At 34.8% G+C, this 72,089-nt stretch overlaps 1 protein-coding gene, 2 long non-coding RNA genes and 1 pseudogene across 5 annotated transcripts; all 4 read right to left on the bottom strand.

Moving 5' to 3' along the window:
• The window catches only part of LOC117909309, a 20,366-nt pseudogene extending 523 nt beyond the window's left edge, over positions 1-19,843 (bottom strand).
• Positions 19,844-32,965: 13,122 nt separating this feature from the next.
• LOC117909311 lies at positions 32,966-35,234 on the bottom strand. Its single transcript, XR_004650331.1, has 2 exons — positions 34,934-35,234; positions 32,966-33,130 (listed from the first exon to the last, which is right to left on the bottom strand). It is a non-coding gene; the product is annotated as an uncharacterized LOC117909311 (long non-coding RNA).
• Positions 35,235-41,575: 6,341 nt separating this feature from the next.
• Positions 41,576-46,856, bottom strand: LOC117909310. Of its 3 annotated transcripts, XR_004650329.1 has the most exons (9): positions 46,771-46,856; positions 46,484-46,684; positions 45,271-45,535; positions 44,873-44,952; positions 44,719-44,786; positions 44,398-44,630; positions 43,586-43,793; positions 42,303-42,566; positions 41,576-41,665 (listed from the first exon to the last, which is right to left on the bottom strand). It is a non-coding gene; the product is annotated as an uncharacterized LOC117909310 (long non-coding RNA). The 3 variants fall into 3 exon arrangements; XR_004650330.1 differs by lacking the exon at positions 42,303-42,566; XR_004650328.1 differs by lacking the exons at positions 41,576-41,665; positions 42,303-42,566; positions 43,586-43,793 and having other exon boundaries at positions 44,266-44,630.
• A 107-nt stretch (positions 46,857-46,963) lies between these two features.
• On the bottom strand, positions 46,964-50,455 carry LOC117908332 (putative disease resistance protein RGA4). Its single transcript, XM_034821929.1, has one exon. The coding sequence runs from the start codon at positions 50,420-50,422 to the stop codon at positions 46,964-46,966; it is 3,459 nt and encodes a 1,152-aa protein (XP_034677820.1). The 5' UTR covers positions 50,423-50,455.
• Positions 50,456-72,089: the final 21,634 nt, after the last annotated feature.

Here is a 72,089-nt window from a genome sequence, read left to right as displayed (position 1 = left end):
AAAAATGTATCTTATAGTTTAGAAAACTTCAGAATGGAGCTTCACTTTCAGGCACTAGGAAAATAGGGACTTATTATGGCCACTGTTTCACTATAGATCAGATTGTCAACAATCATCTTGGAATATAGGACAAATTTTGAACGAAAAACCGACTACGATCCTATTATTTAGAGAATAGTAATTTCTCAATTTTAACCTCTTTATAAACCTTCAATATTGGAAACACTTTAAAAGAATATCAACTTCCAAAGCCTCTCTTTATCACAATTATATGTTTGGCATCAATGAATCAGAGTGGAGGTCTTCGTAAGTTCACCATCTGGAGTCCTCCCACTCATATTAGCATGTCCAATTCCTGATGGCACTCAAAGCTATGAAGGAAGAACATGTTATTTCCTATACGGACACAGCAGCTCTGCAACCTATGAAAAATGATGCAGGGGACCCAGACCAGTTACCCACCCTCACAAAGGAGAAAAGATACTGGATGCTCCCAGAGACTATTCAGGTTGTCAATGACCAGATTTTCTAAGCTTGGCTTTGTGCAAACTGGATCTATTATTGCAACTGATGGTAGATAGAAAAGAAGAGAGAGGATCTCTTTTATGAGCAGCTTCAGAGGATGGAATTGGTCCATAACTGCCTCAGTAGCTTCATGACAACAATATTATTTTCATGGAAAGTCCAAGAACTGAAAAGTGAAATAAAACTAGGGGTGTGTAAAAAACCAATTAAATGGACAAAAATGATAGAACTGAGCCACACTGGCCTGAACCAATCAATTTTTGAAGATTTTTCAACAATTTTGGTTTTCTAAAAAAAACTGAACTATGCCATTTAGAAAACAAATAATAAACCAAACCAAACCAAAGTTATATACATACACCTATAATATACAATAACCATTAGTTACGTTATTAATTTGGCACACTTCTTTCACACTCGATAGAATCCCAAACCAAACATAGTTTTTCATATTTTTGAACTACTTAGTATGATAAGCATAGACTATAACAATAGTCATTCATGCGGCTGTGTTACAATAATATGATTTGAAATGAGTTACAATGATGTAATTTGAGCAACCTCTAAAGCAACTTGTTGTAATAAACTATTTTAAGCTTTTTGACCAACAATGTCCTATTATGAGCTTTTTGGTTTTGGCCCAAATTGATTATAAAAAATAAAAAAATCAGTGTTTGTTGTTGACCGAAATATAGTAAATTAACTTATATCAATTATTGTTATCAAACAGAACTGAACCAATCAGTTCTCTCTTTAAGTTCAATTAGTCTGGTTCCTAATACATAAAACCAATTAGGCCAATTTGGGTTCCTAATACATAAAACCAATTAGACTGGTTTGGTTTTATTTTAAAGTTCGAAACTAAACAAACCAAACCCTGAACACCCCTAATTAAAACACAAATTGGTTCGGTGCTTTCAGTGTAACTATACAAATGGTTAGGAAAATTCTACTAAGTGAACCATGAAGAGATCTATAGCTAATGAACAATTTACAAGAAGAAACATAAAAAGGCATACCTCCTTGACAAGATCTCCAGCAACTCCTCTTACAACCTCACATAAATTGTTTTCTGTGAACGACTCATTAATCCAAAAACTCATGTCCTTGTAACAAGGAGGATACTGCAAAAAGACGATAGTCAGTTTCTAGCAGCCAATAGAGAAGGTTACAAGGGGCTCTAACAGGTATAAATATTTAGTTATTATGTTGTGTGTAATTAATCTTTTCGATTTCAGAATGTAAAAGACAAATTTGCATAAAGGACTTTTTCTGGTTATACTTAAAAATGCAGGCCCCCAAAATGTCTTGGATCCTTTTGCATGAAAATTATGCAATAGTTTCAATTAACACAACATCAGAAGAAGATACTACTATTATCAAACTGAGAAAAATATAAGCAATACCTTTGAAAATGGCTTGAACTTGACCCCAAGCTGGCCCTTTGAGAACTGCATACAAAGCGTTTAAATTAAACATTCAGGGAACCTAAATCAGACATTAAGAATGTCAACAAGGTCAATTTTTCAGCATGCTTTATTTTCCTAAGGATATCAATTTTGGAAATGATTACTTAACCACAAAGACATAGAAAAGGAGAATAAAATAAAATACAGTATCATTTACTGAATTAGGGAATTACTTGAGAGGTGAACCGCTCATCAGTTGACCAGAAAAGCCGAATATCAGGTATCCCAAACAGAACCATTGCTAGCCGTTCCAATCCAAGCCCAAGCAACATTACCTGTTTTCCCACTTTTCTTTAATATTTCTTGCTCTGTCACCCCACAACCTAAAACTTCCAACCATTTCTCCTGATAAATTATCAATGGATGTTGCCTAGTGAGATCATAGCAGTTCCGCCAAAAAACTATGGCAATAATTGTCAAATAATAAGTTAATACAAAACTATTCAAATTAAAACCATTCATTTGGAGATGTCAATGTAATGGCATAATGGTTTCATAATTCAATGGCAATAAAAGGATAATGGTTTGCTACTTCAAGTAGATAATCATACAATAAAATTTCACTGAGGCATTACAGAAATGCTAGTCCAGGGATTTGAAACTTTCTTCTCTGTACATCCAACTCATGTTCTGAAGTTAAAAATTTCTATCATAAGGTATTGTGAATTTAGAGTGGAAAACAAGAGTCAAATATGATTATGTAACTAAAAATAAAAGAGAAATCAGGAAAAATTAATAAATTCCTAAAGTTGAATCTAAAACCAATCTTGACTAATGATGGCCTCTAACAACCCCTAGTCAAGTGACTTGTTACAACCCCTTTCCAAGTGGCCCAGTTTTGGCTCATGGCCCTGGGAAGTGCTTTTTAGCAGCCCTTGGAGGTTCTACTTAGTACTTACTCTTCAGTCTTTTCCATAGATTTTCTGAACAGTTAGTCCTAAAATAGGAAGTTAATACTGGTAAATTTATGAAAATTCCAAGAAAGGATATACACAGGACCCTAATTGTAGGTTCTTCTGCTGAAGAAACATAATCAAGGCACCTATTCTGAGAATGCATCTTTTACAACCTACAAGATAAAACATTTACTTCTTGAAAAAGTAGCCTGACTTTTCAAGGGATCACTTCAATAAAAATCTCAAGAAAATTGTATTATAAACTGGCCTCATGATCACTGAACCAGCTGCATACTGAACACTACGACCAATTAAAAAGGTATTATCCCTTCTAAAAACTCTCTTTAACTCGCCCAATCCTGTTCACACAAACACACAAGTTGCATTCAATGTAGCTATGTCACTATGAATTCATTCATTTTCCTAGAGTTCCTCATTCGGTCAACCAGCACATTTGGATAGCATGTTCAGTGTAACCATGCAAGCAGAACAGGAGCACCAATGCTCATGGTTAACACAATAATGTAGTAATTGGATCCCTGAGGTTAGCTTGTAAAAAGAACTTTTACTGCCAGATTTGGGGACATGGCTCTTCTCTGATGCTATAATCGTGTTTGTTAGCAAATGCATTTTTAATTATAAATAGTGCCTTCATGAAATTTAGACTGTACTGGGTTGTTGAATATTGTAATTTTCTTTTTCAAAAGCGTATGACCAAATGACTCCAAAATGTTGACGAAATTAAAATAATATCATCAGTGAAAAATGAGTTTATGAAAAACAATTTTATTATTAATTTATCAAATAATTATATGATTTTTAAAGTTTTTGAGAAAGTCGATTTCTCACCAAATTTTTTTTTTAGTGAAAATCATCACTTGAAGATACATTTTCCACTTATTTATTTAGTTTGAGAAAATAGTCTATTTAAAGACAATTTCCCACTTTTTATATATATATATATTTTAATTCGGACCTTTTTGAAATTCTCACTTTCTGTTTTGGTTTTGGTTTTTTATTTTTATTTATTTTATTTTATTTTATTTCTTATGAAAATTCTCACTTTTTTTATAAAAAAAAAATAGAATTATATCTTCAAAAATGATTTTCTATTTTTTACAATTTTATTATTTTTAACAAAATGCCTATTCAAAAAATTATTTCTTATTTTTTTAAGACAGTTTTCCCTCATTTATTTGAAATTGTCCCTTTAAAGAGACTGTTTTAACTAAATAATTTTTTTAAGAAAGTAAATTGTCTTTTGAAAAGATGATTTTCTAAAAAATATTTTCTTTTTTATCTATCAAACTATGATATATTTAAATTATTTTTCTTATTAGGATAATTTTAGAATTTTTTTTTTTTAAAACTATCGTACTGTGAAAGGTTAACAAATGCATAGAGATTGGACTCTTAAGGCCCAAATTATGATTTGGCATACTTTGGATGATAATAGGCCCAGTCGGGATTTTATATACTTCAATGTGGATTTCAGTCTAAGTTTTGTTTATGAGTCTAGTCAAAGGATCACAAGTGTTCTTATTTCAAATCATTAATGCTTTACATTTTCAAGAGTCTTTCAATTTTTTTTATCAGTTCACATGTTGATTTTCCACTTCATTAGTATTGCCATTAGCTCCAAAAGAGTCTAAGGTCTAGAGTTATAGTGTATAAAGTTGGTTCATTTATCTCATACAAAACCTTCCAACTTTCAATGTAATCAATCAGGTGCAGCCTCCAGTTTGAATGATCACAGGTTGTCTCCACGAGAACCAATCAGATGACACCTTATTATGAACCAATCGTACTGTGATAGTTCAACTTGTTTGCATGATGCAAACTGAACTTAAGTGTTGAAGCCTAAGATTTGGAAGTGATCCCTAGAGTCCCAACATGTTTTCTTTACCTTTCTGTTCAGCATCAATTTTGGCATCAGAGCAAGCTGAGATCATGATTACAAGACTAGCAGGAGTTTCAAAATAGATTTATCTAATAGTCAACATGATGAGATACTATGTGGTGATGGAACAGCTTGATAGCCTGCATATTCGACTAAGCAACATTGAGACACAAATATCTCAGCCCACTAATGATTTAGCACGTGTTGTGCAAGGAGAATTATCTCAAATTAATAACAAAAACTTGGAGGAACATCGGTCATGCACCACAATATCCTATATCTGAATGGGCTACAGGACTACCTCAAACAAGGTGCAAACCTTGTGAAACTGCTGAAGATATCACAAGGAAAGTAAAAGGAGAAGTTCTAATTTGAAGGGCAATGCTACTCAATTTCTTGATTGGCTAGCTACAATTGAGGACTGTTTTGATTGGTATGTATGAATGATGAACAGAGAGGGTGGTTTACTAAAATGAAACTAATAGGCTTAGCAAAAGATTAGTGGACAGATGTTGAAAGAGATACTAGGAAGATGGGAAGATGAGGCTACCACCTGTCAGCACATGGCAGGAGATGAAGGATAAGCTATGTGAAAAATACATGCAGGATCAATTATTGTAATAAGTTATGTAATCACCTCATTACTATGAATCAGAACAACATGTCTGTTGCAGAGACCAAAGTACATGCAAAGATATCATGAGCTAAAGACTTGGAGTCAAATAGTAGAAGATCCAAGGGCAAACTCTTGCTTGATTCAAAGCTGGATTGAGACCTAAAATGAGAAGAGAGTTGATGCATCAGCCATTATACAGCCTAGAACTTTTTTTTTTTTTTTTTTGATAAGTAAAAGGAAATGCATTAATAAGAGGCAAAAAACCACAAAGCATACAGGGGTAACAAGGCGGCTAGGGCCTCAAAAAACAAAGACAAAAAGAATCACCTCCCCTTAAGTGGGTGCTACCCACTCCAGGAAGCCTATAAGAGAGAAAGCCTCCTCACCTAAATACAATTTGGCCCAACTCCACAAATTACAGACAAAAAAATTCTTTAACTTCTGAATATTCAACACACCCCCCTAAAAGCTAATCTATTCCTCTCTTTCCATACCGTCCAAAAAATACACAACGGAATGGAATCCCAAACCTTTTTCCTTTTCTTCCCCACAAAGGAGCCCCTCCAACTAATTAAGACCTCCTTTACAGTTTCTGGAAAGACCCATTTAACATCTACTAACCCAAGGACAATATCCCACAAAGCTCTAACCACTATACAATGTATAAGGATATGATTTACATTTTCTTCTTCACACCCACACAAAAAACAACAATTCAGAAGTTGCACCCCTCTTCTTTGTAGTCTATCCAGAGTAAGCACCTTCCCCCACATCGCCTCCCAAGCAAAGAAGGCGACTTTAGTTGGCACCCTAGCCACCCAAATACTTCTTGAAGGAAAGCCGGTTTCATTAGGATTGGTCAACAAGCTATAAGCTTCCTTGACCCTGAACTGACCATTTCTTCCTTGCCTCCAAAAAACTGAGTTTTCCTCCAAAGAAGGCTTATGACCCCTCAGCACATGGAGCAAATCCCCAATCATATCTAGCTCCCAATCATTGAAGTCCCTCAAAAAATTTAGGTTCCAACCTCCTGACCAAAATGTTGGTCCCACATTTCCTCAACCGTTGAACTCCTTTGAACAGCCATGATGAAGAGATGAGGAAAGCAATGGGATAGCACTGTATCAGTACACCAAACATCTATCCAAAATCTGATCTTGGTGCCCTTCCCAGCTCGGAATATCATGTTATCCCAGCACCAATCTGATTCTTTCCAAATCTCCTTCCAAACCCCTACTCCAACCGCCCCATTAGCCTTCTTTGGCCTCCATCCAAGACCCTCTTGCCCATACTTCACCGTAATCACTTGCTTCCAAAGATTATCTTTGTCACAAGCATACCTCCATATCCACTTTCCAAGCAAGGCTTGTTCAACATGGCTAGCTTCCTAAGGCCTAGCCCACCCTTTTCCTTGTCTGTACAAACCACCTCCCAATTAATAGATGAATTTTCCCCTCCAGATTTCCCCTCCCCACAAGAAGTCCCTTTGCACTTTTCTCTAGCCTTCTAGCAACAATCTTGGGCATTCTAAAATAGGCATTTGATAGATTGGCATGCTAGCCAAAGTACTTTTTATTAAAGTGATTCTTCCCCTTTGGAGATATATTGTCGTTTCCAAAGCACAGGTCTCCTCCTTACTCTCTCTTCCACCCCATCCCACATATAAGGAGCTCTATTAGGAGCCCCTAGAGGAAATCCCAAATACTGAGAGGGTAAGGACCCCACCTTACAGCCTAACTCAACAGTCAACTCTTCAATCTCCTCTACCTCTCCAACTGGAATAATTTCACTTTTGGCTAAGTTAATCCTTAGATCTGAAGCCGCTTCAAACCAGAGTAAAATCCAACTTAAGTGAGTTAGATGCTCCTTACTAGTCTCACAAAACACAATTGTGTCATCAGCAAAAAATAAATGGGAGATATTCAAAGAGGATCTGCTGCCACCCCTAATGCTACACCCTGATAAAAATCCCCCCTCCATGGCTCTCCTAATAAGAACATCCAACACTTCCATTCCCATAACAAAGAGATAAGGAGATAGGAGATCTCCTTGTCTAAGGCCCTTAATGCTAGGGAAGAAGCCAGAGGCACCCTATTAACCAAAACTGAGAATTTGGCTGAAGACAAGCAACTCCACATCCACCCCAACCACTTAGACCAAAGCCCATCTTTTGCAAAACTTTCAACAAAAACTTCCAATTGATGTTGTCATAAGCTTTTTCTATGTCCAATTTGCAAATAAGGCCCTTTTCGTTTCGTTTCTGCCACAAGTCTATCACTTCATTTGCAATTAAAGAAGCGTCAAGAATTTGTCTTCCCATCACAAAGGCATTTTGAGAAGTGGAGACCACCTTTCCAACCACTTTCTTAAGCCTGTTAGCTAGCACTTTAGCCAATAACTTATAAAGCCCCCTCAGAAGACTAATAGGTCTAAAATCTCCAAGGTCCTCAGCCCCACTTTTCTTGGGAATCAAAACTAGAAAAGTATTGTTGAGGCTCTTGAGGAAAAAACTATGCTCGTGGAATTCCTTGAACATTTCTAGGATCTCCTCTTTAACAAAGTCCCAACAACTTTGCCAAAAAGCCATAGTAAAGCCATCCAGACCAGGGGCTTTATCCTCATTCATCTCCATCAAAGTCGTATGAACTTCATCCTCTGTAAAAAGACTCTCCAGATTTTTTGCTTCTTGCTGACTGATTTGATCAAGCTGAAGCCTTCCAATGTCCGCCTTCCACCCCGTATCTTCTGATAGTAACTGATGAAAAGCATTAGCAATTCCTTCCCTAATCTCCTGCTCCTCTGAAAGCCATTCCCCATTGATCTTAATTATGTCCAAAGAATTGTTTCTATGATGGGCGTTTGTCATACGATGGAAGAAACCCGTGTTTCTATCCCCCTCCCTCAACCAGATCTCCCTTGAAAGCTATTATACAGCCTAGAACATGCTTTTCAATTTGCATTAGATATGGAGGAGTACTTGGGATGTGAGTTTCATCCATAGAACCAGTGCAGAGAAGGTTCACTGATGTAGGTTGCAGTGCAAGAATAGGCCAATTCAAGCCATTTATCCAACCTACAGGGTCTAAGTTGTAGTCTTCTAATGCCGTTAGTCCTAAGGGTAAGGTTAATAGGTGTTTTAAGTGTCGACAACCTAGCCAAATAACCTAAATTGTCCAAAGAAAAATTTGTACATCAGAATGGAGCATGAAGAAGAACAAGAACAACAAAAAGATGAAGAAACCGAAATTCATTTGATTATAGAGCCTATGATCCTGATGACTATAGATGTTGCTAAAAAAGAACTACCATAGATGTTGCTTGAAAAGACCTACCATAGATGTTGCTCAAAAACCTTCCTCTCTACACAACATTCAGCATGCTTATAGATTTTATGGCAAGGCCTCAATTGCCTAATCTTCCAGCCTATCATATGAATCCAAGTGAGCATGAAGCACTAAAAGGACAAGTGGAGTAGTTGCTGTCCAAGGGAACTATTCATGAAAGTTTAAGCCCTCATGCTGTCCCTGCCTTGCTAACACCAAAAAAATAAGATAGTAGTTAGCAGTCACACTACTAACAAGATAGCCATCAAGTATCAATTTCCTATCCCTTGATTCAATCATATGTTAGATATGACATGATGGCTGGCTCTTGCATATTTTCAAAGATGGATTTAAAGAGTAGATATCATCAAATAAGCAGTATATTGGAAAATGAATGGAAGACGGACTTTAAAACAAAAGATGGCCTCTATGAGTGGCTAGTCATGCCTTCTGGCCTTTCAAATGCCCCTAGTACATTCATGTGCTTCATAAATCAAGCACTTCAGCCATTTATTGAAAAGTTCCTAGTTGTTTACTTTGATGACATCTTAATTACATCAAGACCAAAGGAGATCACATCTCCCATCTATGGCAAGTTATGACAGTTGTTCGCCAAGAAAAGCTCTACATAAATTTCAAGAAATGCTCTTTCATGATCTCAGCAGTAGTATTCTTAGGCTTGTTGTTTTGGCAAAAGGATTGGAAGTATGAATGAAGTAAAAGCCATCCTAATTCCCAACACATCACAACAAGTACAAAGTTACCATGGGCTAGAAATGTTCCATGGACATTTCATCATAAGTTTCAGCAATGTTACAGCCCCTATAATTTATTGTGTGAAGAAAAATCAGTTGAATTAGACCAAGGCAACATCACAGGCTTTCAAAGAAATTGAGAAAATGTTAATTGAAGCACTGGTTTTGTAGCTTCCAAATTTTCCGGGAGGTGTTAGAAGCGGCATGCAATGCATCAAATATAAGAGTTAGAGGTGTCCCTACTGCATTTCTCAGCAAAAAGCTTAATGAAGCAAAACAGAAATATTGTACCTATGACAAAGAATTCTTTGCAGTGGCTCTTAGCAAATTGGCATACACTCTTTCTTCTATTGTTGTACAAGTTGTTGGATTTGACTCATTCAAGAGACCTTATCCTTCTTCCAAAGATTTTAGCACTATATGCGTTGCTTTAGTGCTTGGAAATTCGGGAGAATATGGTGATTTTTTACATGATTGATATTGCTTCAAAGGGACTCGGCTTTGCTTACCCAAAACATCATTTCGTCATGCTGGAGAAACAACTGGTCATTTTGGAAGAGATAAAACCATTACAATGGTGGAAAATCATTTTTATTGACCAAGTCTGAAAAAAGATGTGGCTAAGAATGTCTCCAGACATCAAACCTACAAATTATCAAAGAGGCAAAGGAAGAATACAGGTCTATACATGCCACTTCTGTGCCACATGAGCCATGGCTAGACCTATGCATGGATTTTGTCCCTGGTTTGCCGAAAACTATCAGAGACATGATTGCATACTTGTAGTGATAAATCATTACTCCAAGATGGTACAATTTATCCCATGCTTAAGGACTAAAGATGTTGCCTGATTGTTAAACTCTTCTTCAAGGAATACCTATCAAAAAAAAAAAAAAACTCTTCTTCAGGGAAATTGTTCGCCTTCATGATTTTCCTAAACTGGATGGGAGGTCCATGAGTTACTTCTAGTGAACTTTATGGAAAATACTGAATGCCAAACTAAAGTTTTCTTTTGCTTTTCACCCTCAAACAGATGGCCAAATAGAAGTTGTTAATTGAAGCTTGGATCATTTACTTCACTGCCTAGCTGGAGATCAGATCAATGGCCAAATTTGCAAATAATAGCTCCCTGAACAGGTCTATTGGTCACAGTCCTTTTGAGATTGTGACTGAATCACTTCCTAAAAAGCCTATGGATTTGGTTCCTTTAACAATGGATGCATGACCTAGCATTGAAGCCGATGCTTTTAGTGAGCATATAGATGACATACATTATCATGTTCAATGAAAATTCTTTTCATCAATGAAATTATAAGTCATATGATTACATGTTTTTCCTGCTTGCCCATCAAATAAATAAATAAGTCATACAATGATGTGAAAAGAAAATTTGCTGAACTTATTGAAGGTAATATGGTTATTGTGTGAATAAGGCCCGAACAATATCCTAGAGGTGCCTATAAGAAACTCCACTCAAAGAAAGTTGGTCCCTATAAATTCTCAGGAAAACAAGTCCCAACGCTTATGTACTTGACTTGCCAGAAAATATGGGCATTAATAAGATTCTAATATTGAAGACCACACCCTTTATCCTAATCTTAAAGCTGCTACATCAATTAATGGTCCAAATGGTCATCTTCTACCAGCCCCTTGATTGAAAGAGAAGATTGAAAAGTTGTTAATCACTAAATTGTTTCAACCAGAAGAGGAGGTTATCAAAAGTATCTTGTGAAATGGAGAGAAAGGCCACTTTGAGATTGTATGTGGATCACAAGCAATGAATTTCAGCAGTTGAATTGTGATCTTTATGAGAAATTTCATGCCTTTAACTTGTCAAGGTTGAGTTTTCCAAAGGGCGTGGGGGGTATTGGAGTGTTCTTATTTCCAAAGTCATTAATGCTTTATATTTGTAAGTGCCTTTTAATTTTTATTTATCAGTTCAAGTTTCTGATTTCTCAGCTTTATTATTACTGTGATTGGTTCCAAAGAGTGTTAGGGGTCTTAAGAGTCTTAGGGGTCTTAGGGTTGTATTTACAAAGATGATCACTCTATCTTCTAAAAGGATTGTGAAACCAAGGTTTGGTTAATCTTGATTTTGATGATAACAAAACAAGATTGAGAACTAATGATTATATTTCAAGTGTGATTAGACAAGACGATTTCCAAAGTGGCAATCACAAAGACAAATCAAGCCAAGGAGAAATCATGAAGAAGAAGACCACCTCAAAGAGAAGTGTTTTTTAAGACCCAAGTTTCATAAGATCTCTTTGTAAGGTTGTTGGTGCACTAGGATTTTCATACATTACATTCTTTACTTATGCACCAAAATCATCCAAGATTATTTTGTTTTAAATATTTTAAAAATTGGATGATTTCATGTTTTCAACTAAAACCTTGTGTTAAATGTTTTTCAAACTTGTTTTAAAAGGTTTTAAGTTGAAAAAACTTGGTTGTTGAGCCAAAAACGGCTCAACCGGTTGAACCGGATGAGGAACTGGTCGACCGCCAACTCAATTGGTCTAGGTCTGGGTCGACCCCCAGCTCAACCGGTCGAGGTCCGGGTCGACCCCCAGCTCAACCGGTCGAGGGTGCAAAAAACTTTCTCTTTCTTCCAGAACGGTTGTTCAACCGGTCAAGGTTGAACCTCAACCAGTTGAGGTCCGGTCGAAGTCCAACGGTTACCTGCCAAGTATTAAATGCTAACGACTAGTCAACCGGTCGACCCCTAGCTCGACTGGTCAAACCCCTAACGGCTAGTTTGACTTTTTTCTTCTATAAAAAGGTTCTAATCTTCATTGTTTCAAGAGTTTAACCTTCCCAAACCTTTCTTGAATATATTTGAGCCTTGGAAGAGTGTTTTTGAGTGCATCATTATTCTAAAACTTGCATATCCTTAGTGCACCTTTCAATCCTAGTTTTCTTGTATCATTTGAGCTTAAAGTTTTTGTACTAGGATTTTGTGAAATCATTTATTTGTAAATCTTTGAGAGGAAGTTTCTCAAGTGTGGGGTATCACTTAAGGGGTTGTTCAAGATTGGGATATCTCTTGAGAAGTGTAAAAGGTGCTTGGAGCCAAAAGTTCAAGAGGGTGAATTGGAACCATAATCCAATTATATTGCTTGAAGGCTTGGTTTGGAAGCCTTGAATTAGTGGAACCTCAAGCTTGGAATTAAAGCTAGAGGAGAGTGGATGTAGGCCGGATTGCGCCAAACCACTATAAAATCTTGTGTTTGCATTCTCTCTTCCCTACTCTTTTAATTTATATGCAATTGTCTTTACATTGTTTATTATATACTTGCATATAATTGTCTCTTACATTCACATAGTATAAATTTGCAAAAAGAGACCATCATCCTATTCACCCCCCTCCCCCTCCTCTAAGGTGATTACCATAGGTTGGATTCTCCTAATTTTTCTAACAAGGATCAATGAATGAAAACATAAAACCTTCCAGCTTTCATCGTTTTCTTTTTTGTGTGATGAAAACTAAACCTATATGCGAAGCCTAAGGTTTTTGGAAGTAATTCCTAGACTCCCATCATTTTTTTCTGGTACTTTTCTGTTCTGCATCAGTTAGGGCATGAAGCACAATGCATCAAATATGTAAGAGCAACTAAAGTGTACATATCATTCACTACAAGGAACAGGGAAAGGAAAACATTCAATCCATAACAGTGTTGCCAGCATTCCATTTGCTGGAAAATAGTCATTGGCATGTTGCCATTTGACATGGACATGCGTTCTGGAAAAAGATACTCCTCAAAGCAAGAATTTTTTAATTACTGTGTGGAACATCAGTGTTTGTGTATGCCTACTAGCATGTGTGTATGTATGCTTATGAATTTCTCCTTCAATAGTGACACTAAAAAATGTTGCCATAAAATAAAATACAAAAATGTCTTGAAGTCATAAATATACATTGAAGAAAGCAATGCCTTCATAATAGGTCCTGTAAGTCCAAAATAAAAGGACATAATGCATCCTCTTTTTCACATTTGGCGACAACAAAGAGCCCACACCCCCTCCCCGCATCAGAGGAGTAAGAAAAACAAAGAAACTAAAAGAAAAAAAAAAGTGACAACTAATTTTGTTTCTACTTTTATATTATTTTATCATCAACATTACTGTTATTACTGTTATTATTAGTCTATGAATCTTAGTGTCTTCAATAACAAATGAAAGCCACACATGCCAGCAATGGAATAAACTAAAGTTCACATTTTTTAAATGACTTTTACCCTTTCTTTCAAAAGGTAACAACAGAAAAATGAAATGGAGCCTGTTTCTACTAAAATTAGTTCAAAAACAAAGTTTTAAAGAAATTCAAAATATATAGTGCTAAAATGTAACCACCAGCCAGATCAAAAGCACACCTAAAAATATATCTCAAGTTCAAATGATGGGTTGGTGAAAGGGAAATATGTATCAATCCAGCGCATTTCCACATTACCTGCAAATTTCAACAGATTTAGCCCATGCAGATTCTATACAGTATATGGTAAACCCCGAGATGAAAACTACCTTTCTGATAGATTTCAGAAATTTCAATAACAATAGCACTCTTAAATGTTTCTTTAGGTAATTTGTCAATGATTCTTAACAAGTACCTTGAGAATCACAAATAATTCTCTACATTATTTTGGACTATCTTGATTTGACTTCTAAATGACCAACCTGCTTTTGCATAACATGAATTGCTTTCCCCACTTAAATTTATCATTTTATTATTTCATTATTTCCCCCCCCCCCCCCCCCCCCCTTCCCCCCTTTTACTTGCAGTATTTCCCAGATTTTGAATTATTAGACCTGGAAAATAATTCCTTAACCCATATTTCTCACTGCAGCATCCATTGATAGTATTAAGTTTGCATCTGATTAAGACAATCTCCTGATCTAAGTTTACCAAACAAGTGTTGCACCAAACCCTCAAGACATTTCTTTAAATCCTCAGCCGCATAAGACTTGCCATCCATTCCAGATGTCTCCCAATCACCTGGAAAGAAGACACGAACACCTTCCATCTGCATGATAAGTTATTGAACTGAAGAAAACATTAAGAAACATGTTAATAGAAAACAATCATTGATCAAATCAAAGACAAGAAACCTAATGAAAAACAGGGTAGTGAGTTGAATCAATGGAATCTCTATGATAAACATCTCCAGTCACAAGGAAATGAGTGTGTCCCCTCCTCAACAGCTCTGCTTGATGAGCACTAGTGTGGTACCTCAAGACAGTTTGAGAGTCAATGTAGCATGTATCATTGTAACTCCTACTGATGTGATCAAGAGGAACTAAGACATCATCAAAATTCTGCAAGAAGTAGAATTTCTGGCATAAGAATTCACAGAAATATGGATAAGAATTTTGGAAGCAGACATTGACCAAAACTCCCACGCTTATAAATAGGATCTATCTTGAGGATTTAGTAGGTTGTTTTGTTGAAACTTAAATATCCAATCTTAATAAGAGGGAAACGGTGATGGCCAAGAGAATCGATTAAAGATAGAAGCACAACCATGAAGAACATTAACAACAAGCTTTAAATCCAATAACTATTAGTTATTAGTTTGAATATGCTTGTGTAAAGAGAAAGAGGAAACCAGTGACCATTTAATCTTGTTTTGCAGAAAGGCTACAATGCTTTGGAGTTTGATTTTCTCCCTTTTTGGTGTGCAGTGGGTTTTGCATTCTTCGATTAAAAGGAATTTGCTTGGTTAGTATGGTGCCTTTGTGGGTAAGAGAAGGGAGAAGTCTTGGAGGGTCGCCCCTTTATGCTTAATGTAGACTTTACGGAAGGAAAGAAACGAAAGAGCATTTAATGATATCGAACAGTCCGACCAAGCTTTAAAACATTCCTTTTTGTATACTCTTGCAAATTGAGCTAGGGTGTTTATAGAGGATCATACTTTGTCTATGTTTGATTTTATGGAGTGGCCATATGTCTAGTTAGGGGAAAGGTTTTTTGTCTTCTTTGCCTAGTTTCTTGGGCAATCTGTTTGTATACTTCATGTGTACTGTTTTCGCCACTTCTAGGCACTTCTAATACAAGCTCTTATTTACCTAGCAAAAAAAAAAATTAGTTTGAGTGTTAGCAGGTAATAACCATTGAAGCCATAAATTTTAAGCCATTGAAATTCAACATAAGCAAGCAAATGGCTGTGTTGAGTGACCTGGTATTATATGCATTAACAGCAAGAGTTAATGTAGGGCATTCTATTCCGGATAAGCCTGAAGACTCGTGACACAAACTTTCAATTTTGAATGTTTATTTTGAAAAATAGATAAAATAATTAAAATTAGTTAATAATTTTGGAAATATAGATACAGAAATTGCATAACCAAACTCCAAATTCCAGACCAAAATGCAGCTCATTATCTAGTCATGCCATCACAAAACACCTAAAAGCTTCATGGCTTCTGGAAAGACTCTTTGATGCACACATCACAACCTAGATTCAGATTAGACCTCAACACACTACTGCAAAATCTCTAGTCAGATTTGTGATCTCAAGTCAAGCCAAAGTTGATGCTAATTTGTTTTCTTCCTGCTTTGCCAAAGAATTTAGCTCCAAAGAGGTATGGAGCAAAAGGTACCTACCATGCCATATTCTAGATATCTCGGCAAAGAGAAAATAAAGAACCCTAAAAAAAAAAAAAAACCATATAATAATGAACCTCTCCAAGAAGTTTTGGAAATCCATAAACTTCATTGGTTCATTAGGTAATATGATGCAACATATCTCATTAGACCTAGGCCTTTAAATTGTAAAAAGTTTATGAATCATATGTTGCGCAGCTCTCCTTTTCAATAATATGCAATTAGCGAACTACTCATATATTTTTGGCCTTTGGCTAATGTAATTATATTTTCTCATCAAGAAATATGTGTGGTTCTTTCTCCCCTATTAAGTAAGTTCCCCTGTTCAACAATTCCCAACCAATAAGCTTCACAATGCATAAGTCATAGTGTCATACAAATAAATTAATTATCTTTCTTTCTCCTCCTAATATCTAGCTTCACATTTCATTCAGTAGTAATTCCAATTTATCAAAACTAGCAAATTTATTTTATCAAACACTTTACACTTTAACTATCCCACAAACAAAAATCCATCAAAATAGGCATGTTTCAATGAGCCTACTCTTGACACCATAGCCCAGGCTAAGAACTGTTACATGTAGTTGTGCTTAGAAGAAGTTATCTTGAATAGTAGTAGATCCTTCCAGTAGTTCATTGACAGTTTGGGAGGTAGGGGCACTTTCTGCTGCTTTTCTTCATTGTTGTTTCTTTCAATTTTGATGCCCAGAGTAACTTGTCGGCTACAAGTGCACTTGGATTATATCCTCCTTTGTGTCCTTTTATAAATAGTATCTACTCATGACTGGTCAAAAGCAATAGCTGATAACATACATTTGCACCATATAAAGTCCAAGTTGTGAGTTTATAAGCTACCACTACTGCATAAAAGTTTGAGTGAAATATGCACTTGCTCTGTAATAATTTTCGGTTCCATTAAGCATTTGTAATGGACTTCTAATATTTTATCAATCATCTATTTTATGACATTGTCATATTTTATGATAAGACGTGCAGATCATGCTTTATAATTATGCTTGTAAGTACAAGACAAACATGGGGTTTATAACAATGACAATTTCTCATGCCTAAGAAGAGTTTCATATTTTGGGTTCTTTATAAATCTAATGGCGAGTTAGAAATAATTTGATAAATGCTATTTAGATTACTGAATATTATTTGATGTGAAAAGTGTTCAATTAGTAGAAATTGCACTAGTCATGAGCCTGAAGATTATATTGAAGAACACAAAAGGGGGCACAACCCAAAGTACGCTCAGAGAATACAAGCTGCAACTGAACACCTATAAGAGAGAAGAGCAGCAAATACTAAAATAGATAGCAAACAGCCCCATGCATTAGATCCCACCTAAGCTCTCCATGAAATCCAAGAATTTCTACTCCTATTCAAACTATTTCCAAAAGCTTTTATTTTGAAAAAAATTTCCAATTACAAACTTATATTATTCTAATTAATTATTATCATTATGACAATTGTGTTTAACTAAAATTCATAAATATTATTTTTCTCCTGCAATACTATTAGAGAATTTTTACAATCTCCATCAATGCTAAGTACCAAAATAATGATAATAGTAGGTGTTGTAAATATATTCTTTGCTTGCCTACAACAAAGAAAAAATTAAATAAATCAATTTAAAAGGACTAAAATAACTTGTAAGTGATTGAGAATGCTATGACTTATATTTTCCTAAGAGACAACATGTCCCTTTGAATCATAGGTTGTCTAATGTCCCTTTCAAAACATAAATTAACTTTCAATTTTTTTTTAAACAAAACAACTTTCCTGAATTTTTTCTCACTTGTATCATGATAGAGAAATATATACCCATACGATACATATCTGCAAGACTATCTTTGTATTTTTTACACAAAAGCTAGGTCAAACAAACCTTTTCCTTAATAGACCACTGTAAGTACCATGCCTTTATTTTACCAAAGGAATTTCAAATTTGGAGTAAGTCCAGAATACTGCATTTAAGAGTTGAATAAACATTGGAGAGAATTGATAAACCTGGTAAACTGAATGCCTGTTCTGGACTTTTTTTTATATGTAAGTTTGGATGGAAGTTTGGATACTAGGCTCCCTACTTAGAACATCGTCGATGGAATAATTGGCAACATATGCAAATACCACTTTCATGGATTCTTAAATGTTAAAACGCTTAGGACAGGGAAAAAACCAACAGCAAAATAAATATAAACAGCAGCAAAATGTCAAGCACCAGTCATAGCAAGATAATACAAGTTCCAAATAGTGCAATGTATGGCTCAAAAAAGTGAAAAAAAAAAAAAAAAAACATGCATACAATTTCTATTTTATTTCTTGATGGTCAAACCTCTTTTGTGGAGACTATTGGGCAAAGGTCGTCAAACTTATCAAATTTGTTTGAGTAATTGGCATCAAAATAATCATATATTGCATTCTTCAGAATTCCAATTGGGTGTTGATCCCTCCTGTGAAGCTGCATTCCAAGTTTCGACAAAATTGCATCCGGGACATTGTTTGTAGGATCATCCCTCACCACATCTACAAACCCAACAACCAAATATATCAAGCCAACCAAAAGAACTTGAAAAAGGTTCAGTACATGAATTCTAATTTTACCAAATATTCAGAATAGAATAACCCAAATAATTTAAAAAATACAAAGACTCCAAGTTGCTTTTCACGCCTGACGAAGTATCATCTGAGATATAGCTTAGTGAGTACAGTTTATTTTTTAAGGATCTGCAAGCCAAGTTTATCAAGGCAATCAGCAAAATCCAAAAACTCGAGTAGATCAATTCCAATCACATAGATTGTCAGGTCTTCGAATTGAAAAAATAAATAAATAAATTGAAATTGACCCTAAGTTTTAGAAACAAAATCCACCATCCAACTAAGCTTGTAAAACGCAAAATAAGTTCTTCAATTCCAATTTCACAAAAAAAAAAAAAAAAATGTAGAATCCATATAACCAAAAGAAACACAAAAATTAAAAAATAAATAAATAAAAGAAAAAAGAAAAGGGAAACCATTCCTGAATTCTACTATCGCCAAACAGAACGAGGAGTATAACAGGGGCAAAAAAAAAGGAAAGAGAGAAACAAGTGAAAGTTGAAACATGCATTCTTAATTTCACAGAAATGACGTCTCTAACCATGTAAGTCTCAAAAGAGAGAAGGAAGTCTGATAACGACAATTGCAAATTGAATGACACAAGTTGGGCATAAGAATACCCAGAGAAACGCAAATTGGATGCTTGAATTCGAACCTAGCAGGAAAAAAAACGCACAATAGAAAAGAAATCAGATTGTGAAATTGCAAACAAACGACGCGACTTGAGTGCAAATGCCTGCAAAAACGCAAATTGGGCACACAAAATTCAAGCTAAAGATCCTTTTTAAACGCAATTTTGGGATGTGGGTATGTTACCATCTCTGCCAATCTTGACTCCACCAAGCTTCATTAAAAGGAATGAATCATCTCTTAGTTGTAAATCTATTTGACTCTACTTAATAAATGTTCCCTGAGATAAATGGATGGTTTCATGAAGAATTTTTGGTAAACTGATTCCTCCTTGGCCCTAAAGTTACAAAGGGAGCATTGATACTCTGGTCTATCACCCTCTTATAGCGAAACTCCATGAACACTCAAACTAGATCCTCTTTAACCACGTCCTAACACTCCTAAAACACGGCTATGCAGTGTTAGGTCTGTGTGGAGGTTGATGGTTGACGTGATGGATTTTCTGCTTGCTGTGATGGAGGTGGGCTTTCATGGAGGGGTAGCGTGGTGGCTGGTATGAAGACGTGTGTGGAAGGTGATCCTGCCCATGGGCTTTTGTTTGAGATGAAGGTTGTGGGCCCCCGAGAATGATCAGGGTCGCCCCTTGGGTTGTTGGCTTGATGGTTTTTAATGGGCTGGTCCACATGGATAAATAAACAGTGGTCCAATCCATGTAAAGATTACTTTCTTTAGAAATAAAAATATCCATAGAAAAATATTAAATAATGTGCATTTAATACCACTCTCTTAACATTCAATAAAATTATTATTTACACAAACTAATGCAATCATATAAGCAAGTTCTAAAATTGATTTTCCTATTCTGTAATTATTTCTTATTTTTTAATTCTATGTTTATTTTTTGAAAAATTTGCTAAAAATAAAATAAAAAGAAAAAAATAGAAGAAAAGAAAAGAAAAAAAATATTAAAGTTAAAAAATCATTTTTACTTGCTTTTTCAAACTTATTTCACTCTTTTTTTTTTTCTTTTCCATATAAAAAAATTAAATAATTTTAAAATATATAAAATTTAACTAATTTTAATTATACATATGAAATCATTTTTTTTCTTTATTTCTCCTTTTTTAGTACTTTCCTAGAATAAAAAATAGCTTAAAATTTTATTATTGTGTATGTTTCTTGGTAGGAGTGCAACTTTGGTAGATTGGTCGAATCCAATCCGATATGTTTAGACAATTATTTTTAATATTCAAGTTAAACTTTTTCAACTCAAATTCAATTCGAGTTAGATTGAAACCAAAGTTTAAATTAGGGATAGAAACACTTATTTGAATAACTACTTAACAAACTTTTAATGTTTTTATAATATTTCCAACATATGTTATTTTATATAATAATTTTATTCTTTCTAAATTTTTATAAAAAAAAAAATCAAATTATATTTTTATTAAAAAAGATATATAACTTTGTTTTTGTTTTTGTTTTGTTTTTGTTGTTTTTTTTTTTTTTTGTTATTTTAAAATTTTGTCCTACTTACTATTCAAAATTTGATATAAGTATATAAATTTTTTTTTATTAAAAAACATTCTACATGTATTTTGAATTATACAATCAGGGACTAACACAAGTTTAACTAGAGCTCGAAGAAATGAAGTTGGTTGAACTTGAATTAAATACCTCTGTTTAGAGGTTGGGCTAAACTTAAATTAATTATTTATTAATCCCTATTAAATTATTCAGATTAGCTATGAACCCACCAATTTGTCCAAGTTGTATGTTAACCATCCAATTTGTTCAAGTTATGACCCTAGTTAGAAAGCTTAGAGGTTGGGTTGAACTTAAATTAATTATTTATTTATCCCTATTAGATTATTTAGATCTGCTATGAACCCAACAATTTGTCCAAATTATGACCTTAGTTAGAAAGCTTAGAGGGAATAAAATAAATGAAAATTTGAAAATTTTTAAAATAGATTTAAAATTAATAAATTATTATTTTTATGTGTTTATTTAAATATATTGTAATTATTTTTACTCTTCAATGTAAATATTAAATAATTTTAAAATACATAGAATTTTAATTAATTTTAACTTTTTTTTTTTTTCATTTTCTTGTTCATGCAACCAACCGCAGTTACCTTTTAATGGCATCTTTGCAGACCGATTGCAACCAAAAAAGGGAAAAAATAGGTCCTAGGATGTGTTTGGAAGCCGCCTAATTTCAGCTTCAATTCTTCTTACTTTGCATACTCACAGAGGGGGTCTAACAAACAAAGCTCAGTCTCTTTTTCTTAAGCCTCTATTGCTTCGGCTAGTCCGGTGAACTGCGATCAGGTAAAACCATTTTCGTGCACGGTTGCACTAGAAGTAAAGTTTGTTGGGTTTCCGAGAAATTCAAAGAAAATATAAAAAAAATAACAAGGGAAGTTCTGTTTGGTTACAAGAAAACAAAGGATATACTAGACCCTCGCTCAATTGAGAAAAATTCTGTTTGGTTGTAGAGAAACCGAGGGAAAGAAATCTAAATTGTATACAACAATGCTCAATTAAAAAGTTCTATTTGGTTGCCAAAAAAAGAAAATGCAAGAAAAGAAAAGGAAAAAAAAAAGACTGTTTGATCGAGGAGGCACTATCCTTTTCTTTGCTTGTCCTATGCTTTTTGAGCAGCCAAATATAGGAATGTTTATATTGTTTTAGTCTCTAGAAAGTGGGGACTGAATTGAACTAAGGCAGGTGGTTGGATTAGGCTAGTTAAGTGAATATTCCCATTTTTGGGGTCCCTAAAAATGTAAAATTGAAATTCTGAATTGTATTTATATTTTATTTGAGGGGTTTTTTTCCTCATTTTCTCGGTAATCAAATGGAGTTCTTAGTCATTGACACCCTTCATGTTTGAAGCCCTAGAAAATCAATGTCATATCAGGTCACTCTATGGAAGGATGATTTATCATTTTGATTGAAACCAAAGAAATTCAAGGATGGTTTATCTAATGAACCATGGAATTTCAATATGTAACTGTACAACATCTACCATATCAAAATTTCTTTTTACACCTAATTTAAAGTTGTAACTCGATAAAAAAGAGGGCTATTTGGTTAAAGGGGTCAAAATAACCCCCATATTTGCAAATATAACCCACCGGTTAAAAAACAAAACAAAATTGTTGATTGAGACAAAAATGCCCTTCTTCTTTTTTCTCTCCAACACTTACAACTTCTCCTCTTCTGCTTCATTTACAGAATGACTCCTCATATTTTCCAAAAAAAAAATTCTCATCATTTTCTTCTACTTCATTATCTTCCTTTGGTGCACAAAAAGGAAAGCTCATATCCTTTTTCACTTCATTTATAGAACGAGTCTTCATCTTTCATTGTCTTCTTCTATTTCATTATCTTCCTTTGATGCACAAAACAAAAATCTCATCTTTCCTTCAAAAACCCTAGAAAATTTCTCATCTATCATTTCATCCTTTGTTTATTCTGAATCCTTAGAAAAATTGTTATTCTGTTTTTTTTCAAGTTATCTCATATTGTATCTTCAAGCACGAAGGAAACAATGAGTTCATTGAAGAGTGATTTGATAAAAAGATTAAAAAAAGTGACGAAAAAACAAAAATGCCAATTGCAAACAAAAGAAAAAAGTGAAGTAGAAGAAAGTGAAGCAAAGGAAAGCGAAGCTATTGAGCAAAAATCCCAATTACCAATAGAAGAGGCAAGTGATTCTGCTAAACCAGTGAGTGTAGTCTTCACATTTGATAAATTATTGAAATTTTTAGAGATGTTATACAATAATATTTGAGTATGGTTAAGTTTATTAATTAAATGTTTTTAAAAATTTAGGATTTATTGAATTGTATTCAAAGAATAAAATTGTTATATTTATATATATATATATATATATATATATATATATTTTTAGTTCTCCATTGTTATCAATTATGTATTTTGAGTGAATAAATTTAAGTTTGTTAGCTGATGTTTGAAAATATTTGGGAACTATTACAGTGTGTTGAAAAATAATAAATTGCATATTAATATTGTTTTAGTTTTTTGTATTATTATCAATCATGTGATTAGAGTGAATTAGATATATTTAATGTAATAGCATCTAATTATGGATAAGTTTGCAGAGAATTTATGAAATTTTAAGGATTTTTGGAAATTTTAGGGGTATTATACAATGGTGTTTGAGTAGGTCTATGTTCTTTACTTGATACTTTTAAAATAAAAACTATAGATTTATGTATTTTAAGAAAGAATTTTGCATAAAAATAAATAAAAGGATAGGAAGTTAATGAATTGTAATAGAGAAGCAACCAAGTATTTGAAAAAGAAAAAAAAAATAAAAAAATAATATATATATATATATATATATGAGAGGTAATAAGAAGTGTAAGGTAGACTTAAGAGAAAATATTGCAAAAAAATAAAATATAAATAAAGAACAAGAAGTTACATAAATTCTAGTGTAGAAGTAAAAAAGAATATTGAAAAAAAAACTTAAAGTGTGGTGAAAGGCAATGATATTCCTAGGGGGCTAATATAAAAAAAGAATATTGACATTGCAAGTTAACTTTCTAAACAAAAAAGGTTTCAACTCACAATGCTTTTTGATTGGGAAAATGAGAAATATGTCTTCGTAGCTATGTATATTGAGTTGGTAATACATATGTTTCAAAGAACATAAAATGTTAATTTATAGCTTAAACAATGGGTATGGCAATATTATTATAGAGAACTAAGAAAGGAGAGACAATTTAGAAATTTATGTTGCATTTGGTTTGGGATATGTTATTTATCATGTTATTATTATATATATTGATTTTTTTACTATATTTTTATTTTAAAATAGTTTAGTAAAATATTCAAATATGCTTATAATTAAGAAATATAAAAATATATTCACTTATGATGATTCATAGTATAATAAATTGTTGAGTCAATGAAAGCTCTAATATTGAAATATATTAATGGAAGAACACAAAATAAAACAAATACTTAAGATTTTAACATGGTACACCTAACCATGCTTACTTCCATATTTGAAAGATAATATTTCACTATACAATAAAAAATATTGTAAGGGACAAAAATAGATACATCTATTTCCCCACACTTTGTATGACTACTTGTATGACTACCCTGAACTGTTAGCCCTCTTACTCTACTGAGTGTTTTTCACTCTTCCTCACATTTCTATTCATAAAGTATAGTTCTCACAAATCAATTTTCCTCTCATAATACACCCGTGATATGTTTTAGAACTATTTTTTTACCTTGGACTGACCATCCTAACATCTGCATATCGTGCCTATTTATTAGATCTTATGTTCACCCTATAGATTTTAATATTTTTCAAGTAAGGACTCCTATGTACCTCTTGAGGAGGTAGGTCAACTTCAAGGAGCCAATCATTGGGTACCTAGATCCAATGTTTTCCCTCATTAGATCTGTTAGACATGTAATTCATTTCTTAATTTAGTTGTTCTTACTTATGTGACTCATCTTGTAAACCTTTATTTTCACTATCCATTGATCTAGTTGTTGCTTTATTAATATTATTTAGTGATGTTCTATTCTTTTTAGGCTTTATATTTATCTATAGAGATGGTGATTCTACTTTAAATTTCAATATCAAATAGACTCATTATCTCTTAAAAGCCCCTTTAAGGGTTGGTTGCTATATATTTCATTTGTATTATTGTAATATCAATGTAGTTGAATTTTATTATCACTTTGAAGTTTAGTTGTTACTTATTAATGCTTTTTGCAATTTTTTGAGTCTTATTCATGAATAAAGATAAGATAAGCAATATAAATGACAAATAAATGAAAAAAAGTAATTATACTATTAACAATTATAAATACAATATTTAGAATATTGTAAATAATAGCCTAAATAATAATAGGAATAAATAAAAGAAAAATAGTAAAATTGGAATTGTAGAAAAAGATAAAAATAAAAAAATAAAATGGCAATATAAGCATTTTTGGACAATGAAGTGGTCAAATATCCTTCAAAGAGTTTAATTAAAATTCAAAGGTTAGTGAAGGCAAAATGTGAAGGCTTGAATATTACATTACTCTAAATCTTCAATATGGGAACACCAAAATTAAATGACACTGGGAAATGAGTGTGAAAGTGACATCAAGTCATAAATAATTTAGAGTACATTTGGGGGTGATTCTAAAAAGCTCTTTTAACATTTTTAACACTTAAAATTTTTTATCTTTCAAGTTATAGAAGAGTAAGAAATGCTTCCAAAATTACTACCATTCTTCTTACTTTTGTAGCTTCAAACTCAACCAAGTCAAACTCATAACCCCTCAACCTGTTTATTAGTTGCCTTCAATCTGAAGAAGGCAGCAGAGGATTTGCTTCCCCTAGAATATGGATGTGGTTCTTGTTCTTTACTGCTTTCCCAATTCTTTCATGGCTTTCAGTGTAGGCAAAGCCAGGAAGAAGTATGTATTTTTTCTTTTGATTTTGATTTCATTATAATTAATTATTAACCCAAAAAAATATTTTCTTGATTTTTTATTCCAGTTAATTTTCTGATTTTTGGTTAATTTTTTGTTGTGGTTTTTTTTTTCTTTTTTTTTTCTTAGGTACAAGGTGTTTTACCCCAATCTCTATATATGCTTTGGAATCTAAAAACAAGGATGCCAAGCTCTTCAATTGTGTCTAGATTTGATTCCTTTCTTAAGATTTGTTTGAATAGCAAAAATTAGCAAAAGGAAAAAACTAGAAAATATCCCAGAAAGGACTTTTAAAAAGTTTAATGTTCTAAAAATAAAAAATAAAAAATTTATTTTTTGACATAAGTATGAATATAATTAAAAAAAAAAAATAGTATAGATATCATCATGTCTATTGAATTTGATTAGATGCAATATCTTTTTTGGGTTAAGATCACACATAGATTTTTCTATGTATGGATGACTGATGATTAGAAAAAATAAATGTTTTGCATTTTTTTTTTTCCAGAAAGGGCATCAGGAATAAATGTAAGGTTTGATTGATTATTTGTTTCCATTTCAATGTTAGGTAGGAATGAAAATGATAATGGAAAAAGAAATAAATTTGCAACAATTATGTACACATAATTTAAAATAATTTTTATTTTTATTTTTAAAAAATTCTCAAATCAAACATCGTTTAGAATATTATTTTATTTTTATTTAGAAAAAAAAACATCTTTTGAGAGGTCTTTTACTAAATAATAAAAGTTTGTTTGATAGTGTGATAAATAAATTAAACAAAAAAATAATAATGTACTGGATCCATTAATAAGTCTAATAGTTTTTTAAATTAATTTAAAAATCTAATAATAAACTAATAAATACAAAAAATCTATGGATAAAAACTAGTTTAGAATGATTTTATTGTATTTTTTTTCACAAAATAATATTTTTTTTCAATTTTTTCACTAGCTAGATTGAATTTCAAATTAAGTAAAAATTTGTATTGAATTTATTAATGAGTTTAATAAATTTTTAATATATATATATAATCACTACGAGATAATAGACTATTAAATGAATCAATATAAAATAAAAGATTCGTTAAATGTAAAGTCGTTACTATTTCCTTTATACATAAAACTATATTTTATGAATTTTCTCACTAGATAAATAAATTTAAATTAAGTTAAACATAATAAACACTTTCAATTCTTTAATGAATATTTTAATTTTTAAGAACAATTTAGAATTCCAAAAAATTGATTAATTAGTTATAGACTAGATAAAAAAAATTTAGAATACACTATTACTAATTAAGTATTAAATATGTATATGTAATGAAAAACTTATGTATGTATACCTTAAAAATTAAAATTTATTTATTTTTAAATCCATTTAAAATAAAATCATACTAGCAATTATTATTATTATTATTATTATTATTATTATTAATTTTTTATAAAATAAATTAATTATGCTTTTGTGAGGATAAGGATATTAATATTCATATTTTTATGATATTTATAATTATAAAAAGTGAACTGGGCCTAGTCCCAAATATTTCTCTTCCTATAAATGCGATAAGGAATATAAATATATGATTTTATTTGAATATTAATATTAATATTTTATTAAAAATTATTCCTTGGTTTGGATGTTGGCCACTCATAGTGGCAAGACAAGAGGATCAAAATTGAAAATCAAGGCTAAGAAATGAAAACTACCGCCTGAATAAAGGAAATACAAGTTTACAAATAAGCTACCTTGCTTAAAACCAACCTTCATCTCCCTTGTATAAAGTCATTTCCACACTAACTCCACAAGAGGGTAGGAAGCAAAATTAGAAATTGGAGCAAGGAGCACAACTTAATGGCGAGGTTGGTGGAAGCTTTTCTCAACTTTACCAACCAATTGAAATAGTTGTCAATCTTTTTTTGGCATGGAAAATACTTGGCAAGGAGGCTAAGGTAGCTGGAGCATGTGGCAGCCCATAGTTGGATAATGTAACAACCATTAGTTGGATGATGTGACAACTATGGAGTGTAAAATTAGCAACCAATACATGAAAAATATAATGGCTATGTGGACCCCGTATTTCAGCTCATGCGTTTTCCCACTCGATGGCTTTATAGATCGATTTTTATTTTGAAAAATGATTTATTGTTATTTTTTTTTAGAAAAATGACTTAGAGTCGCCACTTATTTTTGTTTTATCTTTAAAAGGGTAAACAAAATAAGAAAGAAAACCCTAAGTGTGACTCCTTATTTTGGAAAAGGTGGTCTATGAAAAACCGGATCAGGTTCGAGGGTCAGGTTACTTATCGGGAAGGTACGGTAAAGACCGTAGCACCCCTCTAAGTCCTTAAAAATGGGTCTCTACTAATGAGATAGAGCAAGCATGACAATTGATTAATCGAGCATGGATACCAAAGGAATGTCACTCAAAACAAAATAATTGAATGAACAAGAGAGGGAAAGAATGTACCCAAGTGATGAACCGGTTTACTTCAAGGGAAACAAATGTTAGCAATCAAACACAGAATAATTGCATGCATGTCATAGAGTCGAATAGAGTAAATCAATCATGTATAGTAATCAAATCAATCAATTAATCAATCACATATGTCGGGCCCCCACCAAAACCCAATTTGTTTTGCATGAATTAATATCACAGATTCAATTATTATGGAATTGTAAAAAATTCATTCATGCTTATTAAAATCAAGAAGAGCGGAAGATTGTTTGAAAACCAGAGTGGAATTAAAAATATTTGAAAGAAAATTGGATTTTTGAAATTTATTTGAAAAATTGGAGTTTCGAAGATTACTTGAAAATTAGAGTTTTGAAAATTAAATTTAAGAATTAGAATTTTGAATATTAAATTTACAAGAAATTTGATTTTGGATATTGAATTTGAAAAAAATCAGAATTTTGGAAATTAAATTTAAAAGGAGTGAAATTTTGAAAATTAAATAGAAGAATTTGAATTTTGGAAATTAAATTTGAAGGAAATCGTCCGAAAATTAAATGTGAAAGAAATTGGAGTTTTAAAAATTAAATTTAGGAAATTAAATTTAAAAGAAATTGATTTTGGAAATTAAATGTGAAAGAAATCAGAATTTTGGAAATTAAATTTGAAAGAAATGAAATTTTGGAAATTAAATTGAAGAATTTGAATTTTGGAGATTAAATTTGAAGGAAATCGGAATTCCGGAAATTAAATTTGAAAGAAATTGGAGTTTTAAAAATCAAATTTAGGAAATAGAATTTTGGAAATTAAATTTAAAAGAAATTGAAAATTTGAAAGTTAAATTTGAAAGAAATCAGAATTTTGGAAATTAAATTTGAAAGAAATTGGAATTTTGGAAATTATTTGAGAGTTTGGAGTTTTTTTTTTAAATTATTTGAAAAATAAATAAATAAATAAATAATTGAAAATATGAATAGGGAATTAAGAAAGAAATGAGGGCCACTGAATTATGGCTCAAAGCTTTTCCGAACCTTCATTTTCATAGTCAGAGAACGCCCCAATCCCAACACTTCTTCCATCAGATTATGACAATTTTAAAGCTCTAAACACATGCACAATTTTAATTTTTATAAGACATTGTTATTGGTGATATTAGTTGTAGGGTGAGACGTGGAGAATCATGGCAAAATCACAAAAGCAAAAATAATAGTATAATGGATGGGTTGAAGGAATCATACGAGTCACCCACTTTACACTTTCCAAGAATTCTATACAAGTCACTTCCATTGGAAATTTTTTATTATTATTATGATGTCACCTAAAATAAGCCTAGGCATCACGTTTAATTGCAGGAGCATAAACAAAGACCTCATTGACTCTTAACCGCTCCACAAATTGATCAGGCACAAACTTAAATGGGTACCATAGTTTTCATGAACTCAGATCAAATTAACACTGAAAATAACATTAAGGCATGCATGAAAAAAAAAAAAAAAAAGAGAACGGTACCAACGATAGAAGATGTGGGAAACCAAAGAAAGAGCCACCAATCCGTTTATGGGTTTTTAAATCGAAGAAAAACCCATGAATAACCCCCATGAAAATTAGAGGGAGTGATGCTTGAACCCGAATGCAGAGTTATTTGAGAAGAAGAGTGAAGGTGGCTTATGTCGTTATTGCAGTGGTGTCTTGCCCCTCCAGTGGAATATGGAATTTTTTTAAAAAAACAGTCTTACAGTTCCCGTCTTCACCCTTCCCACTGGTATCCTATTTTCTACAACCTTTTTTTTTTTTTTTTTTTTTTTTTTTCTGAATCACCTTTCGGACTTTTCCCTCTTTTAGTTCAGCTCCTTCGGACCACTCCCTACAACTCTCTATTCCAATCTCTCTTTCTTAATCCCTCCAAAATGAATTGCCCATGGACCAAAAAAAAAAAAAAAAACTTCTCCCCTCCCTCTAGAACTGAAAATCTCCTCAAATCTTCACCCGTGAACCACCCTCTTCCTCTCTTGCTTGCTCTGTTTTTTTTTTTTTTTTTCTCAGGTCCTCCCCCCAAAAAAAATATCTCTATGGAAAACCCTGTTCCAACCATCATCCATCTGCTCTCCTGCTACCACCATAGCAAGTCACGTCTCAACCACCACATCCATGCATGCTCGGCTCATCCAGAAACCGGCCCCCACTCAAAAAAAAAAATCCCATGTTCACCCAGTTCTCGGGTAGCCTAAAAAAAAAAAAAGTCTACAGGCTAGCAAAAATGTGATATATATATATACCAAAAAAGAAGGAAAATATTTAAAAAATACATTAAACCCAAAATTAAGGACTTGGGAATAAAATTGAGTAAATGGATGAAACTAGAATTAGATATTAAATATGAATGCCTAAGTTTAGGCACACAAAATGTACTTATTTGGTTCCAATCATTGATTATTGTTATCATGGTAGCCAAATCTCATACTTTTGACTAAAAATCATATGTTACATGAGAGAACCAAACATATTGATGTTAGAATGCATTTTATTAGAGATGTGATTGAACAAGGTACTAATGTAATGAAAAAGATCCCTATAGTTGATAATTTTATAGATATGATGGCTAAGCTTATTTCTATGATTAAGTTCATGCATTGCTTAGACTTAATTGGTATTGACATTACTTGAAGTCCCCTTAAGGGTGCATAAGAGAAAAGTAACATAGAAGACTTTTGAGTTTATTTGAATGTTGAGAATTTGAGTCAATGTGGAGATTGTTGAAAAATATTTCAAATTGTTTTGAGTCAATTTATAAGTCTTTAATATTTTCCTATTATGATATATTTATATAAGAGATTTTTCTTTTATTATAAAGGAAATATCATATTATAAGATTTTTCTTTTAGGAATAGTTATCTTTGATAATTACACAATTAATTCTCTATGGAATATTCTTATATAATCAAGAAAATAAAGGAAGAGATTTTGATTTTAAAAAAGAGAGAATTTTGTTTTAGGGGTAGATGGGCCCCCAAATTAACAAAAGGTCCATATAACTCTTCAAATTGAGTTGAAGGATATGAAATAGTAACGGACAAATATACCCTTTAAGAACACATATAAAATATTTTATAAAATTAAGTTAAATAATTTTTTTTTCAATAATTTTTTTTTTCAAAAATACTAAATTAAATAAAAGTGGTTCTCAAAAATATTAAATTAATTTTTTTTTTCAAAAATATTAAATTAAATAATTTTTTTTCAAAAATATTAAATTAAATAAAACTATTTAAAAAAATATTAAATTAAATAATTTTTTAAAATATTAAATTAAATAAATTTATTTTTAAAAAATATTAAATTAAATAAAAGTATTTTTAAAAAATATTAAATTACATAAAAGTATTTTTTTAAAATATTAAATTAAATCAAAAATATTTTTTAAAAATATTAAATTAAATAAAAGTATTTTTCAAAAATATTAATTTTTTTCTCAAAATCAACAAAGGGCATTTTTGGAAATACTGAAGGATAATATCCTTCAACTCAATTTCCATACTTTCATTGAGTCTTGGGCTCAATTTGAAGAGTTACACGGACCTTTTGTTAATTTGGGGGCCCATCTAACCCTAAAACATAATTCTCCCTTTAAAAAAAGTCCATTTTTAGTGTAATCATGAGATTTGAGAGCTTTAGGATTGTAATCTTCTTTAATAATAGTGGAAGTTCTTTTTCGTTTTCATAGATAAATGTAGGTTTTAGGCCAAACCACATAAATCGTCCTACTTTATAAGTTTTCTATTTTTGTTCTTTTATTTCTTCTCCTTATTATTGTTATTTGCTAGTGGTTTTTCCATAACATATTACGATAGCAATTAAAATAGTAGTAAAGGTATGTGCAAAGAGAAACATTTTTTCACTTTTAGCTAAGATGTACTTATTAAGAGTGATCCACCAGTAAACTTGTAATGCAGTATGATAATAAATACACTTCTTATCAATATCATAATTTTAGGTTAATAGAAGCATAAGAAATTTTCATAATATGTTTCTATAGAAACATGTTTTCATCATCATCAACATGTTTTCTTAGAAGTATGAATCTAGTAAGTGATTACAAAGGAAACACCATAAAAAAAAAACAAAAAGCAAAATAATAAAGAAAATTATAAAATTAAAATATAGACACCTAACATTGGATTCAAGTATTGAAAACAGAAACAAAGCCATTGGAAAACCAAAAAAACAATAGAAAGGATTAAAAAATATAATTGACAAAAAGCTTGGAAACAAAAATTGATGAGTTGATATTAAAGGAAAAATATGTTGTATATGACTTTTTGCAATCTATGAATAGTACATATGATGAGATGATGGACCATATCAGAATTAAAATTCTGACATTAATATAATAGTACAAAAAGAACTAGAAAATCATTATCCATTATAAAGCTAATTGTAACCATCTTTAAAAGTATAGAAAGCATAGCATTCGTATATTGTGAAATTGATCCACTCTATCTTCTTTCTTATCAAACATAGAAGTTGTTTATTTTCCCTACAAATAATCAAATAAAAATTTATTATTTGAAATCCACTATAGAAAAAGACTAACATTAGGCTTGAATAATAATTTTCAATAGTTGAAACCTTCAAGCAAACAATTTATATCAATGTTAAAAATATCATTAGAATGTGCTAGAAAGAGGATAAATATGCTTATAAATGTTTAAATAAATGTATAGAACTCCTATATAGATATATGCAATATAAGTGTTAAATTAATCAAGGTAAACATCCTCATTAGTATCATAAAAAAATTTCAGGTACAAAAACTACTGAAATACCTGATCCATGAACTCCAATTGCAAAACTTGTGATGCTTTTGTAGCTTGGTGAAGTTCTGGTACAAATAAAAACAAATATATAAATTATAAACAAATCATAGAAGTCCTTTAAAAATTGGTTGTAAAGAATAGATGATAAATATATATGATGGACAGTACATAGAAAACTAAGATATCAAAGATAGAATGATAAACTCAATCTATCTCCTATACTATACATCCATAATCTACAACTTTCAATATGAATCTCCAAAACATAATTGAAGTTTTGTAATCATCATTGTTATAGCTTTTCACTTTGGCTTGGTAGTGATTACATATAGAAAAAATATACTTATTAAATTTTTTTTTTCCAAAAAATGTTGAAACAATTGTAAAATAACTTTATTAATTTAGCGTATAAGTACCTATTAATGATTGTAAGAATGATTCAACACACAATTACCAATTCAATTTTTTTTTATAAATAAAGATAGAACAATTGTAAATACATTGGCTTGATAGTGATTACATCTATAAATATATATATATATATTTTCCAAATATGTTGAAACAATTGTAAAATAACTTTATCCATTTAGCATATAAGTACCTATTAATGATTGTAAGCAAGATTTGACACACAATTACCAATTATTTTTTTTAAACAAAGATAGAAAATGTGAATAAAGGTAACACAATAACTTTATGAAAGAGTTGCAAAATTATATATAATGCCAAATTGTTAGATTATTAAGTTAGGTAATTGCTAACATGTTGAAACTCCTTTTAAAGAGACTTCACCTTCAGGATGAGGTTCATATACTTCATTTGATGTTGTAAAAATTATAAATATATAGAACCTAGAGATATGTGAATACTCTAAGACCTTATGCTAAAAAATTTAATAGATTATGACATGCATATATATGCTAGCAAATATATTAGGGTATGAATACTATCAATAAGCACACAAATTATGGTCAAAAGAAGGAAGGAAAATGGGAATAAAGAAGATATTTTTCTCATCATAAATCCTTTAGATGCAAATGTAATGCATAGATGTCAATCAAGGATATGATATCAGTAATCCAACTGTAGTTATTGCTTGTTTTGGGAATGGTCCTCACGGAGTTCAAGTACCTTAAAAAATAAAAAGAATGATACTTTGATTACCTTGAACAAAAATATCTGAGAAGAGAATTGAGTAAATGGTTATACCAATTAAGTAGTTTATGCTTCTTATTCAACTTATTATTCTATTGCACATGAGAATAAATAAAAAAAAAATTAGTATTGCCAATAAAGTTTAAAAATTTATAAACAAATCAATTAAAAAATTATAAACAATAAAAAGATGAAAAAAAAAATGAGATATGAATCATAAACCTGAACAACGAAGGTTATATATATGGACACTATAAGGAGCTTCTAAGTTGGTGATATAGTTGAACCAACTTTTCTCATATGCTTCAAAGATGCAAAACTTGTGAGCATTTGTCTCTAGAATAGTGACTAATGGTCAAACAAGACTAAATATTGTCCTTTTGGTATTAGTCATAGTACTAAATTGATTTCAATATAATAATTGATTAAGCCCAGTATCTTTACAATCAATAATTGATTATTACAAACATGATACTAAATAATTACCAAACTTTGATTTCTTTTAACAAAAAACCTGGTTCACTATTCACTTCTAAGTGTAATCCATGAATATAATAAAGAAAGAAAAAAAAAATAGTAAAAAGAGTATTATTCATGCAAGCAAGTTCACTATTGTACAAGTAAGAAACTCTTGCTTGATTGATTACAAAAAAATAGACATGAAGTAACAAATGGAAAGAGAGCAAACCCAAAATATTTTGCAAGAGGCTCACCTCAATTAAAGAAGGCATGATTCCTCTACACAATACCCATGCGGTACCTTTTAATATAAAAGGAGTATGAGATAAACAAAAAGGTCAACTTTGAAAAATTATTGATAACTAATTTAAAAAGATAGTAGCAAGATGTCCAAACCATGTCAAATTAAATACTTCTTCTAACTTTCTAGACAAATATAGAACTTGACAATGTTCCCTACAAATAATAGCAAAGCCATTTAAGGGCATGTCAATAGTGAATAAAATTACACAATTGAGGAAAAGGTTGATTTTTTTTTTTTTATCCTTACTGAAAGTGAACTTAGGGTCCAATAGTAGTTTTAAAGAGTTGAAACTCATAGACAAACACCACTTACAAGTCTACTAAATATAATTGAAGCTTGGAAAATAGACCGTATACATAAGACATGAATCTCAAGTAATGTCCAACTAACTTCATAATTAAATTGCCAAATTACTCAAGAAAGCAATATCAAATCAATGATACTTATGCTGTTGTAAAGATTAATGGTTATTTCTCACACTCTAAAAAGAAATTTGAAAATATTAAATTATTTCAGTAATGAAACGTGTTATAAATATTAATACATGATGTTTATTAGTAGTGGCATTAGAGGTATGTTAATGGAATACTAACGATAATAGGTTGGGCATTTCACTCATGATATAATTGTTAAAAAGTTAGTGAAGTCAATTACCACGATAAAATAAGAATGATTATCATAATAGTTATAATAACAATCAAAGAATCATAACAAGATCAATTAATCACTTGAATTGAAATCCAACAAAGCACCAAAGCGAGAATTATCAAACTTTATCAACATCAAAGTTTCAGCTCCAAGGCAATTAAAGATTACCTAATATATAGTTGAACATCTATTACAAATTGTATGTCATGCAATTACCACATTGTTCTATTGTCTATAAGAACAAAAAGATAAGATTTATAAATAGAGTCCAACAATTTCTTAGAAATGGATTGTGTTGAAAATGAAAACTTGAATGATAAAGACATTATATATGAACTTTGGATAACAAGTAAAGAGGGTAGAGAAGAAAGAGTATGATGCAAGTGATGGGTGTTTACCTTAGCACTAGCCCTTGGTAGTTTGTCAATAAATAGGTTGAGCATAGACTATATTTTGCATCCTAACCATCACCATTTATGCATTAACTTGAAAGGTATCATATCTGTCATAAAATACTTGGTTTAAAAATCTTCCAAATATAAGCATGCATGGACGAAGAAGATCATTTAAGAAAACATGTCTGATTTCTCAACCTACAAAGCTGTAGTATTTTTTAGGAATGGGAAAGAGGATGCTACAAATTGCCTTCTAATAAAAATAAAGATGATGAGAAAGACTCATTTTCATCATTTTTTGTTTTTGTATTTCATGGTATTTTAATTAAAACATGAAGAATCTTGAGATTAGGAAGGTGGATAGATTGACAAGCAACTTAGTAAGATGTGCTCCTCACTCAACTTGTTGGTATCTTATTACATATGAAAAAAAAAAATCATCTCCAAATAGACTAACAATTTTTAATAAATTAAATAGAAAGTAATCAATAAAAAATCAAAATATTTTAACACATGTACATATAAGCATATAGTATATGAAAATCAAACAAGGTGATTTTTTTCTTTATATGTCTTAATTCATTTTAGAATCAAAAAATAAAATTGTAAAAAAAGTAGAACATTGTTAGAAGATTGATTGTAAAATAATTCAAAAAATAGAGCCAATAGAAACAAGATAAATATAGGATTACTGACATGAAACATATAACAAAAGACACACTTGAATTAAGGAGACTATGTGTGGTTTATTAATCAATCATGCTCAGGCCAATCTTCACTTTTTCCTTTTGGCATTCTTAATAAGTGGCAAGAGTAGTAGATTATGAGTTTCTATAGAGTGCTCATGGGTTCCTTCTAGTAGTGATTTTAATTCAGGGCATTCAGCAATTTGAAGTTGCCTATCTAGTCTAATAAAGTTGCAAAACCATAATACTTATACTTCTTAGAATTTCCAAAATGGTTACATGTTGAAACCCCAATTGTATTGACAGCTTCTAAAGCTTCAAGGGTAGTGAGGCACTAAAGCACTTGAGTTGAATACTTTATGCTATCACACTTCTAAATTTTCAACAACTTAGAGAGAAGTTAAGTGTGGCAGCAACTAAGAGAGGCATTGGTCCATGAAAAATCCTCACTTTCCTCTTTTGCTTTAACTTGGCAACAAGTACATTTGCAATAAAATAATTAATACATATGACAAGTAAACAACATTATAGAAAATAGAGTATAATGCTCTTAACACATTGATAGTAAAATAACAATACAACGTTCAAAATAGGAAACATGTTAGAATTGCAAGCAATACACCTGATTTGAAAGAAAACAAAAATTTTGAATGCTACTAAATTCTTTAGCCATGTAGTAGATATGAATTTCTTAGACACGAGAAATGTTTGTGCCAAGGGATAATCACAAGATTCTTGAGTAAGACAAAATATGTTATAAAATAGTAGTTCAGTCAACCCTAACATTTTCCCAACCTCTTACAATGCAAGACTTAAAGTAATATCATCAGTTTGGTCTTTAATTACTAATTAATTGAGGATGCAAACTTTTCAAATTAATCATCTAAGTCCTTTTTTATCTATATGCTAATACATACAAAAATTACCATATAGAATGTAAACAGAGCATATTGATAAAAACAAAACCATAACAAATTAGAAGAAAGATTGGGATTTCAAACCTGAACTAACTCTATATTAGTCCAATCTTCACCAAATATCAATATCTAGAACTAAAGATTATTAGGCCAATCTTCACCTATTTCCCTTTTAAGTCTTTCTAATATACATGGATGATAAAAAATCACAAGTGTCTGTAGGGATATGAAGGAACCAATCTCTTGTGACAATGATGTGAATCCGAGGTAGCTGTTAATTTTAGTGTATGTAAGTGAAGTAAGAATGCTTATCAAATCTAGTATTGTTGCCAAAATGGAGAAGTCTTAAATTGTGGGTGTCAACAGAGGTTTGGGTGAACCATCTAGTTTGAAAGTGATGTCAATTCAAGACAACAATTTGAAAGCCCAAAGTGGTATCAGAATACTACCACAGAGTTCCTTACTTTCCAATTACTTTTGAGAAGTTGTTGAAACCACGTCATTATTCGGTTTTGCTTTGACCTGAAAACAATTATATCTTCAATAAAATAATTACTCTAATAAAGCTCTTGAACATATAGAATGCAAACATGAAGTAACAAGAGGATACATTGACCATAACCATTAAAGTAAAAGCACTAAAAACTTATGTAGTCTTCAAGAGGAGTGAGGGGGTTAGAATTGAAAACATCATACCTGAATTTAATAGAAACCAAAAGTTCTAAGCATAATCAGATGACTTAGCCATCTTGAAAATGTGAATAAATGCAAGCTTTTTAAGAAAGGTGATATCTACAAGAAAATATTACAATCAAATCAAGTTGTTTCCTAAACTCGAGAATGAAAAAAAACTTAAAAAATTACGGTGGAAGTTCGCATTAGCTGCATAAACATATATAAACACAGAGCAAAGGGAAGGAAAGCAATGTAAAACTTTTCCTTTCATGTGTATTGATGGATGAGAATCAGGTAAAAAAAATACAACATTCTTATAACATTGACCACAAAGTAATATAAAAAAAACGAAGTTATTGAAAGCAAGAAGAGGGTTTGGATCATGAACTTGAAGTACATTATAGATGGCATTATCAAAGATCTCTTCAATTCTTCATGAATTAGCAACAAATATCTAGTCAATATCGGGAACATGGGAATGTCGAGGGCACATACTTCTAGCAATGATTTATATTCAAGGTAGATAATGACTTGGAGCTCATTAAGAGTTCTGAAGTTGCCATGGAAGAGACAACTCAAGCTTTTAAGTCCTTAGGATTATCCTTACTGTGTATTAAATGAAGCTTTTTTCGATATTTATTGTAAGGTCTCCATAGTGATGAAATGTAGAATTTGTTGATATAGAGACCTAGTTTATAGAAACCCTCAATTCCACTATTCAAGGAAGGTTGTGCCCAAGCCCCACAATCATCCATTTTTGCATTGATTTGAGAACATTATATCTGCAGTAAAATTGCTAGCTGACAATATTTTGAAACATGAAGAATGCCAATACAAAATAACTTGAACAAAATAGTTCTTATGCTACCTACTGATTAACACAATAACAAGCATGATTTCAAGGGAAAAGAAATAGCTAAATTATGATACATAACAATAGAGAGCACTGACATAATAGGTTTGTTTTAGTGATATTTTTAAAAAATAATTAATAGAACAGTTGATACACACAAAGCAAATACAAGGGAAGTAGTTAAGAAATTTTCTGCTCTACAAGTTGCATCTTTCTCAATCCAGTTACCGTCTTATCATATAAAAAAAATTAAGAAATATAATCACAACATGTATGATGCTCTCAATAAACAAATAGCAGGCAGAGATGACTTAAAATACAAGGCAAAAATGTTTTTTGCTTTAGCCATCTAGTAGATATGAATTTCTAGGCCATAAGAAAATTTTAGGTCAATCTAAAACTTTTTATTGTGATTTTAATTGGAGGAATGGAAGAATGCAGGAACTCGTTTTAAGATGGACCAAAGAATAATCACAAACTTCTAAAGTGCAGTTAAATTTTCCAAAAAAAAATAATTAATTCAACTTTTGAATGTAAAATTTAAATTGATTTGAAGACAAAAAAAATATTCAAACTTACTTGTTTAAGCATTTTATCAAATGGATAAGGTGTGAACATAAAAAAAAATATATATATATATATTAGTTTTGTTTTATATGCTAATGTAATTGCAATAAACTTTTGTTCAACGACATGGATGCTATTATTTTAGGAACAGTGTGCTTAATGACCCTCAAGAATTTTTTGCCCTTACTTGTAAATAGACTAATAATGTCTTATTTCATTTAATCTAGTTCTTTATTCCATTCTCTACAAGAAATTTTAGCCCTTATTAATAAATGAATGGAATATTGCATGGGTGTAGAAAAAAATAAAAATGGTTTGACGCTTATCTTGTTGAAACCAAAAATTTATGAACCTCAAGATCATCTGAGACATTAGTTATCCTAGAGAATTCTCTTTTAATCACCATGACAAATAAGGTGCACTAGTAATGGTATAGAAATAGTGATAAGAAAAACAAAAAAATCTAAAATTCTACATTAGAAACAGGGTCCTCATATGTGGCCAATCTTCATTCGATATCTTTTGATATATTGAGAATGCTCCATTAGTTTCTTTTCAACTTGTCATGGTGTAAGTAGTTCCGAGGATTGCTTATGAGGTGGAAGCAAATTAATGAGAAATGATTTCAAGTGTGAGAAAATCAAGGCTATGCTTAAATGAGAAAAACACCTAAGAGGGGGGTGAATTGGATTTTTCAAAAACTTTTTTAACACAACAAATTCAAGCACAATATAATAAAAAATAAAGAGATAGAGTTAGAGATTTTAAATTTGGATTTTATAGTGGTTCGGCATTTCCTTGCCTACGTCCACTCTCCTAAATCTCATAACCAAGTGAGGGTTCCACTAACTTGAAGCTTCAACACAGCTTTCAATATCCTTTACACTTGGATTCTGGCTCCAATGAACTCTTACATAATCTCTTCAAGATTCAAACCTCTTGAAGGCTTTAACACTTAATTTTTACAAGAATGAATGCCTCAACCTAGCTCAATGATAGCTCAAATATAAATCAAAGCTAGGATGACTCACAAAGGTGCACTAAAAGATATGCAAGTGAGGATTTAATGCACTAAGAAAGAAATGAGAGCTTTTAAGGCAAGAACAAGTGTGTATACAATTGATTGCAAATGTTCTCTATGTCATAAATAAAGTGGAGCTCTCAATTTATAGGTTTCTAAGCTCAGGAGCCAAAAAGAGCAAAAAACAGCCTTAATCGGTCAAGTTGGGGGTCGACCAGTTCACTAGATGTTGGAGCATTTAATGCTTTGGTAGGTTACTGTTGCCTCGATCGGACCTCGACCAGAGGTTGATTAGGAAGGAAAGTACCTCGACCGAGGAGGGAAGGTTACTGGATGAGAGAGAGTGTTTTTGACACTCCTCGATCAGATCTTGGCCGGACAAGGGCAACCGATCGACTGGTTCCCTAGTTGGTTGAGCTGGTTGGCCTGTGCCTCGACCGGTTCACCCTTTTGGCCCCGAAAACCTATATTTTTCAATTCTTTTCCTTTCTAACACTTAGGCAAGGTCTTTAGGTAAATTAATATGCCAATTTTGAAATGTTTTGCCTAAGGTACATTTGATAAAACTCGGGTTTTAATGAAATCGTAATTTTAAGGAATAAACAGAGTTTTCAAATATGCATGAAAAGATATGTAAAACCTAAGTGCACCCATGTATTCATCTTACATTTGTTTCCTATGATCAAAATTCTTCCAAAAGTCTCGATCTTATATCCATTTGGTCCTTTGATGAATTTCCAAATTTATACCTAAGATTCTTTACCATTCAAACCAATTAGTCACTTAACCATGATTTGTTATCATCAAAACCTGATTAGGATGGGCTAACAAAGTGCTTAAATGTTTCTTTGGGCTTCTCTGTATAAAAGCATGCCTTGTGTTATTGATGATCACAAGTCGGGTCTTCTCGCCCAAAATGCCTGCATGCAGCAACAATCTCAATAGTGAGGAACACATAAGCTAGTGTTTATATTGTTGTGGGCATGTAGATAGGTGATATGAGTTTACCTTTTCAATCTGTGAGCCAATTCTACTAGGAAGACCTTATCTTGGTCTTCCCAAATTATTAAGATAGGTTGCATAACAAGTAAAGGCAATTTGTAACATAACAAAAATGATATAAGGATAATTAGTGGATTGTAAACTGGATGAATCAAAATTCAACCTGTGAGATCTTGGGTAGCTCTAAAAGTTTCTGGTCTTTAGGAATAGCTTAGATCAAATCTTTATTCTCTTATACAAATTCTATGCACATTAGCTGCCAGTCTTTTGTCTGTATAAGAAAACAAATCTATCAAATAACCAATAATAATAATAATAATAAACTTGAATTTTAATCACTCAATTGTGATCAAATTTTGTGAACCGTTAAAAAAAACATTTTGAATTATTCTAAAAAAAAACACCAAAGGAAATGTGATATCCAAAGAACTTGAATGAAATTATTGAGAAAGCAAAAAAATGTAATATCTAAAGAAAATGAACATAAATAATTTCATATAGATATTGAATAAAAATAAAGTCATAAGAAAATGCGAAGAAATGAGAATTCCATACTTGAAATGGTTCTCCTTATTGACAGAATCTTCACCAAGTATGGCCTTTGTATTCTTGGGAAAGTATTCACCTGTTTCCCTTTGGTATCTTGCGAGTAGGTGCATATAATGAAAGATTTTCTATGTGGAACACATCTCTTCCGAAGTGATGTCGATTCAGTGCAATCACCAATAGGAAGGTCTATAAGTGAGTTAAAGCTACCTTTCGAGTGCAGTAATGTTGCAAAACAAGAGTAGTGTTCAATTTGAGTTTGGATTATATCATCTGTGCATCCAATAGATAGAGACTTCAATGAAGAAGTAGAGACAAAGCATTAATTGACATAGCACCTCAGCTCACTAAGAGATGTGAGGTCGTCTATCTAATTTGATGAAACTACTAAACTAAAACATTTAAGTTATGTTTGGTTCCCTAAAAGTATTAAGAAAAAAAATATGTTAAGGAAAATGATTTTCTCATATTTGGTTGTCTTTTGAAAATAACCAAAGAAAATCAAATATAATTAAAATTAATTAGAAATTTACACATTTTTCAAATGATTTAATCTTTATATTGAAGAGTTAAAAAAAAGTGAAGTGAGTTTGAAGTAGCATACAAAAATAATTTATTGACTTTCACTTTTTTTTCCTTCCACTTTTCCTCTCTATTTTGTTTTCCTCACATTTTCCCTCAAATTTTCTAAGAACCAAACAGAGCTTAAATGATTTTTTTAAGAATATTTGGAACAGTGACATGATAAAGCAAACCCCACACTCATTATCAACAGAAGCTGCTAAACTACAAGTCTACAACATAGATGAAGTGTTGAATTCATTAACACTATTCTCTATTTTGCATTTACTCGACAATTATTGCTCTAATAAAACATTTATACTACATTAATGGCTAAATGTAAAAGAGAGCAAAATTTCTTTTGTATCAGGCATCTAGTAAATACGAATGTTTGGACCATGTGAAATTTTCAAGCCAACCTAAAGTCGTTTCCTTTTGGGATCCTTTGGCCATTAAGTCAATGGTAAGCTTCTTAAGAAAGGAAGACTCTATGACCAATACTATTTATATTAGAGCTCAGTATTTCCTCAAACTCTTAGAATGCAAAACACTTACAGTAAAATAATTTGAAGATGTAAAAATTTTCAAACTCAACTAAAGTAAGCATTTAATCAAACAAGTAAGGCACAAATACAAAGAACTACTAAAACAAATGAAAACAGAGCATTTTAAAAGTAAGATAATGAAAATGAAGTCATAGAAAATGAGAAGAAAAGTTAGGGATTTCGGACCTGAAAGGCATTCTGTATCAGTTCAATCTTCATGGATGTATGATATCAATTTGTGGGATATGAGAAATCTTTGGTTAGTCTTCACTTTTCCTTTCAGTAGCTTTCCTCTAAGTGTGAATAGATGCAAATTGTTTAGTGTCTGCAGGCTTTTGAGGGAACATATCTTCTGGCAGGGATGTCAATTCAGGTTAGCCATGAATTCCAAGTTCTGTAAGAGAGGTGATGGCATCTATCAAGTGCAGTAATATTCCAAACATAAAACAACATTTAAGATTGAGAGTTGTCATATCAGACCTTAGTTTATTCTCAAACTCTTAGAATGTAGAACTCCAAGTAAAATGATTAGTTTAGTGCACAACATTACAATTTGTTGAAAATCTGGAAAATAATTTCAAAGTTCTTGATGTGAGCATTTAAACAAACATATGAGGTTCCAATATAAAAAAAACTTTTGCTTAACGACATGGATGCTATTATTTTAGGAAAAATGTGCTTGATGGCCCTCAACAATTTTTGGCCCTTACTTGTAAATAGAATAATAATGTCCTATTTTCATGTAATTTAGTTCCTTATTCTATTCTCTACAAGAAATTTTAGCCCTTGTTAATAGATGACTAGAATATTGCATGGGTGTAAAAAAAAATAAAAATAGTTGGCACCTATCTTGTGGAAACCAAAAATTTATGAACCTCAAGATCACTTGAGACACTAGTTATCCTAGGGAATTCCCTTTTAATCATCTTGACAAATAAGGTGCACTGGTAATAGTATAGGAATAGTGATAGGAAAAACACAAAAATCTAAAATTTGACCTTGGAATAGGGTCTTCATATGTGGCCACCCTTCCTTCGATATATTCTAATATATTGAGAATGTTGCATTAGTTCCTTTTAACTTCGTCATGGTGTGAGTGGTTCTAGGTGTTTCTTAGGAGGTGGAAGCAAATCAATGATAAAGGATTTCAAGTGCTTAAATATTTCCTTGGGCTTCTCTATAATAAAAGTATTTTCTATGATCACAAGTTGGACCTCCTTGCCTGAAATGCCTGCACGCAATAACAATTTCAATAGTGAGAAAGACATGAGCTAGTGTTTGTATTGTTGTAGGCATGTAGGCAGGTGATACAAGTTTACCTTTTCAATTTGTGAGCCAGTTCTACTAGGAATACCTTATCTTGGTCTCCCCAAATTATTAAGGTAGGCTGCATAACAAGTAAAGGCAAATTGCAACTCAAAGATGATATAAGTAGAATTAATGGATTATAATCTGGATGAATCCGAATTCAACCTGTGGGATCTTGGATGGCTCTGAAAGTTTCCGATCTTTAGGAATATCTTGGATCAAATCTTTCTTCTCTTCTACAAACTCTATGCACATTACTTGTTAGTCTTATTTTTGTATTAGCAAACGAATATATCAAATAACTACTAATGATAATAAGAATAAACTTGAATTTTAATCACTCAACTATGATCAAATTTTGTGAATAGTTAAAAATGACATTTTGAAATTATTCTAAAAAGAAAAAACCCCCAAAGAAAATGTGATATCCAAACAACTTACTTGAATGAAATTATTAAGCAAGCAGGAAAATATAATATCTAAAGAAAATGAACTTAAATAATTTCAAATGGATATTGAATAAAAATGAAGTCATCAGAAAATGAGAAGGGAGGATTTCATACTTGAAATGGTTCTCCTTACTGATGAAACCTTCACCAAGTGTGGCCCTCTGTATTCTTGGGCAAGTATTCACCTATTTCCTTTTGGTATCTTGCAAGTAGGTGCATTTAATGAAAGATTTTCCATGTGGAACACATCTCTTCCAAGGTGATGTCAATTCAATGCAGTCACCAATAGATAGGTCTATAAGTGAGTTCAAGTTGCCTTTCCAGTGTAGTAATGTTGCAAAACAAGAGCAGTGTTCAATATGAGTTTGGATCATATCATCTGTGCACCCAATAGACAGGCTTCAATGAAGAAGTAGAGACAAAACATTAACTAACATAGCACCTCAGCTGAATAAGAGATGTGAGGTTGTCTATCTAATTTGATGAAGCTACTAAACTAAACTAGAACATTTAGGTTATGTTTGGTTCCCGAAAAGTACTAAGAAAATAATGTTAAGGAAAATGATTTTCTCAAGTTTAATTGTCCTATGGAAAATACCAAAAAAAAAACAAATATAATTAAGATTAATTAGAAATTTATACATTTTCAAATTATTTAATTTTTAAATCAAAGAGTTAAAAAAGTGAAATGAGTTTAAAGTATAATATAAAAATAATTTATTGACTTCCACTTTTTTTTTTCCTTCCATTTTTTCTCTCTATTTTTTCCCTCAAATTTTCAAGAAACCAAACAAAGCCTTGATGATTTTTTTAAGAATATTTGGAATGGTAACATGATAAACCCAACCCCATACTCTTTATCAAACAAAAGCTGCTAAACTGCAACATAGATGAAGTACTGAATTCATTAACACCATTTTCTATTTTGCATTTGTTTGGCAATTATTTCTCTAATAAAAAAGTTACATTAATGGCTAAATTTAAACTACTTTTTGTATCAGGCGTCTAGTAAATACAAATTTTTGGACCATGTGAAATCTTCAAGCCAATCCAAAGTTGTCTCCTTTCGGGAACCTTTGGGCATTAGGCAATGGTAAGCTTCTTAGGAACGGTGGACTCTACTAGTTATATTAGAGCTCAGTATTTCCTCAAACTCTTAGAATGCAAAACACTTAGAATAAAATAATTTGAAGATGTAAGCATTTAATCAAACAAGTAAGGCACAAATACAAAGAACTACCAAAACAAATGAAAACAGAGCATTTTAAAAGTAAGATAATGAAAATGAAGTCATAGAAAATGAGAAGAAAATTTAGGGATTTCGGACCTGAAAGGCATTTTGTATCAGTTCAATCTTCATGGATGCATGATATCAATTTGTGGCATATGAGCAATCTTGGGTTAGTCTTCACCTTTCCTTTCAGCATCTTTCTGTGAACAGATGCAGATTATTTAGTGTCTGCAGGTTTTTGAGGGAACATATATTCTGACAGTGACGTCGATTCAGGGCAGCCACGATTTCCAAGCTCTGTAAGTGAGGTGAGGGTATGTATCAAGTGTAGTAACGTTCCAAACACAAAACAACGTTTAAGATTGAGAGTTATCATATCAGACCTCAGTATTTCCTCAAACTCTTAGAATGTACAACTCCAAGTAAAATGGTTAGTTTAGTGCACATCATCGGAAAGCGTGTCTAAGCTGGAAAAAAATTTCAAAATTATTAATGTGAGCAGTAAAAACAAACATATGAGGTGCCAGGGATACAATGAAAACATAATAATAAAATGAAAATATAGCATTCTGATTCTTAAATAATAAAAATGGGAAGAAAGGTTAGGGATTTCGGACCTACCTTCATTAGCATATAGGAATCACTGTTGAAACAAACATCTGGGATATGAGCAATCTTGTCCCGGTCTTTACCTGTTTCCTTGTTGTATCTTTCCTCTAGGTGTGGATAATTACAGAAATAAAATGTCTGCAGTTTTTTAAGGGAATAGATCTCTTCTGGCAGTGATGTCAATTCAGAGCGGTCATAAATAAGAAGTTCCGTAAGCGAGGAAAGGCTGCCCATCCAGTGTAGTAATGTTGCCAAACCAGAGCACTTAACAATATAGAGAGTTTCGAGAGTGGAAACATATTGAAGCGGCTCCTCTGGGAGAGATATCATATCATCAATCTCGCATATACTCAGAGACTTCAATGAAGAAGAAGCAGAGACAAACATGAACTGCCTCAGTACCTCTGCTCTGAATCCACGCAGCCTTAGTTCCTCAAGACGAGGTAATGATGCCGCATTGAAGGATGCCAAGTTAGGGCATTTTATGATCTCTAATTCAGAAAGAGAAGGAGAAGAATGCAGTTCCAAGGATGCCAAGTTATGGCAATCGATGATCTCTAATTCAGAAAGAGAAGGAGAAGAATGCAGTTCCAAGGATGCCAAGTTATGGCAATCGATGATCTCTAATTGAGAAAGACAAGGAGAAGAATGCAGTTCCAAGGATGCCAAGTTAGGGCAATTTCTGATCACTAATTGAGAAAGACGAAGAGATGACGGCAGTTCCAAGGATGCCAAGTTATGGCAATTTCTGATCTCTAATTGAGAAAGAGAAGGAGAAGAATGAAGTTCCAAGGATGCCAAACCAGAGCATTCATAAATATATAACTTCGAAAGATGAGAAAATGAAGGACCTTCCTCTGCTAGTAAGTCCATCCTCCACAATTCCTTCAACTTTGGCATGTAAGAGAGTTGGAGCGATTCAAGAGATGGGAAGAGTGGCGTTGTTAATGAACCCTCCTTTAACTCCACCGCTTCTTTCATATCATCAAGATTCAAAGACTTGAGAGAAGGGAGTTGAGAAAAGGGTGGCAGAATTTTGCATCTTGAACATCCCGAAATTTCAATTTTAATTAGGTAGGGAAACAGGGAACCCAACCCATCATTCATCATCCAACTTGGAAACTCCGTACCTCCATAACCTTTTATAAAGATATCCTTTAGGTGTTGGTGTGGTTGAAGGCCTTCCATCACTGACTTATCACCCTCATACCCCCCATCTTGGCCCCACCGATTCCATTGCAATCTCAAGGACTGAAGATGTTTTCCTTTCAAAATTTCTCCCCTGGATACCAGTTCAACATCCCTCACGTTTTGAAGATTACTTATGCATAACCCTCCTCTTAGTTGGTTAAGGCCTTTCAATTCACTCAAGCTACCAATTTTGTGATTCCTTAACCCTATGTCATTCCCAACCACAAACAATGGTAGACTTTGAAGTAAAGTCAACTTGCCGATTACATGTGGCATATGAGTCAAGTCATCACATCCACTATTCTCCAAGTGTCTAAGATTGATCAATTCTCCTATATTCTTTGAAATTCTTTTTAAACTCCAACACCTTATGAGTTTTAGTGTTTGCAAATTCTTTAACCTTGTAATAGCATTTGGAAGTACCTTAAAATCATTGTAGGAAAGATCAAGATACCTTAAATGACTCAATTTGCCTAAACACTTTGGCACCTTCTCTACACCCATACGACTTAAACTCAATGCACGTAAACACATAAAACTCGGAAAAAAGGAATTTACAATTGTACTATCCTTAAAAAAATGTTCACCAAGGTTTAGAAAGGTCCTTATGGGTTTTCCCTTTAGAGCCTTTATCATAGGATTTACCTCTTCAAACAATGATACATGACGAACTTCTTCTGGAATGTTATTTACATCACTTCTTAAAATAAGGATCTCAGATCGTACAATTGATTGTGCAAGATCATGTATAAGGTCATGCATTTTATACATTAATGTATTAGTAAAAGGATTGGTTCTCACCTTCTCCAACAATGACCTTGACAATAATTCCTCAAAATATTGATCCCCTATATCCTCTAATTGCTTATTATTATCATTTGAAGATTGAATATAACCTTGTGCTATCCATAGTTGTACCACCAACTTTTTCTCAATCTCATAGTCTTTTGGAAATAAAGCACAATATGTAAAACATTGTCTCAAATGAGTTGACAAATTATCATAACTTAATTTCAGCACCCCTTGAACATTCTCATTTTCATCTCCAAGTGACAGCAAATTTTTATTGTTTCTAATAGACGACCACTGCCCCGGTTCTCTTTTAGACTGCAATATCATTGCTAAAGACTTAATAACGAGAGGAACTCCCTTGCACATTTTTGCAATTTCTTCTCCAATTTCTACAATTTCTGGCTCCAAAATCTCCTGTTCTCTAAATGCAAATTTTGAAAATAAAGCCCAAGACTCCTTTTCTCCTAGACCTTTCAAACTAACGGGAGACTTATCTTCCATAATGGATGCAACATTAAGTTTTCGGGTGGTTACTATAATTTTACTACCTTTAGCACCAACCATCAACAATTTTTTCACTTCATACCATTTTCCCGGATTTTCGTTCCAAACATCATCAAGTACTAACAAGTACTTCTTTTGACTTATTTTTTCGTGAAGCTTGTCTTTCAAACCATTCAAGGTCAGACTCTCCACATTCCGAACTCCCATAGATTTTAAAATCTTTTTGACCCACAGTTTGACGTCAAGACCATCACCAGAATCATCAGAAATGCAAACCCATGTCTTATGCTTAAAATGTTTTACTCTTTGGTCATTGTATACCAATTGAGTGAGGGTGGTCTTACCCAATCCCCCAAAGCCAACAATGGCAACAACGGAAAGAATTTCTTCATTGTTAGATGACAGCTTCCTTATTATCTCCTCTTTGTTTTCTTCTCTTCCTACAATTTCAGACGGCAACAAGAATGAGTGGGTTTCTCTCCCACTATTCTCTTCCCGTGTGTGTATTACTATGTCCCGTGGAGTCAGATTTAACATGGGGATTTCTTTTGCAATATCATCTATCCTTTCTTTGATATCCTTGAGTCTATGACTCATGTTTAAACGAAAAGCAACTTGATTTTCAGATGAGAAGAAGTCACTGACCTGCCTTGCCAATCCTCCTCGCTGAAGATAATGGGTTGCATAGTCATCCAGCAAGTCATCTGCGTCATAAACAACACCTCTGAACCTCCGGACCCAATCTTTGACTGCACGATTGCTCTGCTGCTGCTGCTTCTCCTCAACATCCAAAAGCACAGCCTTGATGGTGCCCAGTTTCCCATTGAGCTTGGTCATCTCCTTTGAAACACCATACATGGATCCAATTTCTTGAAACGCCTTGGACCCCAACTTGCTCAAAATGTGCTCCACAACACCGAATGGAATTTGATCAGCCATTTCGGAACAACTCAAAGTTGCAGAAAGCCAAGAAAATACAGCACGTACAAGATGAGAAGCTGAGGGAATTGTGAGAGAATAGGGAACGAAGTAAGAGATATCTTTATAGGGGTGGATGGGATGGGATGGGCCAAGTCACATGGGTACTGGCTGATATTATGGATTCGGTGGACAAGTCAACACGCTGCAATTAAAGGTACTGAAGGTAGTCAATATAAAATTGATGTACCATTTATGCTCCTGTACTTCTTTCATTTTATTTTGTTTTCGTAACATTCAGTTACTTTTGGATCCGAAATTTGGAAAAATCCTAAGGTTAGGTTTGGTTATTAGGGAAAATAAATAAATAAATAAATAAGGTTTCCTCTTTGGTTTGACTATAATTTTTTTTTTAAAAATAAATATAATTAAAATTAATTAAAAACTTATGCATTTTAAAATTATTTAATCTATATATAATGAAGGAAATTAAATAAAATAAATTTGAAGAAACATATAAAAATAATTTATTAATTTTAAATTTATTTTTATTTTCTTTTATTTTATTTTTTTTCTTTATTTTTTTTCCCTCAAATTTTCCAAAAATCAAACATAACCTAAAAGAAAGGGGAACAAATTTATTATTTTTAAATACTATAGAAAAAGATAAGGGAAAACAACATTAACAAAAAAAAGAAGGAAAATACTAAGTATGTGTTTGGTTCTTCGTAAGTTTAATAGAAAATGTGAAGAAAAAATGAATAAAAATTAAAGATAGTTTTTAATTTAATAAATTATTTTATATGTTCTTTAAACTCATTTTATTTATTTTAACTTTTCAACATAAAAAATAAATAATTTAAACATACCAAAAATTTTAACTAATTTTAATTATATCCGATATCTTCAATATGAAAACCATTAGAGAATAATATTTTTTTATATTTTTTATTGTCATTTTCCAATAATCAAATATAACCAAAAAAATTTGAGGAAAGTTTGGGAATCCAAACTACAATGCAAAATAATAAGACAATTTAATTTTCTTTTTCTTATTTACTCCATACACATAATTTTTATGTCATAACCCTTATAGTAGTAAAAAGATTTGTAGCACATTAAGGATGAAAAGTTGTGAAATATAAGAGTAATTTTAAAAAAATGAAAAACCAAAAATTAAATTGGTTATGTTATTTTTATTACTTAAATGTTAAGTAAAAAAAATATTAATTTTTAGTTTTTTTTTTCAAATTTAAAAGATGAATTTAGTTGTAAGGGTGCATTCATCTTGTGTATTACATACATGGATAATATTTTCATAAAATATGTATGGGAAGCCAAGATAAATAAATATAATTATTAATTAATTTATAAAATAAAGCACAATCATGTAAAAATCAGAACAAAAAAAAAAGAATTAGAAGATTTTATTATTTAAATGAGGTTAGTGATCTATCCAACATTTTATAGTATTATACAATATGTAAAGTCTCCAAATTAATGAGGTAATATGTTCACTTTAAACTATTCAAAGTCCTACGTGGCCTGGTAGAAAAATATGGACATTTACTATTCATTAGATGAAGAACTTAAATTAATGGGTGAAGATTTCAAATCTATTAAAATATGGACATTTATTATTGCTCATGATCAGGTCACATGTGTACTGATATGAAAAATAAATAAAAAAATGTGAATTATTATTATGGATACAACATGATTAAGGGTTGTTGAAGGGGTGTGGCTCCATTGATTTATATTCCAACTGTATATAAAACGTATACTATCTTTAGCGGTTTTTTCATTTCATTTTATTTTAAGGATGAGAAAATTTTGTGAATCCAAAGTGTATTCCTCTGTAATTTTAATTGTTTTCCTTGTAGTTTTTCCTTGGACAAACGAATAGGAGATAATTTTTTATAAATTTTTTTTACCTTTTTATTTTATTTTTATCCTTTATGTTTTTAGTCAAACATGACCTAATATAATAAAAATATAGAAATTTTAGAAAAAAAAAAAAAGTGTAGAAGCTTTTTGTTTTTTGATTTCACAATTGTTTTCAAGAGCAATTTTTTTTTTCTTTTAAAAAAAACTAGAAAACATGTGTGGTAATAAAAAAAAACTTTTTTCTATTTTCTGTTTTTAAGGAAAAAAATAAAATGTTTTAAGATAACATCTTTTAATTGTTTTCACTTGTTTTTTGAAAGTTGCTTTAAATAATAATTATATAAATATATATAATGAATAAAATAAATTTTTACACATAAAAATTATTTTCAAAACATATTTAAAAATATTAAAAACATGTTAAAAATATTTTAAGTTTTAAATAGATTTTTATCTTACAAATTATCTGTGGACCCCGCATTTCGGCTCATGCGTTTCCCACTCGATGGCGAACTCGATTTTTATTTGAAAATTTTGGTTTTATTTATTCAAAGAAATGACCTGGAGTCGCCACTTATTTTTGTTTTATTTTTAAAAGGGTAAACAAAATAAGAAAGAAAAACCCTAAGTGTGACTCCTTATTTGGAAAAGGCGGTCTGTGAAAAACCGGATCGGGTTCGGGGGTCAGGTTACTTATCGGGAAGGTACGGTAAAAACCGTAGCACCCCTCTAAGTCCCTAAAGTCGGGTCTCTACTAATAAAATGAAACAGTCATGGCAATTGATGAGGGAATCAATGAATACTCAGAATGATCATGCACATGTGAGAATCTAAACATGCATACAAAAAATGACCCGAGCGGGTATGGATGCGTACCTGGGCAGTGATCCATAAAGCGCTATCAAGAAGTGAGGTTAGCGCACAATTAAGGAATAACTTCGAGCATGTCATAGAGCAGAATAAATCAATCATGTATCATAATCAAATCGATCTATCTGTCAATCAATCGATCAATCACATATGTGGGGCCCCCACCAAAACCCGTTTATTTTGCATGAATTAATATCACTGATTCTATTATTCCAGAATTATGAAAAGTTCATTCATGCTTGTTAAAGTCAAGAGGAGCAGAAGATTGTTTGAAAGCCAGAGCGGAATTAGATTTTTGAAATTTATTTGGAAATTAGAGTCTCGAAAATTATTTGAAGATTGGAGTCTTGAAAATTAAATTTAAGAATTGGAATTTCAGATATTAAATTTGAAAGAAATTAGAATTTTGGAAATCGGAAATTAGGTTCAGAAATTGGAATTTTGAAGAATTGTTTAAAATGGAATTTCAAAATAAATAACTAAAATAATAATAATTAAATAGATTAATGAGAATATTGGAATTTTCAGAAATAGAAATTTAATTCGGGAGTCGGAAATTTTAATGAATTGTTTAAAATGAAATTTTAGAATAAATAAATAAATAATTAAATAGATTAATGTGAATATTGGAACTTTTCAGAAATAGAAATTTAATTCGGAAGTCGGAAATTTTAATGAATTGTTTAAAATGGAATTTTAGAATAAATAAATAAAATAATAATAATAATTAAATAAATTAATGTGAATATTGGAATTTTTGAGACTGAATATTAAATTTGGAAGTTAGATTTTGAAGAATTGAATTTTAATGAATGAATTTTTTTAAAAGAAAATAAATAAATAAATATGGAATAATAATTATTATTATTAACAAACATAATGTTTAAACTAATGAATGGAATTTTTGAGATTGAAAATTTGAAGAGTAATTTAGATATGGGATTTTGAATAGATGGAGTAAACTAATAAGTGAATTGAATAATAAAAATAATAATGATTAGGTGGATAGTTACGAAAATAGGAATTTTGGGAGTTGAAATTGAATTTAGAGATATGAAAAATGGTTTAAGGATGGAATTTTTAAAAGTAAATAAATAAAAGTAATAATAATAACAAAATATTAAGGATTAAATAAATAAACGTAGAAATTGGAATTCCATAAATTATAAATCGAATTTGGAGATCGGGATTTTGAAGAATTATTTAAAAACGGAAATAAATAAATGATGAAAATAATGTTGATTAAATAAAGAAAAGTGAAAATTAGAATTTTGGAAATTAAAATTCTTGAAATTAGAAACCTTGAAAATTAGATTTAAAAGAAATAGGAATTTCAAAAATTTATTCAAGGGTGGTATTTTAAAAATAAAATAAAAAATTTGGAATGTCGGGATTTTCGGAAGATTAAATTTAAAAATTTGGATCCTAGAATATTAAATTTAAAATCAAAACCTTAGAAAACTATTTGAGAATTAAATTAAAAGAAAAATAAAATAAAGAATAATAATGATAATAATAATAACAATAATAATAATAAATAGATAAAAAAATTTAGAGTTTCGGATCATTGAACTTCAAGACTTAAAATTTGATAAATTGAATTGACCCGACACCATTTATATTAAAACAAAAAAAATCCAAAGGCTGCCATCAACTTATAAGTCTACCACTACCACCTTTCTCTCTCATACTAGCCAGCTAATGCAAACCTAATGCATGGCTATCACCCACAATATGAAACGAAACCACAAGGATGCCACCAGACTTGATGGTTTCCAGGAATTCGACGTCTTCGAAACTGAATGGGGTTGATAATGCTACTCCTTCACGTTCAGCTTCATCCAAAGGTTCAGTATATCAGCACAAAATACCCTCTCCGAATCCCGTCACATGTGGCTAATCAAGCTCTAGGCACGCCAAACATCTCCGTGTCTTTCAAGAAGGTCATGCATATGGGTATAGTCTCCTCAATCGATGAGTGGGCTAGGTGGCGGGATTTAATGAGAGAAGTGGGATAACAGTTTAAATATGGAGAGATGATGATATAGAGTCCATAAAAGTGGTGGAGAAATGGATATTGTAGTGGGTACGTGTAGGGAGATAAAAGGTGATGAAGGAGGTGTGGGCAACTGGCAGTGAGCATGAATATTGGGAAGAATGGGTATGGGTTGTTGAAATGACAAGTGGTAGGCATGGAGCATGAAAGGTAGGCACGGGGGATAAATGTGTAAGGGAAGAATGAGGGAGGTGTGTATGAGGGCTAAGGTGGCCATGCATGGGGGGGATACGTGCCGAGCAATGAGAGAGAACGAGGGGAAGCGGGCTGGTATTCTTGCTCATGGATGGCATGGGTGATGATAGATGGTTGGATAAATACATAATGAAATCAGGTAGGATAAATGGTTAATGGTGAGTGCAAAAGATCGGCATGCATGGTGACAGGTTTGCATGGGAATAGATGGGTACTAATTTGTGGGAGAATGGGTATGAAATAGGTGTGAAGGGCAGCCATGGGAACATTGGGTATAATGGGTAGCTACTGCCAGTTTTGGATCCCCCTCCCTTTAGAAATATTACCTCTCCACCCTTCAGAATATGCTGACCAGATATACTTGACCCCGATTCACTTCCACATTGACTCTTTCTACTGGGATATGAAGCCCAGATCTCAAACAATACCAAGCACCTTGCCTCCATAGAATTCCAACCCTCAATTTCTCTCACAGTTGCAGCTAAAAGACCAACCTGAACTTTCCCAGAAAGACCTCGACCCAGATGGACAATCCAAAAGCGATATCCAACGTCTCAAAAAAACAAACTAAACAGAGGAGATGGTGGAGAAAACAGAGTACATGTAGCATAAAGCATAAACAAGAGAAATGAAACAAAGAAAAGAGAGCCGTTGAGTCTCATTCCATTCCATGTACGTTAATGGGATGGGTACGGGTGAAATAAAAAAAAAAAAGAAACTAAAACATGACCCCTCGGAAAGGAATAAAAACGATAACGGGTCCATGTTTAAAACATTCCAGAATGGGGCAATGTGCCAGCAACCTTCAAGCAATAAGAGGAATCCACAAACAGCCAGAAAACAGAGGTGAAAAGTTCAAAACAGGAAGTGTATATATAAAAAAAAAAACAATAGGTTCGAATCCTACCTGAACTGCGAAAATGAGGGAAAAATAGATTTTCCGATCCTTCTCAGCTTGCTCCTTCCTCTCTAAGCTCGCCCCCTCTCCCCGATTCCTCAACTCCTTTTTTCTCTCCTCTTCTTGTTTTTTTCTTTTCTTCTCCTTTTTCTCCCTCTCTTTTCTTCCTTTTCTCTTTTTCTTTTTTCTCCTCTTTTCTATCTTCCCCTGGAAGCCACTACCGGCTCTACTATTGCTCCACTCAGCAAGTATGGCCCTCTCTGACCACCAGCATGGCCGACCATCTTGACTTGCTGCCTCCACCAACTCATCTCATGTGTCAGAAAGGGGGGCCCCCACTTACCTCAGCTGTTTCCCGGCTCCTCTAATGCTATATAAAAAAACTAACCCCTTGGCTCTTCAAAGGGGGTCTACAAATATGCCCCTCTTCGGTAGAGTTCACGAGTGTAAGGAACATGAACACTGGAGTGAAAAACAAGTGTGAATAGTGAGTGTAATGAAGCGAACTCTAGCGAAGAACTAAGGAGACCCCCATATGAGTACTAGTGAAACACGAACTCACTCAAACTAACAAACAAACACAAAGGCTCTAAACCTGAGAGAAAATGATGTCTCAAAATGTCCCTGAAGCCACACTGAGGACCCAGGCTTCCTCTAAGACGTCTCCAAAAGTGACTCGAAATACCATATCAAGGATGAGTAACGGTCGAACCACTCTAGAAGTACGGGAAAGAATGTGCCAGAAGGAGACTATCCTAAGTGAACTATATGAAAATGACAAATGTAGGGTGCTCAATAACATGACAGAAATATGTATCGTGAACTCAAAGGACATCGTCATAAACAGTGAGAAGGGAGATATGAAAGGACAATGACGAATAGGCGATAAGCACGGGGTGACAAGGTGAGGAAAGCCGAGGACGAATGCAAAATCCTGAAGGTGGGATGTGCAATGCCAGTGAATATCAATGCCCGGAGATGTGACTCTGAGTGACAAGACTGACCCTAAACGCTAAACTGAGAAAATAATAGCTCTGGAAGCCAAACAAAAAAAAAACTAACTCTAAACACTAAACTATAAGGCCCATCTATGAAGACCTACGGTGGTGACAAATCTAAAACAAAGGGAGATGCCCTAAGCAAACTGACGGTAGGAGAATGCTCTAAACAAACTGAAAATAGGGGAATGCCCAAACGAAATGACAGTGGGGGGTTGCCCCAAACATAAATGACAGTGGGGGGATGCCCCAAACCTAAATGACAGTGGGGGGATGCCCCAAACGTAAATGACAGTAGGGGGATGCCCCAAACGTAAATGACAGTGGGGGGATGCCCCAAACATAAATGACAGTGGGGGGATGCCCCAAACGTAAATGCAGTAGGGGGATGCCCTAAACGAAAATACAGTAGGGGGATGCCCTAAACAAGCTGATGGTAGGGGGATGCCCTAGGTAATAACTCATAAAGATCAACAAATGGGTCCGATAACCATGAAATCAACACGAGACACGGTAAACCCGAAGAGAGGGGGTATACCCCAGTAGAAAAGCACTAAAGGGGGTATGCCCCAGTGTGACGACTCGCAAAGATCAAGAAATAGATCAAGTAGTGAGAAAGATCTGCAAAACAGCTGATGAACTCAAAGATGGGGGTATGCCCCAGTGTGGCATGCCGCTGCAAATCTCAAACTGCCGGAAACGGCTGAAAGGGACTCTACGAGTCTCGAACGACGCTCCGCTGAGAGCTCATATCGATGAAGAGCTTAGGAATAATGATCAGTGAGGCGAATACAACATATCTCGGCTGAGTGATGGAAACTGTAACGGATATGTGAGAGTACGACCGCCTCCAGGGCTAAATGAGGGCAATATGCCCCAGTATGGCATCAGATGTGCCCGATCTGTCCTGATGACCCGAGAATAATGCCAATGGGACGCGTAACAAATCTGATATGTACCCCATTGAAATGATGACGCGGGAAATCCAGGCACCAGAAACAACTCCATCCAGAAATCACGACTATATCAAAGGGTACGAATCTGACTGAATGACTCAAAAGAGGCTCCTCGGAGTATCCGGACAAAATGAAATCAAACATCGACCTAGCGTGTATCTCATAACCGTGGATGATCATGTAAACCAGTAGGGATCTATAAATCTCGATCAAGATGGGGAATATGCCCCAGTGTGGCATCGAGAATGTAACATGTCGAAAAAATCAGATGAGCTCAAGTCATCTATGTCTGCAACTGAATCAAACCCACATATCGAAGGGGTATCCCTCGGAAGGAAGCATGACGACACCTAAACATCTAAAAGCGCGGGCCTGGCTAGATGGCTCTCGATAGGCTCCACTAAGGAATCATTGTGAGGATAGCGAATATATCGTCATCTCTGCATACATCTCGCAAATAAGGATAAGCATGCAACTCCCTCGTGATCTGTAAATCTCATCCGAACGGAAACATGCCCCTGTATGGCATCGAAATGTATGATAGGTCGGAGATCAGATAGCATGGAATCATCTATCCTCGAACATGTGACCTCTGCGAAGATCCATAAATCTCATCCGAAACGGAAAATATGCCCCAGTATGGGCATCGGATGTGTGACAGGTCAGAAGAAAAAGCGACATGAAATCATCTATCGTCGAGCACGTGACCTCCGCGAAGATCCGTAAATCTCATCCGAAACGGAAAATATGCCCCAGTATGGGAGTCGGATGCACGACAGGTCAGAAATCAAGCGACATGAAATCATCTATCGTCGAACATATAACAATGGTCGTCCGAATCCATAACTGAATCATGCATACATATCCAAGATGTACCTCCCGGATGGAGAGGCATGATGGCATCCAAGTGTCGAGAAGTGCGGACCTGGCTAGGTGGATCTCAGGGGCTCCGTAAGGTAACGATCATGTCCACGTCTCAGTGAGCATCCAGTAAGTGATGATGATCGTGCAATCTGTGAGGATCCATAATCCTCCGAATGAAATGGGATATGCCGCAGTGTGGCACCAGAGATGCGATAGGTCAAAAATCAGGTGACACCAAGTCCATCATCGTCAAACTCATGACCCCGGTAATCCAAACACAACTGAATCGTCCTACACATCAAAGAGGCGACTCCCAGAAGAAGAAGCATGACGATATCCAAATGTCAACCAAATCTCAACACCTGTCCAAGTAGAGGCTGCCGAAGACGACATCTGATCCCATGGCCTCAGGGTGGTCTTAAGACACGGGACGTAACGTAGGCTAGGGTGATAGGGTAATAGAAATGAAAGGAAACTAGGCTCAAATACCCAACGATCAGAAAACCATGCCCTCATATATGAAATGCAACATGTGTAGTAAATCCCATGAGCCATGGACCTGAGGATGCCTAACGTGAATATGATGTCGATAAGGAGACCAATGAAGCAAAATGAAATGATAGTGATATGTGTAATGATGATGCGAAGTGAGTATCGAACCCGAGATGGGTCGCTGTAAGGAGAGAATAAGATGTGAAGGAAATGAGATGAATCACAAGCAACGATAAAAACGACAGTGAAACAATGAATATGTGAAGAAAGGTGGTGATCGACTCAGATCAAACATGAAGTGAAGTCACATCAATAATGAATGTAATGATGGAAAGGACAATGACTCGGAGTCCTTAGGAGAAGGTCACTCATCTCTCTCACAAATAGATATGACAAAGCAATACAAATAACATGGGATCTCAGAGAGCTCACATACGAACTCCCAATAACGAACATACTCGATAAAAATGACCCCCGAACATCAATACACATACTCAATGATAAAAAAATAATACACACCTGCGTTTGTTTTTTTTTTTTTTTTTTTTTTTTTTTTTACATATATACAAACACGCGTACCCTGAACATGAACAAATGAACCCCAAAGATGATATCAATAACAAATGGACACACTCCTAAGTGCTAAGGTAACAAACAAACTCTCTCTGACAAGATGACCTTCTCAAACTAAAGATCTCTAAACCAATGTCCGCGAGATAGATGGTGGAAATGATGTGACTATCCTCCGTGTGATGAACTGAGGAGGCTCACCACTCAGGGTGGAGAGAATATGAGACAAACAAATAGTAGATAGGATAAGGAAGAAGAGATGAATAACACAACCAATAAGATGAGATGAAAATGCAGAGGTGCAGTGATAGGAAAAGATAATGAGAAAAACGTGCCCCTAGGTCCAAGGCTCATGAAACTCCCAAACAATGCATGCATACATTAAAGGGCCCCTGTCCCGGTGTGAAAATGTGAGCAAGGCGATAAGAAAGAAAGGCTATAATATGCATGTGAGGCTCAATGGGCTAGCAACGGACTACGTATCACAAAGGAATAACAAGGTAATGGCTAACCGAAATGATGGCCACCCATCCTGTGACCATGGTCTCAAACATAGTACCTCTTTAGCTGATCCACATTGGTTGGCTCTGAGAATCGGTTTCCGTCTAAATCCATCAGCCATGCAGCGTCCTCTGGGGTCAACTCCCTGATGAAATAAGGTCCGCTCCAGTTGGGTCTGAACTTCCCTCTAGGATCTCTGATCAATCCCCTGATGACTTTCAAGACTAAGTCACTTACATGTAGTGGTCTGGGCTTGACCCGCTTTTTGAAAGCGCGGGCCATCTTCCTCTGATATGCACGAACATGGTCTGCTGCTCTCAATCTCCTCTCATCTAGGAGATTGAGCTGATCAAATCGAGCCTGAGCCCAATCTGTCTCGGGAATCTGCTGCTCTAGTGCTACCCTCAACGAACCCATCTCAATCTCAACGGCTAGCACCGCCTCCATGCCATATACCAATGAGTAGGGTGTGGCGCCTGTAGAGGTGCGAAAAGAGGTCCGATAAGCCCACAATGCAAATGGGAGCTTCTCCGACCAATCCCGAGAAGTCTCAATCATCCTCCGTAATATCCTCTTGATATTCTTATTCGCGGCCTCTACTGCCCCATTCGTCTGCGGCCTGTACGCAGACGATCTATGATGTCGAATGTCGTATCTCTGTACTAAGGTGTCAACCTCTCCTCTGAAATGTACCCCTCTATCTGAAATCAACTCATGAGGGACCCCATAGCGACAGATGATGTGTGATCTGATGAAACCAGCGACTCCAGCCGATGTCAATCTCGCATATGAGGCAGCCTCCACCCACTTGGTGAAGTAATCGATGGCGACCAGGATGAACTCATGACCACTGGAAGATTTCGGCGAAATCTTCCCGATGATGTCAATACCCCATACGGAAAATGGCCATGGCGAAGTAAGTGCATGCAACTCGGAGGGCGGCACGTGAATGAGATCTCCGTGTATCTGACACTCGGGACATCTCTGAACAAACTGGCAGCAATCCGTCTCCATGGTCAACCAGAAGTAACCAGTCCTCATGATCTTACGGGCCAACATATGCCCTCCCATATGTGGTCCGCAAACTCCCGCATGAACCTCTCTCATCACTCCATCGGCAGAGGCACGGTCCAAGCACAATAATAGCATCCCATCAGCTGATCGTCTATATAATGTCTTACCACAAATCACGAATCTGGCGGCTAACTGTCTCAATGCTCTCCTATCCTTGGCCGTGGCAGCCTCAGGATATACGCCAAGTCTCAGAAAGTGATATATGTCATGGTACCAGGGCAGACCATCGTCCATCTCCATATCCTCAATCAGACAATAGTATGCAGGAGCAGATCTCGACTCAATCAATAATGGGCGAATAGTGGCATCGACAGAAATGTCGATCATGGAAGCCAGAGTAGCTAAGGCGTCAGCAAACTGGTTCTGCACTCTAGGCAGATGGGTATATCTCAAATCATCAAATCTCCCGACCAGTAGCTCTAAATACGCGTGGTAAGGCCTAAGCTTCACATCTCTAGTCTTCCACTCGCCCTGAATCTGTCTCAATACTAGATTGGAGTCACCAAACACCTCCATCTGTCTAATCCCGAGCTCGAGGGCTGTCTCTAATCCTAAGATACAAGCCTCATACTCAACAATGTTGTTCGTGGCAGGATGTCGATCCGAGAATGCCAAACGAACAGATCTGGGAATGTGATCACCATGAGGGGATATCAACAGGACACCTATCCCGTATCCAGAATGGTTGGCTGCACCATCAAAGTACATGCGCCAACCTGACAGACTAGTCACAGCAGCGACATCCTCGTCCGGGAAGTCGTCATCAATGACCCTGCCATCGGAAACCGGTAAAGAAGCTAGATGATCCGCGACAATGCTCCCTCTGACGGACTTCTGAGTGACATAATGAATGTCAAACTCAGTCAGAAGTACCAACCATCTCATGAGGCGACCGACCAGGGCAGGCCTGTCAAACAAATATCTCAGAGGATCTAGACGAGATATCAAATGCACTGAATACTCGGTCATGTAATGTCTCAATCGTCGAGTGGCCCAAACCAAAGCTAAGCAGTAGCGCTCAATCATAACATATCTCGTCTCGTAGTCTAGCATCCTCTTACTCAGATAATAAATGGCTCGATCCTTGCCCGAATCATCGAGCTGAGCCAACATGCATCCTAATGCTACGTCTGAAACTGACAGATACAGGAGTAGGGGACGGCTTGATGTAGGAGGCGCCAAGACTGGAGGTGACAACAAGTACTCTCGGATCCTCTCAAATGCGCGCTGACACTGATCATCCCAAACAGTAGGCTGACTCTTCCTCAAGAGTCGGAAAATGGGCTCACAAATGTCTGTCAATCTGGCAATGAATCTGCTGATGTACTGAAGTCTGCCCAAGAAGCCTCTGACCTCTCTCTCTATCCTCGGTGCAGGCATGTCAAGGATGGCTCTAATCTTGTCCGGGTCTACCTCTATGCCTCGCTCGCTAACCATGTATCCCAAGAGTTTCCCAGAAGTCACTCCAAAAGTGCACTTCTTGGGATTCAGTCTCAATCTGAACTGCCTAATCCTCTCAAAGAATCTCTCCAAAGCTGCTAAGTGATCTGATCTACCTCGGGATTTCACTATCATGTCGTATACATAAACCTCGACATCCCGATGCATCATGTCATGGAAAAGCGTGGTCGTTGCTCTCTGATAAGTGGCTCCTGCATTCTTCAATCCGAATGGCATGACTTGGTAGCAATAAGTACCCCACTCGGTAATGAAGGACGTCTTCTCCATATCCTCTGGAGCCATCAAGATCTGACTGTACCCGGAAAATCCGTCCATAAAGGACAACATCGAATGACCTGTCGTACTGTCAACTAGCATGTCGATGTGTGGAAGAGGAAAATCATCCTTAGGGCTGGCCTTGTTGAGATCTCGGAAATCAACACAAACTCTCACCTTGCCGTCCTTTTTGGGAACAGGGACGACATTGGCCAGCCACTCCGAGTACTCGACCACTGATAAGAATCCTACACTGAGCTGCTTCTGGATCTCCTCTTTCACCTGCAAGCTCCAACGAGGGTGCAATCGTCTCAACTTCTGCTTAACCGGTCTGGCATGGGGCAGAAGTGGCAAACGATGCTGGACGATAGATGGGTCAAGGCCCGGCATGTCCTCATAGGACCATGCGAAAACGTCCAAGTATGCTCTGAGCAACTGGATAAGGCTGTCTCTCTCATCTACAGATAGATCTGACCCGATCCTCAACTCCCTAGGCTGATCTGCGGTGCCGAAATCAACAATCTCTATGTCCCCTACAGCAGGTGAAACCCTCCGATCAACGGGATCCGAATCGGAAGCAAAAGACGAGTCATCATCTGAATCGTGCTGTGCAATCTCATCATCAATATCAAAAATCTGTGATGTGGGTGAAGATGGCGCAGATAAATCAGTACCATAAGAGACAGGCAAATACTCAAAGATGCTCAAATCCATAGATGAAGAGTCAGAAACATAGTCAAAACGGGAGACGAACCCCGAGAGAACGTCAAATGACAGAGGTGGGTCCACAAAGTCGGACGCTCCCTCGATAATGCCAACATGGCTATCAAACAAATCATCAAAAACTATAAGGTCCCCAGCAGACTCCTGAGCGGGGGCAGTCTGGACCTCCTCGGCGATCTCGAGGACGGACACCCCGAAGAGATCAAATGGCGAAGCGAGCTCCGGCGGGGCCGTCTCCTCGGTCTGGCTCAAGCTCATCGCGAGCATCTCATCAACGTACTCATCACACGGCACGGCTCCGTCCACTACATCCCCAATCTCGGCAAAAGTCCCATGATCATCGATCTCATCCGGGAAGCAAAACGTCATAAGGCTCGTGCGATCTGGGGAGGGAGGAGCAATCAACACAGAAGTCGAAGGGCCAGGGGCTCCGTCACTCAACTGTAACTGCTGGACGAGGCGCTGAAGCTCGGCCTCCTGGGTGGTGCTGAGTCCTCTGATGACCCCATCAGATGGTGCATGTGGCTCTGATGCCCTCACAAAGTAATCGGCTAGGCTCATGGTGTATGGGCGGACAGGATAATAAAAGGGCGTACGAGTCAAGCGAGCCCTCACCCTCTCCCTGCGCAGTCATGCCATATGACGATAGTCAGCCTCAGTGGGAATGAACCCGAGCCCGAATGGTACGTCGCGGTCCGGGAAGGCCATGAAATCACTAGGCCCGTGCTGACGCCGCCCCAGGCCCATACCGGGAAGATAAGACATGCTCCGCATAATATCGAGCACCACCGTGCTGCTGTGCTGGTCGAAGGACATGGCTACAAAATCTCGGCAGGAATCCTCCATCTCCAAAGTCTGTACCTCGTCAAAGGTAAATCCGGTCAGAAAAAGATCATCATCAGTGTGACTAATCTCGAGTACAGGCTCGGCAGAGATGAACCTATCACCCACAGACTGCACCACGACGACCCGGCCATCATAAATAAACTTCACCTTCTGATGAAGGGAAGAAGGAATAGCTCCGGCTCTATGGATCCATGGTCGGCCCAGAAGCAAGTTAAAGGATGTAGGAATCCTCAAAACCTGAAACACGGCGACGAAAGTGGCTGGACCAATCAGTAGCTCAATCTCTAGTGTCCCCATGACCTCTCTCCGAGTGCTATCATACGCGTGAACGGTCTGAGTGGAGGGACCGAAGTCAGAAGGAGCGTATCCGAGGGCAATGGCAGTGGCGAGAGGACATACGTTCAGGGCCGAGCCATTGTCCAGAAGGACAGATGGGACTCGGCGACCTGTACAACCGACAGATATGTAGAGTGGACGCGTGTGGTCTGAACCCTCTGGCGGCAAGTCGTCATCGGAAAAGACGATACAAGTGGCTCTGCCAGCCGTCATCATATGAATGAGTCCCTCGGGAGTGGTCGTGGTATCAACTCTGATCTGGCTCAAAGCTCGAGTCAGTGCATCCCGATGAGTACTGGAGGACGCTAAGAGGCTCCAGATGGAAATACGAGCCTGAGTGCTCTGCAACTGCCTCAAAATCTCATCGTCCTCGGCTCTGACCTCCTCGGGAGCGGATGTACCCCCAACTGGCCTAGCTGCCGCGGGAGGTGGCTGTCGCATCACTCTACCTCCTCGGATAACATACTGAATGTCCAGAGTCTGAGAATCATCAACGTGTGGAACTCGAACCTCCTCAACATCCGGGATCAAGATGAAAGGCGTCCGGACACTGTAATGCGGCAAAGTCAATGGCTCAACAGTGGTAGCCAGCACCGATGCCGCCTCGGGAACCAATCGAAATGGAGCAGGCATCCGAGGACCTAGAGTCACCCCACTCATCTCATAAATCACATCTGGCATGATGGGCTCTGGGTCTGAATCGTCATCACTCAGCATGTGGATGCGGTCATCGATCTCATCAAAGTCTAAGAAATGAATGCCATCGGCTGGTGGAGGGACTGCATGTGTAGTGTGGGCAGGTAACGGGTTCGTGGTCACACTCGGCTGACCCAAGTGTACCAAACCCTGGTCGATCAAGTCCTGGATGGCGTGCCTCAATGCGGTACACCTATCAGTCTCATGCCCAGGCCCCTGATGGTAGGCGCAATGTAAGTCCATCCTGAACTGAGGAGGAAGAGGCTGAGGTGGTGGTCTCGGAGTGAGAGCGGCCAATACTCCGGCCTCTGTGAGCTTCCGAAGAGCCTGGCTCAACGGCATGCCTATCTGGGAGAACTGTCTCTGCGTCCTCAAAGCAAATGGAGTAGAGGTCTGCTGAGCTCTGGGCCTGGGGTAAGAAGTGGCGGGTCTCGCAGTGAACTGTGCAGCGTAGCATGGCTGTCTAGTGGCTGTATAAGAAATAGGAGGCCTCTCGATGCTCTGAGAAGCATAATAGGGCAAAGTCAATGGCTGAGCCTGATACGTCTGATCAAAAGTCGGGCAAGGTGCCCGTGGCCTGAACTGCTGAGGTGTGTAAGACGAATGAGTCTCGAGGAGCCGTGGGACCGGCTGATGACGCCTAGGAGGCCTCTGACTGGATGAACTGATAGCACTAACATCTGTCGACCTCTGCCCTACGAATGGTTTCTTCCCCTTAACATCACTAGGGGAAGAATCTGCCCACAAACCTCTCGAGATGCCGTCCTCGACATCATACAAAGCCAGAGCCAGAGATCCAAAATCTGTAAAAGGTACCCCGACCACATGCCTGGCAATCCTCGGCTGTAGGCTCCTCAAAACCATCTTAATCTGATCTCTCTCTGACGGTCTATCCACTATCTCGGCAATCTTCCCACGCCAGCGGGAAATGAACAAAGAAACTGACTCATCTGATCTCTGCCTGAGAGCCTTGAGCTCTCTTCTCGATACGTCAACGACAGTATTAAATGCATACTGTCTCAAGAACTCTTGGGCCAGATCATCCCAAGTCCGACGACGTGATACATCCAAAGAAGCAAACCAACGCTGTGCAGCGCCACCCAGAGACATGGGGAAGAGCATGATCATCTGAGCCCCGTCCAATCCATGAGCCCTCATGATCGTACTATAAAGCCTCAAATGGATGCGGGGCACCCAATCCCCGTGTATCGCTCCATCTCTGGCATCCTGAACTTGGCCGGTAAACTGGCCACTGGCACTCCATCAAAATCCTCCCAAGTAATGGCTCTGTCGGAAGTCCTCAACTGCCTCAACCCCTGCTCAAGCCTATCCATGCGAGCATGTGGGTCCTCTGAGGTCGGGGTAGGCACGGTGATAGGAGGCGGAGCAACCTCGGTCTGACTATGTAGGGTGAACGGCATGACCTGTGGTGCTGACTGACTGGGTGGAGGGGGTGGCGGCACTGTATGGTCATACTGGGCACCATCCGGGGCCGGGACCTGCTGGGCCTGCTGCCCATCTATTCTCCGACCAAGGCTAGCTATAGCCTCCTGAATCGAAGCCATGGCCTCAGCGAACTGATCGACTGTGACTATCTGTGAATCCATATCCCTCTGATCTGATCTCTGGTCTAACTGGTCCGATGCCCTGATCAATCTACCCCCAACTCTGATCCAAGAAGTTGAACCCAGACTGAACGTATCGATACTCCTACAACAGTGGAAATACTAGATAAGGTGCGGGGTAAGGGAAACTTCACAAAGAATATCTATCAAATGTGTCAAAAGGTAGCCTGGAAGCAATCAAACTGATATACAATCCTGAGCAGATATATAAGAGACTACTGCGAAGGTAACTAAACCTGTCACTACTGAACCGGCTCTGAAGGCCCACAGATACACCCATGTGTTCGGGAAGGTGAAGCCTAATTGAAATGTCTAAGGCTCAACCTACAAGGTCAAGGCGGCTCTAAAGGAGATAGGTGGACTTTAAAAGATCCCTGGCAGAAGCGATCGTACCCTTCGATGGTACGTAACCCTCTGCACGCCTCCGAAGAGACGGGGCGCTTCCATGCAAGGTGGTCATCACCTCCACACATGCACTACCTCGACATCCCAGGGGGTTTCCTATGGTGAAACCTCTCAAACTCTCAAAGCTCAATGGTCAACTAAAGTGCACAGTGAATGGTGTGGGTGCATCCGAAAACCCTAAGAATCTAGAGCAGAAGAGGAAACACACTGGTCACACGACTATCCATGAAACCTAGCTCGGGGCTATATAGGTCTTCAATGATCGGACTCCAATCACCGTCAAAGTGTCGCTCTCCTCCAGAATGCTCCCGTGCATCGATATAGCCCGTCGCTAGACCCTACTCCTAATCTCTGGCTCGGTCAGAGAGCAAGCACACAGAAGGTCTCACACTTGCAATAGTGAGAACCGATATGAAAGGAATGACTGAAACCAAGAGAGTTGGAGGTAGGGGGATAGAAGTGAGACCCACATAGACAAACGACATGCAATCATGCAGAGGGAGGGCAGTCATGCATCATACAGTCAGGCATAGCAGGATATATCACTTATGTACACACAAGATAAGCGAGAATACGACAATCAAGACAAATAGTGATATGAACATCATGCTCAAAGGACGATCAAGATAATATACAAGCAAATGAATCAACATGTCCAACCAAATGATATACAGTGGTGAGTGTATGTATGTGAGGTGACTAGAACAATCATGGCAAAATCAGAGTCAATGTGCTAAGCAATACAAGACGATCAATCAACAACAAACCAACATGTCTGTCTCAAACGAATATATCAATGAAGCACATAAAATCATGGTATTGAAATTCTCAATCAAGACAAATCAGTCAACACAATCAACATGTCAAAATCCCAAATAGATATAACATCCAAGCATGCATCAAAAACTCTCAATGTGCAATCAAGAGATGGGCATCCACTGATCGACTCACCAAACGCCATGTTTGCTTCACTTTAAGTTCAAGCTTGACCCTCTAAAATGTCCCCAGTGGAGTCGCCATTTTGTGGACCCCGCATTTCGGCTCATGCGTTTCCCACTCGATGGCGAACTCGATTTTTATTTGAAAATTTTGGTTTTATTTATTCAAAGAAATGACCTGGAGTCGCCACTTATTTTTGTTTTATTTTTAAAAGGGTAAACAAAATAAGAAAGAAAAACCCTAAGTGTGACTCCTTATTTGGAAAAGGCGGTCTGTGAAAAACCGGATCGGGTTCGAGGGTCAGGTTACTTATCGGGAAGGTACGGTAAAGACCGTAGCACCCCTCTAAGTCCCTAAAGTCGGGTCTCTACTAATAAAATGAAACAGTCATGGCAATTGATGAGGGAATCAATGAATACTCAGAATGATCATGCACATGTGAGAATCTAAACATGCATACAGAAAATGACCCGAGCGGGTGTGGATGCGTACCTGGACAGTGATCCATAAAGCGCTATCAAGAAGTGAGGTTAGCGCACAATTAAGGAATAACTTCGAGCATGTCATAGAGCAGAATAAATCAATCATGTATCATAATCAAATCGATCTATCTATCAATCAATCGATCAATCACATATGTGGGGCCCCCACCAAAACCCGTTTATTTTGCATGAATTAATATCACTGATTCTATTATTCCAGAATTATGAAAAGTTCATTCATGCTTGTTAAAGTCAAGAGGAGTAGAAGATTGTTTGAAAGCCAGAGCGGAATTAAAACTATTCGGGAGAAAATTAGATTTTTGAAATTTATTTGGAAATTAGAGTCTCGAAAATTATTTGAAGATTGGAGTCTTGAAAATTAAATTTAAGAATTGAAATTTCAGATATTAAATTTGAAAGAAATTAGAATTTTGGAAATCGGAAATTAGGTTCAGAAATTGGAATTTTGAAGAATTGTTTAAAATGGAATTTCAAAATAAATAACTAAAATAATAATAATTAAATAGATTAATGAGAATATTGGAATTTTCAGAAATAGAAATTTAATTCGGGAGTCGGAAATTTTAATGAATTGTTTAAAATGAAATTTTAGAATAAATAAATAAAATAATTAAATAGATTAATGTGAATATTGGAACTTTTCAGAAATAGAAATTTAATTCGGAAGTCGGAAATTTTAATGAATTGTTTAAAATGGAATTTTAGAATAAATAAATAAAATAATAATAATAATTAAATAAATTAATGTGAATATTGGAATTTTTGAGACTGAATATTAAATTTGGAAGTTAGATTTTGAAGAATTGAATTTTAATGAATGAATTTTTTTAAAAGAAAATAAATAAATAAATATGGAATAATAATAATTATTATTAACAAACATAATGTTTAAACTAATGAATGGAATTTTTGAGATTGAAAATTTGAAGAGTAATTTAGATATGGGATTTTGAATAGATGGAGTAAACTAATAAGTGAATTGAATAATAAAAATAATAATGATTAGATGGATAGTTACGAAAATAGGAATTTTGGGAGTTGAAATTGAATTTAGAGATATGAAAAATGGTTTAAGGATGGAATTTTTAAAAGTAAATAAATAAAAGTAATAATAATAACAAAATATTAAGGATTAAATAAATAAACGTAGAAATTAGAATTCCGGAAATTATAAATTGAATTTGGAGATCGGGATTTTGAAGAATTATTTAAAAACGGAAATAAATAAATGATGAAAATAATGTTGATTAAATAAAGAAAAGTGAAAATTAGAATTTTGGAAATTAAAATTCTTGAAATTAGAAACCTTGAAAATTAGATTTAAAAGAAATAGGAATTTCAAAAATTTATTCAAGGGTGGTATTTTAAAAATAAAATAAAAAATTTGGAATGTCGGGATTTTCGGAAGATTAAATTTAAAAATTTGGATCCTAGAATATTAAATTTAAAATCAAAACCTTAGAAAACTATTTTGAGAATTAAATTAAAAGAAAAATAAAATAAAGAATAATAATGATAATAATAATAACAATAATAATAATAAATAGATAAAAAAATTTAGAGTTTCGGATCATTGAACTTCAAGACTTAAAATTTGATAAATTGAATTGACCCGACACCATTTATATTAAAACAAAAAAAAATCCAAAGGCTGCCATCAACTTATAAGTCTACCACTACCACCTTTCTCTCTCATACTAGCCAGCTAATGCAAACCTAATGCATGGCTATCACCCACAATATGAAACGAAACCACAAGGATGCCACCAGACTTGATGGTTTCCGGGAATTCGACGTCTTCGAAACTGAATGGGGTTGATAATGCTACTCCTTCACGTTCAGCTTCATCCAAAGGTTCGGTATATCAGCACAAAATACCCTCTCTGAATCCCGTCACATGTGGCTAATCAAGCTCTAGGTGCGCCAAACATCTCCGTGTCTTTCAAGAAGGTCATGCATATGGGTATAGTCTCCTCAATCGATGAGTGGGCTGGGTGGCGGGATTTAATGAGAGAAGTGGGATAACAGTTTAAATATGGAGAGATGATGATATAGAGTCCATAAAAGTGGTAGAGAAATGGATATTGTAGTGGGTACGCGTAGGGAGATAAAAGGTGATGAAGGAGGTGTGGGCAACTGGCAGTGAGCATGAATATTGGGAAGAATGGGTATGGGTTGTTGAAATGACAAGTGGTAGGCATGGAGCATGAAGGGTAGGCACAGGGGATAAATGTGTAAGGGAAGAATGAGGGAGGTGTGTATGAGGGCTAAGGTGGCCATGCATGGGGGGGATACGTGCCGAGCAATGAGAGAGAATGAGGGGAAGCGGGCTGGTATTCTTGCTCATGGATGGCATGGGTGATGATAGATGGTTGGATAAATACATAATGAAATCAGGTGGGATAAATGGTTAATGGTGACTGCAAAAGATGGGCATGCATGGTGACAGGTTTGCATGGGAATAGATGGGTACTAATTTGTGGGAGAATGGGTATGAAATAGGTGTGAAGGGCAGCCATGGGCACATTGGGTATAATG

This window comes from Vitis riparia, chromosome 19 (genome assembly GCF_004353265.1).
Source record: "Vitis riparia cultivar Riparia Gloire de Montpellier isolate 1030 chromosome 19, EGFV_Vit.rip_1.0, whole genome shotgun sequence".
Lineage (NCBI taxonomy): Eukaryota > Viridiplantae > Streptophyta > Magnoliopsida > Vitales > Vitaceae > Vitis > Vitis riparia.
Note: the sequence above shows the minus strand (reverse complement) of the source record. Positions and strands in the feature narration are given on the sequence as shown.

Bases quoted from the DNA above. Each gene is read 5' to 3' on its own strand.
- LOC117908332 (XM_034821929.1), bottom strand. From the start codon at position 50,422: ATGGCTGATCAAATTCCATTCGGTGTTGTGGAGCACATTTTGAGCAAG.